General features: G+C 37.7%; 1 protein-coding gene across 4 annotated transcripts; it reads left to right on the plus strand.

Annotated features, from left to right (window-relative positions):
- The first annotated feature begins 5,803 nt into the window (after nt 1-5,803).
- LNPK (lunapark, ER junction formation factor) lies at nt 5,804-60,615 on the plus strand. Of its 4 annotated transcripts, none has more exons than XM_055718472.1 (14): nt 5,804-5,893; nt 9,681-9,762; nt 11,018-11,062; nt 12,265-12,452; nt 15,789-15,847; nt 19,040-19,080; nt 25,899-25,979; nt 26,068-26,119; nt 33,836-34,054; nt 39,291-39,396; nt 40,076-40,146; nt 41,425-41,586; nt 48,981-49,148; nt 57,772-60,615. In XM_055718472.1, exons 2-14 carry the CDS (start codon nt 9,736-9,738, stop codon nt 57,786-57,788), a joined length of 1,236 nt encoding a protein of 411 aa, XP_055574447.1. In that variant the 5' UTR covers nt 5,804-5,893; nt 9,681-9,735; the 3' UTR covers nt 57,789-60,615. The 4 variants fall into 4 exon arrangements, with proteins under 4 accessions (XP_055574447.1, XP_055574448.1, XP_055574445.1 ...); XM_055718473.1 differs by lacking the exon at nt 57,772-60,615 and adding an exon at nt 54,813-55,259; XM_055718470.1 differs by lacking the exon at nt 57,772-60,615 and having other exon boundaries at nt 48,981-49,935.
- Nucleotides 60,616-62,708: the final 2,093 nt, after the last annotated feature.

Consider the following 62,708-nt stretch of genomic DNA (forward strand, 5'->3'; position numbering starts at 1 on the left):
CAAATTACTTCATAATTTGGCCCTTATTTTGTTGGGTTAGCTCTCACTTTGCCCAGTAGGCACAACCATATTAAAAAGGCTATTGGAAAGTATTCTTTATTTTATTTAGCTTGAAGGAAATAGATGTTAATAAAATTTAAGGATGTACTTATGTGTGTATTAGAGGAGGAATCCTGTTGAATCGGAACCCTGGTTTGTTTAAAGAGCAAACTGCTCCAGGAAGCAAAAATAATATAGCTTACAGGTATTAGTACAGCTCAACTACTTTCACTGAGAATAATCATGCTTTCATTTGGAGACTAGGGAAAATTGATTTAGTATGTTTTTTTACAGAACATTGAGTTATTGTTTATACAGTAATTTTTCTAACTATAAACATATATTATTCATTACAACCATTAAAGAGTCAAAAGCTTGAAATCATGCCCATCAGGGAAAAGAATGTACTTACGTGTGTATAATAACTGCTTCTAAAACTTCATACATGATTTGAAGCATAACTTATCTCAAATAGAGCCAAACCACCCTTCTGCTTCTCATGTGACAATTTTACACTAGGCTGCTTCTGTTTGTTCATGAGATCTTAATGATCAAATAAACATGCATTTCAGTGTTTTATAAGAAATCACTTTCCCAATTCATTATGCCACAAAAATAATCTGAAGTTTAACTATGTTCCTAAACGTACTGTCAGAGATTTATAGTACTCAAATGAAGATGAGACTGCCATTCCTGCTTTAAATTTGATGCTCTTTCAGGTATGGAAAAGTTCGCACTCTAAGGTATCAACCAAGAGGTTTAAAATACTAAGATTTTTTTTTTAATGTAAAGCTTTTAAAAGTTTACATTTTTGCCACAGAGCAATAATCAGCAAAATAATAACAGTAATAACAATAGTAACTGTTGTAGTAGTAACAGCTATAGTTAATATAGCAACAGTGACAGCAATAGCAATAGGAAATAAAAGTAATAATAGTGTTAGTAATAATGATAGTAATTATTATTATTAATCAAAAGCAAAGGTCTTAATCACAACAAGAATACTTTATGGAATGCAAAAGTTGATCTTGGCTTCTTCTGATGATTGTATGCAATTGTTGAAAAGATTTTTATATGAACTTGGAAAGCTATCTTTTGACCTGATGGATTATATATTTCTTTCCAAGGTAATAATTTATCAGGAAGAGTCAGATGCAAAGGACTTCATGGAAGTGCTGAAGTATTCAAATGCCCTACATTATAGAATACCAAAAAGCTCAGGGAATTAGAGGCAACTGTAAGAATACAGACATCTGACACTCCAAATATTACAGTTGGATCAGAACATCAGAAGCAGCATATACTATTACATATTAAAATAAAATGAAAGCTATGATATCTTCTTCAGTGCTCTTATTGCGGAATGCATTTCTAAAGCACATCTTGCCAAAATATGTCACTGGAGTCACCCCACTTCGGGAGCACCACCTTTTTTGTATGGTCTGAAATGATTCAAATGTCACAAATTAAATACAATTTACTTGGTTAATCCATTTTTAAGCCTTTCTTGCAACTTCCAGTTTATATCTGCCTCATGGCTTCAAGCCTCAACTCTTTCTAGCTCACCAATTCCCTCTACGAAAGCTCTACCAGTCCCTTGTAATCTGAAAAATTTTCTCTAGCTGTTTTCCCAGTCCCAGTCCTAATTGAAACCTGCAACAAAACAAGCCAAGAAAATAGTCTGGAGTCATTGGAATTGGTAATGTCAGTTAAGAGTGAAAGTGCAGATGTGATGTAACATTTACTATAGATATGCCCACACAAGGAAGTTATTAATTACATATGTATTTTCTTGCATTTGTAAAAAATAACATGTTCTTATATTACTTTATCAAATATATTATAAACTTTTTTTTTAAACCAAAGCTGAATTACACAGGACATTCAAAAACGTGTGTTAATTACTAAGTATTTATCATTTACATGCACTCATTCTGTTCAAGATGTAGAGGACACAACGTCCAGGCCTCAAGCTACATGATCCATTGTTGACTTGATTCAGTTCTGGCTTATGCTAACACCTCTGGCTGCAGTATGTTCAGCTAAGGATGGGATGTAAGGGTGCTGCAGCAACCAAAATGCTGCCACCAACTCCATTTCACCAGTGGTGGTAGAGTAGCTTTGCAGGTGGAAAGCAGAGCAGTAGCAAGGAGTGCCTGGACTGTGTCCGTAACCGCTCAGTCTTGCTTTAATCACCGAGGTGCCCGCAGGGCTTGAGGAAGTGGCCTGAAGCAAAGCTGTGCTCTTGAGGAATCCCCTGTGGCGTACAGCAGTGAGCATAGAATGGCTAACTGAAACAGAGTAACTGGGGCACAGTACCCCAGTTTTAGTCTGAGCAATGCAGCAATCAGCAGCACCTAATTTGCAAACTGCACTGACTAACAGAACGGTGAAATAACTGGTGAGATAGCGGCACACACAGACCATAATCAATATTGGTATGGGCAGTGGACTCTGTGATCTTAAAGCTATCTACATACCTTCATTTGCTGCAATCACATCTCCACGTGCAATGTAAACAATGGTTCTGCTTCAGCATCACAAATTTCCTAGCATCTAAATGAGTTAAACTACATAGCCTCGCTAGCCAGAGAAGTCCATAAGGGTGTACTTTAAGACAATGCTGAACATACTTTGGAAGGCTAAATAAAAACCCCCAAGTAAACACAAATTAGCAACACTCAGCTTTTCTTAACCAGACAGCATTTTCCTAAGGATGTATAGACCATGTATTTATTTAGAAAAATAAACTGGATTAGTAGGCTACATATATTGCTAACATATATGAGCGTTACGAATATTACCATACCATATAAAAGGGCTCTTGTTGCAGGCAAAACAGTCTTAGGGTGTGAGACCAAAACCATTTTAAAAGAAGTTTATTACTGATTGTTCAGCATTCTGCATATAAAGGGACTGAAACTGCTAAGTGCTGTCCATGATGCTGGGAAAAATTCTGAAGTTGTACTCTGCTGTTAGAGTCGTTATGCAGAATTGGGTTAAACGCCAATCCCACTGATAATGAAGGATTCCAAAGGGAATTTATTTAAGAGTTTTAAACACTCTGTAGGGGGCAGTTTTGAACCAGATTAATGAAAATTTTAAGCTGATTGATTCAAAGTTATGGTTTTATACTCAGTTTTATTATTCTCACCAGCTACATGGGCATAATTTCTTCTTTTAGGTAGATCTTGGCTCTGAAGCAAACAGGTAGCTGCATGCCATTATACAACATCACATGGTTGAGAGAATTACCTGCATGTAAAGTTCAATATTGGTAGCTAAAAATACTTTTAAAAAACTACCAGTTAGATAGATTCATAATTGTATAGCAGTGATTAGATCTTCATGGAGGAGGCCTGCATAAAAACCAGTTCTGCATCAAGGTCTAAGAACAGAAGCAGAGTCTGGGATTTCCCTCACAATTCTGGTTCAGCCCTGAATTGGACTTTTTTTTTTTTTTTTTCAATTGACAAGTCAATTTGCAGTGACTTGAAAATGTTTAAGACAATTCTGGAAAAAAAAGAGGAGAAGCTTCTTGGAGACACCAGTATTTGCTGCAGCATTTTAAAAAGCCTTTAAATATGATCTCATCATTATTTAGGTTTATTTTAAGTGCATACTATGTTACACTGAAAAAAGATGTTAGTACACTTAGATGTGTTAACTTAAAAAGTAAGATTTACATCAGCTTCTCTCCAGCAACATACTACCTTGAAGTATCAAAACCAGGAGTGGACTATAGCTGTATTTCATCTTGAAACTAAAAAGGAAGACATCCTTTCAGCAGAGGGATAGTCATTGCTACAAGGATTTAAGTAGATGTGGCTCTAGAGTGCAAGCTGAAGAGGAGAGGGTCAGTCACTGAGTTTTTTTCCACTTTGAAAGGAAGGAACAGTCTAGGTCTCAATGAGGGCAATAAAGCTGTAGATGTAGGTGACCTCTGCAATCAACAGCAGAGCATTTCTAGCATAGTCAGTAGCTCTGCATTGACTGACATTATTTTGCTTTGAATGAACTTACTTGAAGCCCATTCTCTAGACCACAATTTGCAGCTGAAGTTTTAATTAGCTGATACTGTAGCTAGCTAATAATGTACTGCAGCAAGATTCACCCTGAACACTGGCAGAAGCTAAAAGGATTAATTTCCCTATGTCAAAATCAAGAATGAATGCCTGGCAGATAGTAGGATTCAGAAGTTCTACTACCTGAAACTGATTGCATTGCCTGGAAATGTGGTGGGATACCTTGTTTGTCCTCCCTTAAAAGCCCGGCCTATTTTGTTTGGATTTGAATTCTTTTTAAAATGGATGTATGGTGTCTGGCTGGAATGGAGTTGATATTCTTCCTAGCAGTCCATATGCTACTGTGGTTTGGATTCTGTGGCTAAAACAGCACTGATAACACAGCAACATTTTGGCTGCTGCTGAACAGTACTTGCAGTGTCAGGCTTTTCTCTTTTTCCTGCTCTGCACCCTTAGTGACTGGGCAGGGAGCGGGTAAGAAGCTGGGATGGTAAACAGCCAGGACAGCAGACTCAAATTGGCTAAAGGGATATTCCATACCATACAATATCATGCTCAGCAATAAAACTGACATAGCAGAATAAGGAGGCGGGGGGGTTTGTCTTCCAGGGTAAACAATTGCTTGAAGACTGGCTAGGCATTGGTCTGCTTGTGGGAGGTGAGTTATTTCCCTTGCATCACTTATTTCCTTTCCTTCCCTTACTAAACTCTCTTTTAACCCAACCCACAAGCTTTCTTACTTTTGCTCTTCCTAGTCTCTTCCCCCCATCCCCCTGAGGGGGAGTGAGCAGGAGGTTGGGGGGGTGTTTACCTGCTGGCCACGGTCAATCCACCAGGACTGGAAAAACCCCCAGCGTTTACAGGCTGTGTTATCATGGTCAGGGTCAGCTGCAGGTACACAGCTTCTGCATTGGAATTTCTACGTCAGAGCTATTTGAAGGACTTTCTTCCACATCTGTGTATGTGCTCCCAGTTGTGTAGCTGTAGCGGTACAATTTCCGAGCGGTGGACTGAAGGCCGTGTGTGAGAAACACAGTGCAAACAGAGCAAGAATTCTTTGTTCCTCAGTCCTCTTGGCATGGGACAAGTGATGATATATGTCAGCCAAGAAGTAGTGCCACCTACACAAACTGATAAATGTAGAGAAGAGAAAGGACACTGCTATTACAAAAATGTAAATTAAAGAAATACAGAACGCTGCTTCTCTTCTGAGTAAGCTCAATGGCTGCCCACTGCGGTGAAGGCAGACAGTGAGAGCAGGTGTCTTCTGTGACCCTAAGGTGCTGCCAGCGCCTGTCATGGAGCGAACACATCCAGCATAGGTTTTTTGTCAGCACCTGCTTCACTGGTAGAGGCTAAACATAAATGTGCCAAGCACCTTCGGCAAACTTTCACACGCCAGTTCGATCCTCACGTTCTCAGGTTTTAGTGTCAAAACACTTTTCTGTAAACCAGTACCAGGAAAAGCCGCTGGAGGACGGGGTCGGCCTCACCAGCCCCGCCCGCGGTGGCGACGGGACCGCGGTGGCGGCGGAACGGCAGTGACCGCCCACTTCGACTTGGCTCAGCATAGCCACCCAGGATACCGTGCCGCGGCCCTGATGCGCCGGGCTGCAAGACACGGCCGGAAACTGCTACACGGGCCGGGCCGGGCCGGGCCGGGCCGGGCCTGACTAACTGACGCCCTCGTTCCAGCGCGCCCCGCGGCAGCGAGGTGCTGATTGGCTGTCAGGGCCGCGCGGGGCCTGATGGGAGCGGCGCCCAGGCAGCTACGCCCCTCCTTCGGCGGGCGGCGGCGGCGGCGGGATGCACGGCCCGGCCCGCGGCAGGTACGTGTTGTCGGCGGGGGCGGGGAGCGGCCCGGCCCGGCCCCGAGCGGCTCCGCAGTTGGGGGACTGGCGCTGCCCGGGCCTCGGCTTGGGCCCCGCGTCCTCGGGGGCCGCAGCGGAGCAGGGCGGGCGGGTGGGTGGGCGGCCGGTGCCCCCGCTCTCTCCCGCCTCTCCGCGGGCGGCCGGGCCGCTGCTGGGGAGCGGGGTGGTGGCGAGCCGGGGCGCAGCTTCGGGTGAGGAGGCCGCCGGTGTGGGGAGGGGCGGCGGAGCCGATCGGTTTTCTCATCTGGCCGGAAAGACAGGCGCCGGGCGCCGCCGGTGAACCCTGCTGCCGGCCTTCGGGCCGCTCCCCGGGCCGCTGGCGGCCGTTCTCGCAAGCTTCAAATGAGGCGCCTGGCCCACCCGCTCCTTGCTCCGTCGCTTGGGAGTCTCGGGGGGGAACAACTAATTGGCCTTGTTAATGAAGGCTTTGCAAAGCATCGGAGCCCCGTAGGATGCTTCCGGACAGAAGCAGCTGAAAATCAATATGGATTTTCATATTTCATTCTCAAAATGGATAAAGTTCAGTAACGTGTTCCGACTGATAGGTTCTAGGCAGGTTGGCAGTAGGTGCTGGGCGATGCTCCTGGGTTTGCTTTGCTGGCTTCTGTGTCCACTGGGCTCGTAGCTGGAGAAGCGTGTAGTCAGTGTGGAAGTTTCTGAGGTCAGTAAATTGTGGGAGAACACGAATCTTTGGTGGAAACTTTGTGAGCAGGACTGGAGATTCAGTTTGGAGCTTGTGTTCTTTGTAATTGTAATCTGAAAATATTTACATAAAATGAAGTTTGCTAAGTTTACAAAAAACCTCATGTAAAGAATGTTCCCTTTTCCTTCAGGAGAAAGGGCTACGTGTCTGTGTGCAAGTTTCTTATGACTTGTGTTGATGTTATGCAGTCTGGAATTTCAGTGTGTCAGTTATTAAAATTTATTTTGGAGACTGATTTTTTTTTTGAGAGCTTTTCGTCTTAAGCCATCAACAACAAGCTTGAAGAAATTTGAGACTGACCTGATAAAAGTGTAATGAGATCATCAAACTATTTTCTCCATCTGGATGAATAGGTTGCTGGATGACTTCTGTAATTGTGCATGATTCATCCCACTTTCAAAACTTTTTCTGCTCTGGTACTCTTATTGTGGCACTCTTGCTTTGCTTTTTCCTAATTGAATTGCATGGTTTTGGGGTAGAGGAGATATTATCAGAAAATTTTTTTTGAGAGGCAGGTAATAAAATTGGTAATAGTGTTTTCTTAAACATCTGCATTAAGTGTTTCTTAATATTTCTGTGGTCTGTTTTAAGCCTAGGGCTAGGAAATGTTGCAGCTGTCATGTATTAAATCAGTGATAATGTTTGTGGAAACAAGTCCAATTGCAGCCATGCTTTGGGGGTGGAAAGGACAGCTCAATGCTAAAGAAATGCAGTGTTCAGAAGGAAAAAGTGCTGAGCAATGATTTGGTGGTTAGAGCATGGGAAGGAAGGAGACTTGTGGAAGTCTTCTTTCTATGAACAGTAGGATAGTAGAGGTAGCTATGTGGAGTGGCAGGTGAGGAGGAACCAGGGGAGTTTGAAGCAGCTGAAGACAATTTTGAGTTTTCATATCAGAAAGAAGAGAAGGAAAGAAAACATCTGAGGTACTCCATAGAAACCATAGAAAATTCTCCATCTCCCAGCTAAGGATTTAATGACTAAACTGTAAATGTGACTCTTATTAAGGGACTGGGGCCATACCTCTTTGGGGAAGGGTTTTGGTAGTGTTACTGACTTGCAAAGCAGCATATGTAAAGGCTGTCAGCATCATAGTTCATGTAAAATTATGCGCACGGTGACACTTGTCAAACCTGTTTCTCTTCCATGTATCTGCCAGATATTTTAAAAAACATATGTAGAGGTAGCAGTGAATGTGTTATTGACAAAGGTCTGTGTCACCAATGGCTCACAGATAACCTATGCCCAAAAGATCTTCTAACACTTCTACTGCAGAGGTTCTCAAACCATGGCCTGAAGGAAAATGGCACACACAAACGCCGTGTGAGCATCTCCTTGTCTCTGTGTGTCCACAGCTGAGAGCTACTGTTGCTTCTAACAACAGTGGCGGTGATTAGAAAACAAACTAGATTTGGAACCTTGTGCTAAGTTTACAAACTTCTTGATTGGCTATTTAACATAGCTTTCATATTGTTTTGCAATAAAGGTACTATCTGTATCTGTAGAAATATTTGCAAAGAAAGTATCTGCTCAGATCTGCTGCAATACCCGTCATGCGGAAACTTGCCTATAACTGCAAAGTGAACAATTGCATAAAATTCTTAGTGTTAGATTGAGTGTTTGAAAAATAAATATTGCTGCTGTTTTATTGAGGTGAGTTGCTATATAGTAGTGATTATTTTGAGAATTTACTTGAATCCAAGGGGTAATTGTGCTTTTTCTGTGGCTCACCTCTTTGTGCCAGTGATTTGGCAGGAGCAGGGCTAATCTGTCCATCTGTTCTAGCTTGGTTTTGGCAGCATTTCAAATTCGGATTTCCTTATCTTTAAGGATTGTTTTTTAAAATCATAGGCTCTGTAGTTCTGGATTCTGAAGTCCTTGATATTCTTAAAGGGTGAAGAGATTACTGTACTATGGTAGCATTTGTGCTACTGAGCCGTGTGTATCCTACATTATATTAATTTGTTCTGACAGCCTCAGACAACTTGGAGGCAAATTTGAATTGAAATGATGTTTCTTTGTCTTATTTTTTGGCCAAAGGTAACTTAATAAGATAAGAATCACTTACATTTCTGCCTAACTGGATCGGTGCTTTGTTTTAGTAAGCCTTGCTGTTTCATTCCAGAGTTAAAAAGGTTTGATCCCTAGTTGAGATTCAGCGGTAGTTTACTGTTGGGGTTGCTATGAACTGATCACTTTTTCATTCACTGGATAAAAAATTGTAAATTAAGTGACTGGAGAGAAATTCTGCCATCCTAAGGTTCAAAGTCAGTTGATTTCAACTACCTGCTGTTGGAGAGCTGCTACACTTTTGATTCCAGAACCAACACCTGAATTGTCAAATTAGTGCTGTTCCAGGTTTGTCTAGGGTGAGCTGTGCAGTGTTTGCACCTTTGGAATTGCTTTAGGGCCATTTGACGTGCTGGTGACTGCATTGTGTATTGTGTGCAGGGGAGACCTGCCAGTGTAGTGCTTTCCTAGAGCAAGTGGAATCTCTTTGAAACTGATTATTTGAACTTAAAACTGATCATACAGAGGAAGAACAGTAGTGTTATTCAATATGTTCTTGTTGATGAGAGCATGAGAAGAAAGTATATTTGTTGGAGATGAACTTTCTTACAAATAGGATATTAATGCTGAATGACTAGAGTGACAACTGAAAAGGGATGTTAAGAGATGCTTATGAGCAGCAGAGGAAATAATTGGAAAACAGTTTCTTAAATAATCCTGCTTAAGTTTTTAAGTTTTTAGAATTGTTTTTCTGCTGGAGAATTTTGGTGACTTTAGTGTAATTTTGTGTTTCCATTTTTGAGGACTATGGTTAAATATTTCCAAAGTAAAAATAAGTTTGGCTGCAGCAAGGCTGATCAGCTGACTTAGGAGATGGCCTACAAAATAGAAGACTGCATTTTAAAATAACATATTGGTAGATAACTAGGCAGTGGCTTTATGCGATGCTTTTGTTCCTTTAAATATTGGAATAAATTTGTGCATCTTGGATTATGCTGTTAGATCACTCCTAAGCACTTAATGCTTCACTTCTAGCTGTGAATTCTTGTAGAAGATTGATAGCTTTGCCAACATTTGTCCACAAAAGAAGATGGGTGGATTACTTTCAAGATGGAGGGTAAGTAAAATTATGTAGCAGTATAATAATCTTTAGTTTGGAAGATGGGAGTACATGGGACATGTTTCTTAATGCCTGTTGGCTGACTGTTAATACCGAATGTTAGTGCTGAACTTTTCCCATTAATATGTCACTTAAAGTCCAGTAGTGAGATACAGTGACCAAAAATATTATCTGCCAGATCGCTAAACTGAAAATGTGTAGCTGTCCTTTATTTCCTTTGCAATACCAGGGCTGGGACTGGTTTGGTTAACAACTTACAGAAATGTTTTAACTCTTTCTGTAAATCTGAAGAGTTTTTTGGTGCTTCATTGGGATAGATACAGCAGCATCTGTGACTTGAAAGATTGATGGCTGTTTCAGGTCAAAATGGATACATTCAGAATATCATTCTGCATCTGTGTTAACAAATATTTTGGTAGCTGTGTGTATCTATGCAAGTCTTCCTAACTGCTTTTATTGGCTTGTATATTATTGAATGGTGTACTGAGTTTGAGGAAGAGGCATGAGGCTTTTAACTACTCTTCTGGCAGGTGCAAGTTGTTAGTCTGGGTTTGCCTTTGCATATTATCAATTGATTTCAGAGCCTTTTGTACAAAACTCCTTTAAAGGCAAAAGTTTAGGTGAAATTCAGTTTCATGTAATAGAAAGAAACTCGCTTTCATGATCATGCGATTTGGGCTATGGTTTTTGAATTTGTGGCCTGAAGGATGGGGGAAGATAATGGCTTTATAGTTCTCAGAACTAAGGAAAGATTCCTAGAAGGTGAATTCCAAGTTGCTTCTAAGGGGAATTTTACTAGAGATGATAATGCTTATTTGCAGTTGCTTATAATTTATTTAGAGCCTGTGTCTTTGTGCGGAATTAACAGTCATAAAAAGTGTAATATATGGGAAGCCCTAACCTGAGAATTTATCTTTGTTTTGCCTATCCTCTCTACTTATCAACTATCTCCTTGTTTTACTTCCCACCCACACATCCGTTATGGCTGTACATGCATTATAGGTTTTAATCTCTTGTGGTGCAGGAGAGGAGCCTTCAGTTAATAACAATACCAACTGTAAAACAGTGATTCATTACAGTACCTTCTATTTGTCACTATTAAAGTAGGAAAGCTTCTTAGCTTTATGTAAAATAGATAATACATTAATCTGTTAAGAATATATCTGTGTTAGGAAGCTGTTAATGTACAGTAATCCTCAAAATACTGACTTTTTTTTAGTGAGATTAACATCTTTGTTCTTTCTCTTGTAAGCAGGCAAAGCCTTCCACTGTAGAAGTATTAGAGAAAATTGATAAGGTAGGTATTTGCTTTTTGGTGTGTTGTTTGCTTTTTGTTTAGAAATACGCATTTTTTGCTGGCTGTGTATTTCTTTCACATTAGGTAAAACACTGTCATGGAATTTAAAATTATTTTGGTAAGTATTCAAGTTGGATGTACTACAGATTTTGAGTTTCAGATGGACTGCTACCTTTTTTCCCCTTAGTCATTTAACAAAAGAACCATAATGTATAACAGATTGTGAGAAACTACAGTTTAAATATTTAGAGAGTCTGAAATGAGAATGAATGTGAAGTTGGCTTGATTACACAATTTAATTATAACTAATGGTTAAACTCCTGTGTAATGGAAAATGTCACTAACGCAAAGTTCCATTCGTCAGGCTCATTAGAAAAGCTTCAATGTATGGTCTTAAGTGTAAGAGTTGTAACTGTAGTAGTAGTAAATAAGGTCAGGGGCAGAGTAACTGAATAGACGGTTCAGTAATCAATTGTGATTTTTAGCTAGCATTTGTGACAGATGTCTGTACTCTATGGGGAAATTAACTGTTTTGAAATATGCTGTTGATATTTTTTGTTTTCCTTTTAATGAAAGTGTGAGTATTCCTATTGTCACTTGAAATGCAGTCAAAATGGTAACATAACAGAGCATTGCTTGATCACTTATTAATATGCCAAAAAGCAACATTCAGATGTCCAGGTTTTCACTCTTGATGTGAGGAGGATACTGAAATGAAAGCATGTGAAGTGACAAAGAGGTTTCAGTAATTTGTTAGTAGAAAAGTATTAAATGAATTTATTAAATATTAGTAGAAAAGTATTAACAGCATTTGAAATTCCACAGGTGCCTGATGAAAGTTTTAGTAAGCAAAGTATGGTTAGTGATTTATCTTATCATAAAGACTGCCATTCATATTAGCATTTTCCTCTTGTCCCAAATACACTAATGCATTACAAAAAGGAAAAAGTGCTGATCTGTAATACTTCTTCCCAATAACGACGTGTTACTACTAGTACAGTGCAAATGGCCCACATCGAAACCTTAGTGTGAAGTATTTATGCTATGAGTTACCTTTGTGCAAATATTGTTTATCAAAAAGCTGCTTGATGTTTCTAATCAAGTATCAAATTGATATGGGTAATTTTAGAAAACAATTAAAGCCAGCTTTGTAAAAATGCCCACTGATTTCACTAAGAAGGTTGAACCCTATTTATTTACAGGAAATACAGACATTAGAAGAATTTAGAGAAAAAAATCAGAGGCTACAGAAACTATGGGTTGGAAGGCTGCTTCTCTACTCTTCAGTTCTTTACCTTATCACCTGCCTAATTGTATATTTCTGGTGTCTTCCTGATGAATGGACAGAAAGGTTGATTATGACACTTCCATTTTTTGCATTTCCATTGATGTAAGTAAATATGTCTTTTTTTCTTTTTCTAACTGCTGTTCTTTTGATAAAAGGAGATGGGAAATACATCTCAGCAGGGGTTTAGGTTTGCTTTTGACAATCCATGAGTTGTCATAACTTTTTTTTCTTGTGAAATAAATCCAAGTAGCTAGGCAGACACTTTCTTTGAAAGAAATGTCTCTTATAGGTCTGGTTTTAGTGTAGAACTAAGTCTTACCATTAAAAGGTATTAGCATCTGAAGTTACTTGGCTTATTAAAATTATTAAAATAATAGACACAGACCTGTATCTGGACACCTGCAATATAAGCAGATGAGCATTATCTTGGGTTTTATGTCTAGTGCTATTTGGGAAAGTAACGCTGCTATATGAAAGTGACCTAAGATACATTGCCTGTATGTAAAATACAGTGTATAAAATTGGGGAAAAAAAATACAAGAATGAATGGAGAAACTTACTTTTGCATGTTAGGTGACTGTTAACACAGAAGAACTTGAAAGGTCATCAGCCTAAATATGTTGAGAACTAGTTTTCTGTAATTAGCTGTTTTTCTGGAAAATTGTTGACTGTAGTCTTCAACCAGAAAATATCCTAACATCATTGGGTATTGTATAGTTTTTTTTGTTCCCCTGAGCTGTTTGGCTGCTGATCCTCATGAGTGGCTTTTGTTTTCTAAGACAACTGCTTTTCTAAAAATAAAAAAAATGGGCTCCCACTTCACTAAACTGCTGCTTTCCTGCCTTCCCTTCCCCCAGACTACCAAGGAGGAGAAGCTGCCTACTGAGCATCTTTCCTACCGACAGGGACCACAGTGCATTTGTTAATTTGCTGAAATGAACATCATAGATACTGTCTATTTGTACAGCATCTTTGTATGAAAACATGACTTGTCAGTACCCTAGCTTTAGACTTGAAAGGCAAAGTTGAATGTAAATACTTAAGGTTTTGTGAGTTTGAGTAGTATGGGTCAGCATAACATAACCTGCAAAAAACATCGACTTGAAGATGCTTTTTCTAAGTCATACTGTGCTATGCATAATATACTAATACGCTGCTGCTACAGAATCCTGTGGAGAAGATTCATGGGCAGCAATATCTTGACTGGAAAGGATTAATACAGAAATTAAAGCTCAAATTAATCTTTGGCAGCAATATGAATTGATTTTGTTCTTAAGGACAAGGATTTGAAAGTCCTTGTTGTTAGCATGTGAGGCTTGCTCATGCTAGTAGGGGAAGCCTGTGGGAGAGGAAGTATTACCAGCCTCCCTTCACTTAGGTGTGTTAGGATTAGTGTAGCAATGAAAACTTGTATTCCTGGAGGTGGTGACTTCTAGTGCTGTGGTGTGAATTTTCACATTGGGTTTTTAGTCTCTAGTTTGTCCTTCAATTATTTATTTATTTTTAAAGGTAGGTTTCTGTAAAATTTAAATTGGATATCGGTTTACTAACACTTAGAATTAGACTGTTGTTCTCTTATGATGTGCAACTGTTTTATCTGATTTTTTCTCTTAAGCTTGTTCCCCTTCAGCTTTTTTTGGCAGATATGAATGGCAAGTAACTGCCAGCTTGTCTTTGTTCTCGGTCAAGAGGTGACTCCATGCTGAATGCCTGGTGCCACCCAGTAATAACTCTAGAGATTTTTTCAGTCCTAATCAAACTGGAATATGTCTGCCTTTTCCAGCTTGCAGTCAGTCACCAACTTGTTTGTGCCTTAGGTCATTCCCTTAGGGTCTCAGCAAGTTACTGATGCTGGTAGTGTGAGTTAAGTTCTGGGAATATGTAACATCATTAATTTTAAATGTATATAAAAAAATATTAGCATGTTAGAACGATGCTATTCTTGAAGTGATTTTCTTTTGAATTGGATTGTTTCATCTTGCATGTTCTGATTTTCAGAGAAATATGTTTTTATTTTGTAAAATTGGTTTGAAATGGTCTGCTATTAAACTTTCACCTCAAAGTTCTTAAAGAGAAAATGTTATTTCATGAAGTCCTGCCATATATCTGTTAGCTTAGAATACAGCTTTAGGTAGAATACTCTTTATTAAGCATACAGTAAAAAAAAAGTAATGCTTTTGCCTGTGTAATGTAATCTTTCAAGTGATTCAAACCCTGTAAAACATTTATTTGATACTTTATGAAGAGACACATCTTGCATTGTCTAAGTGGGCAAAGCCACCTGTATTCTTAGAGTAGTTACTACAGCATGCCATTGAATGTAGCATAGAGTTAAACTTCTTTCTCTGTTTTTCTGACCATGAGTAAGTTACTCTCACATTCCATTTGTCTTGTCTCTTACCTAACTCAGGTTTTGTTAATGCTTGAAAGCCTTTTGAACTGGGCATCCATTAAATAAATTCAAAAGATGTTCTTATGAATTAAGCCGAAACGCTATTTGAAATCTTATAGCTTCATATATAGATATATTGAAGTCTTGTATGCTTTCTTAGACTAGCTGTTTTTCAGAGAACCTTTCTAGCCTTTACAATTTTTTTTCTTAAATGAAAGATTGCTGCTTTGGGCTTTATTATATAGTGCTTGGTACTGGGACTGTTTTGGATAAGATGTTTGAAAGAGCTTGAAGTATGAGATTTGCCACTTGGCTTAGATTGAATAACTTGCCAGGAGAAGTGTCAACTTCATAATTACAAGCAATTCTAATTTTTAAATCAAATGAAGTCCTGGTGACTGCAGAGAGACCTTTCAGATATAAAATAGTCATAGATCAGTTTATCTTAAGCACAGATAAACTGCTGCATTGTTTGAGCTGAGTCAGCTGAAAACCTACAGAAACTTGAGTGGATTCAGAGCTCTTTAAAATTGCCAGCAGTCAGGTCAGTTAACCCTACCTGAGAGAGCATTTGTACGATAGCTGTACCTTGTGGTCTTTGTTGGTATTGAATTCTTCCGACTAATCTCCTGGGTCTTAATTTTGGGCCTTAGCTGGTAAGCTTGTGTTTCGGGATATCATGCATCATAAATCTATTAAATAAGAAATGATGAGTAAGTAATTTTCAGCTAGCTGCCCATACCTTAATTTTTAAAAAGGTCCCGCTGAACATTTTAGCAAGCAATGATGTTACTTGCTGCTGCTTGCTTAGTATTTCTACCTATAGTAAGTAATACTTGGTTAAATTTTAATAGGAGGATTTTATTTAGAGCAGTGTTGGTAAGATACTAATTTAATTCTTAATTTTCTGTATAAATAGTGTTTGAAGACTTCTGTTTTTTGTATTTGCAAAGTTAAATCATCTGGTAAGTCTTCTGTTTGCTAAATGACTTCAGAAATGGTTACTGTAATATATTTTAACTAATATTCTTCTTTTTGTTTTAAAGAATCTGGTTTATAAGAACACTGCTCATTTTTTTCTTTTCCAAAAGGACAGAGAGGAATAGTAAGTATTTTTTTCTGTTGTTTTTTACAATATGGAACAATATGGGAATGATGCTTGCTCTGAAATTGTAAATATTTTTGATAATTTGGCTTCCAGGAAGAGAAGAGTAGCCCTTTGGTTGATGCTAAAATGGGTAGTAGTAGCTAGACTATTTCTCTAATGCACAGTTCTTGAAAGAACAGGAAGGAAACAGCTTAATCTTCCACTTCACTTATAAAACTGTGGTAACTTTCTGCTGTCTTTGCATGTCTCAAAGTGTAATGGAATAAAATGTAGTGTAGGAGTGAGGGAAAGGAAATATAAACAATAGTAGTACTTCCCTTTAATACTTGCATCTTGCAAGTATTCCAGCAGTCTTAACCTGCTATCTTTATGTATAAGAGAAGAGATTTATAGCATAAATGTTTAATTTGTCAAGACAGATTTTTCTCTCCTGAGTTCTGCAAAGCATGCTTCTGTTTTCCTGAGAGGAAAAGGGATATGCATGTGGTTTTTTTTGTGGTTTTGAGCACGAAGGAAAATTTGAAGGTATGTAACAAAACCAAAAAGTAATGCAGATGTTCAACTATATATGTATATAAAGTGGTTAAAGAACATGCAGATTCATTCTAATGCAGAATTTAAAACTGTATCTGTGGCACTTACCTGCAGTAGTTAGAATTCATTTGAGACTTTCTTTGAAAGCAGTCCAGCCTGTAACAATATCTCATGGTGATGTGAGCAATAATACAGGAAAACCTCAATGTTGTACTATGTTTTATGACTTGAAGAACAACATGATGTATTTAATTTGTGACAGCTTACGAGTTAAACATCACTTTTGGAATTTTTCTTAAACTTAATGTTTGCATTTGAAATGCAAGCATAGGACATACATTTTTATGTAGAAATAAAATTGTCCATATACTCTGTGGTGCTGTGTGATTAATTTCTAAGGTGAATATATATTTGCATTTCATGGCTGAATAAGGAAAAAATGTACGTATGTTTTTCTAGTTTGCTTAAATGTCTTTATTGCTGGTTTTAGCATACAAGGAAGTCTAGCGCTTTTGTTGAATCTATGTGTGACAGGTTTTAGTAGATGTTAGAACATGCCAAGAGAAATTGCTTGTGCATTGTTCCACAGATCAGGTGCAAACAAAGTGTTTTACCTGAAAGATAGAAGTCCTGTATTTGGAAAAGAGAAATCAAATGTGCGGTTCAAAAGTTACAGCAGGAAAGCAGAAGAAAATGTAGCTCAGAGTAAACTGGCAAATGAGTGGCTCAAAGCTAGCCTTTTATTCTGGTTTAAGATAATAGAACACATTGAGTCATTTGAGATGATTATTTAATACTGTAAAGCTCTATACTGGATAACCAGCATACACCAGTTTTGGGAACCATGCTCTGAATGAGGAAAATTCCTGGTGAGACGCTAGGAAAGGTGATGTAGAGACATTACGGAATTTCACATTTTAAGACTGGCTGGTGAACAACTGTTGAGGAAGATTTAGGCTATCAGTCCCAAAGTGTGGGGAAAATGAATGAGGTATCTTGCAGGTATTGACTTCTTTAGTATGAATTCTTTTTTTTTGTCAGTTTAATTAGGATTAGATGTATTGGTTTCTTGAGAGTACTTTGCAGTAATTGCCATTTATTTGGCTATGTTTGAAGGGGCAGGTGTTTCATGAGGTTCTTGTTGAATACAGGAGGTAAAGTGATCAGAAACAAATGCCCACGTTTAAACTAATTGCATTGCTTTGTGGGAGGCTATGCTTGAAGATGTATGTTCTAGGCATTTCTGTACCAAAAGCAGCTTCTAAGTGTTAACAGCTGACTGTATTGTGCTATTTGTTTGGCTGCATGATACCATACTGCATTGCAGTGCATTTCAAGGTGTTAATCTGTGTGATGCTAATGAGAGGCAGTGTTGTAACATAAATGTAAAATTTGGTGAGGAGGTACCTTATTAATTTGAAGATGCACTATTCCTGGAACTGTCTATCTTCTGTGGTCCGGCCCAGTGCTAAATATGTTTGTGTTCTGTGTCCTATTCATCTTAACTAATAAGGGATTGTTGTAGCTTCCCTTTCATTGCATAAACTTCCAAATATGTACATGCCTAGTTTTAGCATTTTGTACATTTTGTAGTGGCTTATTCTATCAAAATGGGTTTCTGCGTTCTGGAAAAGTTCAAATAATTGTTCCCTTAATTTCAAGTAACAGTAGTGTTCCTGAAGTAGTATAAAAAAGTGTGTATAGCATACTTAAATATTTTTTTGTATCTTTATTTATAAATGTTTGGTGGGTTTTGATATTGTTTGCTGTAGTTCTCTGAAGCTTTTTCTTTTTTTGAAAACTGAAAAATGTGTAGAAATAGCTATATCTTGAAGGTAGCTGCTTGTCTCTAGTAGAGCTGAGAAGAGGAAAAAGTTGTAAAACTTTTTGTTAAACTCTTGTTGTGAAGAGCATGGTAGAAATGAATTTAAGAGAATATCTTCTATATTAGGCGATGGTTTATTACGGTGAGTTTTCCATGAGTTCCAAGCTGCAAGCATTGACTTAAAGGAAAATTCCTCATGCATTTGACCTTTCTTTCCCTTCCTTTTAGAGAGGTTAGTTTTAACAGTCTCTTAACATTTAGTAGTAAAATGGCCTTCTGGTAGCTTTCTTTACAAAACTGTTTTTTTTGCTGAAGCTTGAAAGTATTGAAAGTGTGGAATAGATTGAGATTTGAAGCTCAGATTTGACCTGGCATTTGAAACTAGTGTGTGTTAAGAGGCTTATGTGAAATACTGAAGCCAGTAAATCTGGTACTCAGATATATTAATATTTAGACCTCAAGCTTTTTTCTGTAGTTTGGCTCATGAGATTAAGTGTATTTGGTCCATTGTTGTACCAGTTTTAATGTAAAGGTCAAAGCAGGGCACTGGATAGAATTGGTTTGCTTAATGAGGAAATGGTACATAAAACTTTTTAATAGTTATAACTGTAAAGTGATAAGTGGGCTATAATTTATAAGCAGTTTAGCATTTAAAAAGATTTACTTCCACATAAAAACTTTGGTTATTTTACAGGAAGTTTACTAATGTAGGGTTGGTAGTGGTCAGTGCATAATTCTTCCTGATCTCACAGGGTGAAGTCAATGTTTAGAATGTGCTGAAATTCTCTTCTTTTGTATTTGAAAAGTAATGTATGATGTCTTTCTTTTAGATGATGCACTGGAAGATTTAAAATCTCAAAAGAAGAAAATAGTAAGTAAAACTTCAGGAAAAGCTAGTTGTTTTGGTCCACTGAGGTGGTTTTACGTTTGTGCAAGTTGAGTTTGATTGTAATGTATAGATGAAGAGCAGAGGGAGGGAAGTTAAACTATTGCAATTTCTTTTTTTTTTTTTGTACATTTTCTAGTAGCACACAAGGTTTTCCTTACCCCAAAACTACAAAGGATTGCTTGGATATGAGAATAAATTGTCTCCTTGTAGTCTACCTTAAGCCTACTGTTTTAGTGTTGCTAGATCTATGTGAAGTGATTCTGTTTTGTCAGAAAATGAAAATGTATGCTTTAACCTACTCATTACTGACTACTTTCACGTTAGGATCATAAAGTATTAAATGTTGCACTGATTTAAGAACATAGAGTGCAAATACAATAGTTACTCTATTACTTAATGTCTTATTCATAAATAGCAAAAAGGGCTTCCATCTTGTCTGGAGTCACTCTTTCATCAAGAAAGAGATTACTGTTTATATCTTGAATGCACTTATTTCCCATGCTCCTCCATCGTATTTTTGTACTACGTATTTCTTCCATGACGCTCTTTCCTCTAAAAAATTTGTCATGTATCAGTCCTGTCAGTTGTCTTGAGGCCAAGTATTTTGTGAGCTGTGAGGTTGAGTTAACAGTGGAAAACTGGTGTATGCCAGCTGTTTGCTTCAACTGGATCAGCGTAATCTCAGTAAGACAAATTCAGGAGGGAAAACGTTCCAAGTTTTGGATAACTTGCACTCTTTGTGAAGTTTGTAAAACTGAAAGCTGCTTCCTTTCTATGTAACCATTCCATAAGGGAGTTCTCTGTTAACTTACTTTGTTGACTTCATCTCCTGCCTTGCAAGGCAAAACTTAAAAACTGCCACCACAAAACCACAAAAGAACCCCAACCAACCAAAACCCAAACACCACACTCCTGCCAACAAAACAGCCCCTCCCCCAAAAAACTCCAAAGATTATATTATGAGGCTTTATTGTTAACGAGTTTCCCAAAGTGTTCATTTCATGCCTTCTGGTTTTTGCTGTGGTAGCTAAATTAATAGAAAACCCAGAACAAAGCTACTAAAAAGCAGCCAGGTAGGAATCTGGTGTTATGTGGCCTTTACAGGGGAAACAGATTTCACTGATCTTCTCTGTTTTGTATCACTTCTAAAATGTAGCTGTAAAAATAATAAGCTGTAACTTAATTGTTATTGCCCTTTGGTAAAGAGGATTTGATGATGTTTATATCTGCTAATCCTTTATTAAGGAATCTATTAAAAGGAAGTGTTCTTGGTTGGAGAGGTGGTAAAGAGGGGTTGGAGAGGCTTACATTTTCCGAGAATTAAATAAATGATGAAATATAACAACTATGTTTTTATTTTATGAAAACTGCTTAACTGAAATTAGTTAATCACCAATTTACATAGTCATTGGGTAGCTTTGGAGAGAAAGTTCTTGGAATAGAAAAAGCGCAATAGAGGAAAAAACAGTTTTTGGTATCTTAAAGTAAAGCTTTCATTTTAGTTTAAGTTTATTTTTCTGTAATCATGTAAATCTTCATATTTATTCTAGAAGAACTAGTAATGCTGAATTTTTGTGAGAAGCACTTTAGAGAAAAGGCGTTGAATAAAAGATTAGTCAGGAAAAAGCTGGTTTATAAGGGGGAGACTTTTACTTTAAGAATTGATGCAGTTGAAACAAGATGTAAATATGTATTTTGCATATGCAAAAAAAATCAAAATAACATATTGTAGAAGAGCAGCCAGTAGTTAAAAATTAAACTACCACATGAATACTTTGTGAACAATATAAAAATTATAGTATAACTGGAGAGTTTAAACCTGGAAATATGAATTACCATTAGTATATATGCATGCCAGACTTCTAAATAGGATTAGTAAAACAGTTCTGAGAAGTCCAGTAACCTGTGACTCAGCTATTTTGTCAGTCTGAGGGGAATTAGTCCATGATTATCTCTTGATCATATGGGTGCCTGGATCATAGCAAGGAACCAGAAACAGAAGACATACTCAACAAGAGGTTGCAGTAAGTGCAGTGTTAGTTTTAACTCAGAAGATTGACTAGGGAGTTTCATCATAATTTAAAGGTATTCAATTAAGCATTAAAATGAGATCATCATACATGAAACCTAGCATGCTGAAATGAGCTGAAAGTAGATGCAAGTAATGAGACAGAATATAATTTATATTTTAGATAAAAACACTCAAAAATTGCATTCTGTAATAATTTGGTTTTGATAATGTTCAGATTTGATTTTGTTTTGGATTAACTTCCTTCAGACTATCTGTGGCCACATACAATTATAGCAACACCTACTTTTTAGTAAAACAAAACAAAAACCTTCATTAAGTAAAATAATGGGAAGGGGGGAGGGAGGGGATTTGTTTCCCTGTTAGATTCTGATTTGCTACTGAGTGTGCAAATAGGATTAATTACCAAGATATTTGTTGTGATCCTCAAAATATCTGGGATAAGTAAATTATGTTTTTCCTGTGTATTTGTAATGCAAACTTCTAGGCACTGTCGGCCTGCCACAACAGCTATGGTTTTTCACTTCACTGCAGCTCAGCTACCCCATTGCTGGAAAAATCTTAAATTGCAGACATTGTTTTGAAAAATGTTACAGTACTTGTGTTTTAAAGGGATGTAGTCCACCTTTTCCCTAGTGACATTACTTATGAGCTGAAGGGTACCTATAACGGAGTAAGCTCATCTACTAGGTACGATGCCCTGGTGGCTGAGCAGTGAGCTGCTCAATAGAACTTCAGTTCTGTTCAAAAGGCTTCAGTCTTGGGTGGCATAATCACATGGATATTCATGTGGGTAAAATACCTGACAAATAGAAATACAGATACTTCATCTAGAAATGCCCATTAATGTTGTCTGTCTTCTACTTTGTCTCAAGGTTTGTGTAATACTTATTTTCCACAGAACTGACTACACTACTTTTCCTAGTGAATGTCTTTTAAAACATGTGGGGTGTTTATTTATGGATTTGGGTTAGGGATTATGTTCATTAGCTCTAATTAAGGCATTACTTCAAGACACAACTTTTTTTCTCTCCTTGATTGTAAGGGATGCTCTGGTTGTGTTCGTGACTGTGTAGCTCTAATTTTGGCCTTAGAGTTCTCTGTTAATGAGGATGTCAGCCCTTAAGCCTGAATGTGTATAGATGAGCAAGTTCAGAGGGTTAAGCATATTAAAGCAAGGGTACAGGACTCATATTAATCTGCTGCAAGTGGGAATTAGTGGAGACTTTACCTGGAGCAGCAGTCTTAAAGATGGGATAATTCTTAGCCCGAGGACAGAGTTGTGAACGTAGTATAGTAATTACTTTGCTCATGTCAGAATTAAACTTAGTTGAAGTTTGCTCAGTTGTAATACAACATTAGACTTGAAAAACTTCCTAGCCATTTCAGGTAAGAATTTATGAAGCTGTATCTGTTAATTTTCCAAGTAAGAAGTCTGATTTCAGGGATGACTTGCAGTTATGTTAATAATGGAAAAAATGCAGCATATGAATTTTGTTACTTAAAATAACTACTGTTTAATGAACTTCATACCTTGAGCCTTCCAGGCATAGAAGACTAGATAGTTTGATAACCTTCAGTATGTGACAAAACCTCTGCTAGGAGTTGGTTGTTGTATAAGCCCAGTCTTGTCTACCCTGTATATGCTAGGGTACTGCAGATGTGCAATTGGAAGCTCAAAATATGGTTAGAAATTGTATTTTCTGAACGATCAAATGAGGTATTTCTTCAATGTAGTGTTCACACAAAAGAGTTACTTTGGTTGTTTTACTGTTTGCATGGATCTGTCCAGTGTATACTTGATTATTGTGGCTTAAACAATTTATGTCCTGTTTTAAGGAAACTTTAGCTGTGTGTACTGGCTTATCTTAACATGGTAGACCAAAATGAATCCTGTGGCTTTGTGTGAACCTAAAGAAATAACTTCTTCATAGTTGGGTTCAGCATACCAAGTAATTCAATTTAAGAACTCACACAGCATTATGGCACGTAAGTAGTTTGCACCATGCCAATACTTAAGACCTCCAGTTGCTAAATTTCACAAGAAGCTTAAAATACATTACTCGTATTACTTTTCAGTATAGGCAACTGATAGTGTTGCTACAGGAATTCTGTTTGGTTGCCGGTTGGAGAGGAGGCCATCCATGCAATTATTCATAGGAGAGAATGTGGTATATAACCATGCTTCTTTATTAGGATGTGGTTAATTCCATGAAAAAAGTTTGAAAAATCCATGATTAGGCTGGTATTAACTTTCGTAGAGACTTCACTTGTGATCCTGGTTACTCAGTATTTAAGGCTGCTGATAATAACAGACTATGAATTAGACCTTGGCAGAAAGTAGAAATGTTTTTGTGAGAAGAGTTTTGGATCTTGAAGAGTATATTATGAAAAAGAGCAGTAGGTGTCAAGCAATTTGCTGCATTAGTGAGCCAGTGCTCAGCACTAGGTAACCTTCCCAAGGTAATGCTTCAGGATGAGGAATACACCAGAAGTCAGTATGTTGATTTGCATTGAACAAGTAGTCCACAAGCCAGTTTCTTCTGCTATGCTTACTTAGGCCCTTACTTGCTTCTGGTAACTATGCTTCTAGTAATTATGCTAATTTGTTCAAAAAGTAAATTTTGACCTGTTTGATTCCTTAGTATTTAGTATTGTCAGCCAAAATTCAATTGGTTTTTAGAAAAATAAGTCCTAGAAGGAGAACCATGAGAACTATGAGTGTGCTTTTAGAAATCTTGACTATTTCTGTACATTGTCAAGAAACTTGTGGTCAGTTGTGAAACTTAATTCTTGTTCAGATTTAGCTTTACTGGAATTATAAAGCTGTATATGAATTTCAAAATATGAAGAGTAACTTGTTGAATCATCTAATAACTATATAATGTGAAAATAACTTTGACATCTGAATCTTGTGATGAGAGCTAAATTTTTCCCTTTCATGATAATGTTACTATTTTTGCAAAACTTGTATATCCACAAATAACTACCATATTATCTAATATTGAAATGTAAGAAGTGTGTCAGATAAGGAAAGTGTCAAGTGATGGTGGAGCCTTCCAGGTTTTTTTTCTTCCGAAAGGTCACTTTGTCCTGCAGAATGTTATTTCTCATTTTCCTGTGTGGCTACAAAGACAATTGCATGCATGAATGTTCAGTAATGTAAAGTGGCATTTTTTATTTTGATATGGGGGCCAGATATTGACACTGACTGTTAACACTTCCCCACTTGGCAGCCTCACCTCACTAACCTTACCCCTTCATATAAAGGTCTGCCTTATGGTTTTCACTTTTATAAGCAATAAATAATTTATTTTTCCTATTAGACTCTTAATTCTGATCTTACTGCAGTGTGTGGCATTTGTTTTACGAAGTTAGTGGGTTAACTCCAAAGTCCTGCTGAAATACAAGTTTAGGAAATTGATTTTTACTTCCCTTTTCACTCCCTTTTGTTTCAACAGTCCTTAATTAACAGCCTGGATAGTGTTCCTTGCCTTAAACTTCAGGTAGTGTGTAGGAGTGAGTGTTTAATGGATACTGTGTATCCATTAAAATGAGCGAATTTTATTTAGCTTCTGAGGTCTGTCTAAAGGTAAAAACCCTTACAAGGTCTGTATATGCAGAACAGCTGAAACTTTAGTTTCTCACTAGCTAAATGATGGTGTAAAAGTCATGTTAACTTGCACCATTTGTTATTTTAGTAGTGATAAATGAGTTTGAGAGAACTTAATTTTTTGACCACTGACCTTTTCAGTTTTGCAGTTTATGCCAACAGCAAACTTAAGAACAAACAGACCCCTCACTTTTAGCTAAACATGGCCATTAGTCAGCATATTTGGGACAAAAGGTCTGTTTAAGATAACTGTAAAATGCATTGTAATTTCTATACATATTAGCTATTTGTCATAACTTTAAAGTGGAGATAGTTGAAGTTAAGCTTCTTCTGATGTTGGCTGTTAATCACTAAAATGATACTTTACTACTGATTACTTTTTTAATTAAGCCCATGTATTAGCTATAAAGCCACTTGAGTGCATTGTAAATAAAATGCTGTAATAATGAAGTGCTTTAATTACACTCCCTAAAGTATGCATAGTTCTCAGTAATTTTTTTATTTAAATTCTTAACATGTTCCTTTTTTCTGAGAAGTGGTTTGAATCGCTGTAAAGATGGAGATTCAGCCTTTAAAGGCATTTCAGCAAATTCCATGGCTGTTCTCTAGTTAGTGAGTTTTCACAGCATTTGCAGCAAGCTAATTGCTTCTGCTAATAAATAATCTAAAATCGATGCTGACAGCAGTTAATTGGCACAGAGACTTTATTCTGTAAAGCACTTGGCTAACGACCTTCCTTAAATTAATAGCATTAAGTGCTATGAGGAAATAAATCTAAGGAATTGCCTGTCATTCGCTTGTCATGTCTAATAACTTCCAATAATGATGGCTGATAGATTTTTGCACATTCCATTATTGAAGTTGGTGCATGTAATTATTCTCCTCATTATATGTAAACAATTAGCAATATTTGGTGTTTCCTTGCAATAAAGCTGTTAAATACAAGTAGCCCATTAGTTAAGAAAGTATTTTTGAAAGCAAAATTTCATTTCTGTTGAATACAGAAAATCTGCAGGTATCTGAACTTGCTTGAACAAGGGTTCATTGGACTGAGCTTCACCTTTTGGTAACATTGATAAGTTGCTTGTAAGTGGGAGGATATGAGGGGAAAATACTTTGAAGAATTCTGTATTGATGTGTGAAACCTTTTGTTTCCAGCTTGAGGAAGTAATGGAGAAGGAAACTTACAAGACTGCTAAATTAATCCTTGAAAGGTTTGATCCGGGATCAAGTGCAAAGGTGAGACTCTTGGTATTGATAGTGATTTAATATGAAAGATACTATGGAGCCAAACAGTTGGATAATGTTATTTATAATTAATTGGCAGGAGGCTGAACTGCCATCTGCTGGAACATCTGCAACCCCAAGACCTGGACAAGGTAATTGCCCTGTAAAACAGCTGCTCTTTAGCATAGACACTCATCTTTCATAGCGATTTCCACTTCAGAAGTCTCTCTGTGATAAAACTTGTAGATCAGTTGACCTTTATTTAGGGTTAATAGACTGTTTATTAGACTATGCCCATTACTGTTCTGTATTTTTCAGATCTATTACTAAAGTCTGATGCTTTTCTAGACAGCAGGATCATAGAACCATAGCATGGTTTGGGTTGGAAGGAACCTTAAAGATCACCTAGTTCCAACCCCCCATGCCTGCCATGGGCAGGGATGCCTTCCACTAGACCAGATTGCTCAAAGCACCTTCCAGCCTGACCTTGAACAATCTTCCAGGGATGGGGCGTTCATGGCTTCTCTGGGTAGCCTGTTCCAGTGCCTCATCGCCCTCACAGTAGAGAATTTATTCCTTATGTCTAATCAAATCTACTGTCTTTCCGTTTAAAGCCATTACCCCATGTCCTGTCACTCCATGCCCTTGTAAAAGGCCTCTCTCCAGCTTTCTTGCAGTTCCCCTTGAAGTACTGGAAGGCTGCAGTAAGGTCTCCCTGGAGCCTTCTCTTCTGCAGGCCAAACAACCCCAGCTCTCTCAGCCTGTCTTCATAGAGAGGGGCTCCAGCCCTCTGATCATCTTTGTGGCCCCCCTCTGGACTCGCTCTGGTGTTTAACAGTGCTTGATGATAAAGTAGCCAGAAAATTAATTTCTTGTGGCACGCTTGAAATTTTTCTACAATACTAAGGTGCTTTCAAATCTTATGTAATGTTCATTGACTTAGCTTTTCAATTCTGTTCCTACTTCTGGCTAGTTAGAGCATTCCTAATACAATGCTTAAAATACTTTTATATGGTGGATGGAGAGATTCCACAAAGGTAGGGCAGAAACTGGATATTTTGTAGGTGCAAAGAATGGACAGTTCTTTACCAGTTTGATGTTCCATTTAAAGATGCTATTGAAAAAAATAAAAGTAATAGAAAAAACTTGCATGTGTTTCAAGAAAGTGGTGTATTTATATTGCGCACACAGGTTTCAAGACTGAAAAGATATTTTTCCCCCACTCTCCCAGTAGAATGCTTGTATTAAAAATATGGACTATAAATTAAAAATTATATGCAGAAAAACTACTGTAAGTTTTTTGTAAAGCTGAGTATAATATGCTGTAGTTAAACTAAAAATGCTAGTATTAACACAGTATAATAAAGGCTACCTTGTTTTACAATGCTGAAGGTACCTACAAAGCTCTGTTGCAAAGAGTGAGTATTAGTTTGTTGTTATAACCAATTTAGACCTTTAGGAGCTGGTGCTCAAATTAAACTGCACTGTCTGATGTGCATAATTTCACATAAAATAGATGAGTGCTTCAGAGCGTGTATTGGAACTGTCAACTTTGTGTCAAATTCATGTGAGTGACCAAACTTTTATTTGTCTTTTTGTTCTTGGAGTGCTGGTTTGGATGTGTGCAGAGCATGGATTTATTAACAAAGGTGTTCATAAGCTGCGTGGTCAAATCCACAGTTTTCTTCTTTTTGTGTAGTTTCAAATGGCCATAAAAATATTTTTAAACCACCTTTTCTTGTTGACGTTGACAGTGGGTAGTTGCAGTGCAGTATGTTAGCAGTAAAGCTCTTTTATCTCTTCCTGGGCACAACAGCTTTTTCTGAAGTTTGCTCCTTACCTGTCTCTCCCATCATTCTGTTTCTGCAGTATTCATAGATTTTTAAGGCTGAAGGGCCATTCTGACACTCTCTTTTGTTTTCTCAGCTCATGGGTGGTTGCCAAGAATTTTCCGTCATACCTGTTTAGATAGTCTTTTTTTTAAACTCTTCCTGTTCATCGTTCTCTTTTGAGATATGTTAGCAATCATTCCAGAAGCAGGGTGACAGATCTGGTTGTAGAATGCAAGTAATGGTGACCAGGGGATGAAACTGCCTAGAAATGTGTGTTTCTATATAGAGATATAGAGATAACTAGCTGTAAATTAAATAGACAATGAGAAGTCTTTAGTCACCTTGGCTTTATTAAGATATATCACCAGCATTTTTGAAGCTCCCAAGGAGTTACACAACGGTTCTCTTCCCCGCTGCCCAGCCTGTTTAAGTAGTGATGGTGACAAGTGAGTTGCTCAGTCTCTGTTAGTTAACAAGTCTTGTGTATGTTTGGGTTTACAAAACACAGTGCACGTGCTTTTGGTATAGGGTTCTACGTTAGTCAAAAGCAGGTTAGTTGGATCCAGCCTGTGGAGTGTTGTGTTGATTTTTGATTTGACTGTTAATAGAAAGGCTATAAAGGACAGATTCTGAGAGAATTAGAAGTATTTCTGAGAGCCAGCCGCTATAGGCTGTGGTCTGTATTAATAAGTGGTATAATAGGAGTAGATCTGTACAGTGAAAGTTGTTGCTGAGGCATTTGCCTACACTGTATGTGTTTAGGGGATTTTACTTAGGGCTAGCTGTAAACTGGTTCCATGTTTAGTTTCATTTGAGAAGAATGTAAGTGCTGTTCTCTGAGATGTTGTGGTGTAAACCAGAGACCTCTTAAGTGAGGACACAACCGAGAGAATGTAAAGTACACCTCTGATTCAAACATCATTCAGCTTCTTTGGGTGCATCCACATTAAAGTAAGCAATTTACTTTATCCTGAATAAAAGTGCAATTTAGCTTTGGAAAGGATTTTGGAAAATAAATTTTGTAAGCTATCACAGCTTAGTTGGATTCAATGATCTTAAGGATCTTTTCCAACCTAAATGATTCTATGATTCTATATAATTTTGTTCATATACAGCAAAACTTCCTTTCCTCTCATTTTTCCAATTTTTGAATTAGAATTCCAACATTGAACTTGGAATTAGTGGTGATTTTTATCCATGTGAAAGTGGATATGCAAACTATTATATTTTGTAGATGCAGTATGGTTCAGGAGGGACACTCTGTTTGCCTTTAGCTTGTGAAATTGTGGAGACTTATTTTTTAAATAACCTGTTCTTGGTACATGCGGTAATAATTTCAGTTTTTCGCTATTAAAAATCTACTAGCTTATTGCTAATATCTGCCCAAACCAAATACTAGCTTCTGTTCTGTGCAGTATATAACTTATTGTAACTAGATGACACCTTAATGTGGTTGTGGTGTAATTTGGTGTATGTGGTAGAGTTACAGTGATTTGGAATGATAAAATATCTGTGAACAGTTAATATTAAAACAAGTTAATATTAAAGCTTCCTTGATCTTCCCTTTGCTCACTTTGGATGCAAACTAGCCAGGCAGCAGAACTCATTATCTTGAGCTCTGTAATTGACCCTTTTTGAAGAGAGGGTAAATAATGACCAATGTGTAATCAGATTGGACAGTGTTGCGTATGAGGCAGCTGATGAAAGGTTAGTTGGTATGGTTTTGGCTTACCAGTTGAAAAGGAAATTTGTACGTCATACTAATTAGTACAAAGACTTCATCAGCATTGTATAATAGTTGGTTCTTAGAAAAAACAACTGGTAGTGCCCCAATTTGCATACTTAATTTAGCTTGCTCTGCAGGTTTTGTGATTTTGACACATGCTTCTTAAATAATTGTAGTTTTAACAGATGATTCAAATGAATCTTCAGTTTGGAATATGAAAGCACCTATAAATCCAGAAGGAAAGGAGTTTGAAAAAACAAGTGTGCAATTTCATCTACTCAGAAATGTTTTGAGGGATAGAGTTGATAAGCGTATAGTACTTTGACCCTATGAAAAAAATAGGGTAAGTATATATTGGCAGTGGAATATTTATCAGCAATATCCTTTTGTTGATACCTGCTCCATTTGTTGTGCTAATACAACTGTTAGCAGGGCTGTATTGTAAATGAGATCACTCTATGACCTGAATTAAAAATACTGCAATAACAGATGGTTGCAGGCTGCGGGATGGGTACAGGCATGAGGAGGAAGAAAGTAAATTCTCAGTTGGTCTTTGCCTCTAAAGCCAACAAGTTATGTGAACTATATATTGACCTGCTTTGTGCTTTTTAGCTCTTTAAAAATGATGTATTCTTCTCTACAAAAATCAAGGAGTTTTGAAATAAGGGAGAAATAAAAGAGTTTTGATTGTAAACATGAAAAATACAGCTGCCTCGCCACTGGTGATATCTTAATATTCTTTAAGAGATCATACTGAATCATCAGTTGTGAGTAGTGGCCATGTTAAGTAATGTCTGCTTATGTATCTGTGTTGTTCAGTGCTGGTAACTGCAGAATTTGAACTCTAGTCCAAAGAAGAATAAAAGTTCTAATTTTAAGTCCTTTGTCTTCATACAGTTGGTTTGCAGACGCACAAAAATCATTCAAGGAAGAAAAAACTTGGGAAAACTGCAAAATGTTATTAAAACTACATAAGCAGTAGTGTATTACTGTTGAGATCAGACAGACATGTTACTTGGTTAACTTGTGGAACTTAAGTTACGGAAACCTGAACTTTGGAAGAGGCTCGTTATTAACACATTGCATCTCAACATAAGGCAATTTGAGAAGTATGTAGATAATACCCAGTTACTGCAGGAGAATATTAGGGCTGTTATTGTCGAAGTGGATAGCAGGTTTAAAAGGAATTAGAGGAGTTCATGGGCAACAGGGTCTATATGTGATATTAAAATGATTGTGCAGGATTGTACTCTCTAACGTCCCTGACTATGTGTTTATGGATCTGGGGGTGGCATCAGAGATGTGGGCAAAAGAAATCAGAGTTTTGAGTGTTGACATTAACATCTACAGCCACTCCAAGAGTTGATACGCTGGGGTGGATGGGCTATTGGTCTCTGCAAGGGGAGCGTTTCTCATCTTCTCATAATGTAAATTCTTCTAGTAACTTTTCTTACTTGGGGAGCAGCAGAGCCTTGGCAAGCTCACTTAAATATGAAATAAGAATAGAGTGAAAGTCAAGTGAACTTCTAAGTGGAGGGTGGGGGGAAAGCCTTGTGAAAAACCTGATACCATTTTGTGGGACCTAGCAATGAGTCTTGCGTTCTTACCTCTGTAATGAGACTAAAACCTACTGAAGCACATCTTCTTAATACTAACTGTAAAGTACTTGAGTTCAACATCTTTGTAGGAGCAAAAATATGGGGAAAGAGTCGTTAAAGTGGAAGTAACTTTCTAAAGGAGGCTTGCCAAAAATGACCTTTCAGAAAGAACAGGCAAAAGGGGCAAAGCTCTTGCAGCTGGCATGAAAATTGCTTAGGAACAGTGTATTATGGGCTCAGAAGACATGTGGATGTATCGGTGACCTATTGAAACACTCAGAGCAGTTAAGCAACCAAAACTGACATGCTTAAACCATATGATATAGGAAGAAAGCCTCCAAAATGTAGAAGTAACATCCATATGTGAAAATTATAGTCATGGTCTTTGACATTTTTATATGTAAAACCATAATAAAGTAGCTGTTATAATGAAAAAGAAGATCTTACCAGTGGATTAGAATGTCTTTTTATAGGTATTTAAAATGATCTTGGATCAAGTGGGTCTAGGCTTCATATTTGTCACTCATTTTTTGAAGATCTGTGGAGCTAGAAGAGTTGAGAAATTGCATACCTTTTAGCTTGATTTTTTTTTTTTTGAAACATAGCAGACTGAAAACTTACACAAACTTGAACATATAGATAAATAGATCATAGGGCAGAGTCAATATATTGTTTATAGATGAGTCATGCCTGTCAAATGGCATGGAGGGGATAATGCAATTACTCTAGTGTAGTTAGACTTGCAAGGTTACTACTAAGGTCTGTCAGAAAAAGCTTTCAAAGAAATGTCAATGGTGAAGTTCATCATAAATGAATTATTGATTAAAATGAAACTTTCAACAGAGGAACAATTCTCAAAATAGAAGTAAGTCATCAAGGAAAGTTTAATGGAACTTCTGCAATTGCCTCACCAATTTATCCTGGTTTCCAGATTCTGGACAGTTTAAACAGTGAGGGGACGAAGTTTAATTGCTAAAACAAAGTTAAAATTCGAAATCTTTTTAGTCATTGGGTAATCTAACTAGGAGGATAAAGTTGTATGAAGTAATGTGGTCACGCACATGAGGGGGAGAACTAGTAATTTGTTCTGCTCTGTAGGAAACTGAACTACGTGGATTTTTACTAAGACTGTGCAGTTGTAGTTGGTGTACCTGATGACACCAAAGAGTCATTTTTTCTTTCTTGTGTATATTAATCCTATTTATCTGTACATAAAAGTAGGCAAGAACATAAGCTATGTATGTTGCAATTTCTTGGCACTAGATGTTGATGATTTTCCAACAGAACTTTTGTTTGACTAAGTACTCCAGTGATAGCAACTCTGTTTTTAGCTAGTGTAAGCAAATTAGCGCACTCCCTGCCTTCTCTGGCTCATACAGAAGCTTAGTGTAGTAGTGGTGTACTTTCAGGTACAGGGATCATTCCTTCAGACTTTAACACACCCATCTTATCTCCCCATGGCTGGTTGCCAGTGGACCTGTAAATTGCCTGCTAAAGATTTAAACTCTTCCAGCCTGAGACAACGTCAGCAGGAAAAATCTTTCTAATCTTGAAACCTAGGGAGATGAATTTAAAGTCCAATTCTAATGTTAAATTCCATTTGTTGTGAAGGCAGACCGGCAAGCTTGTTCAAACTAATAGGGGTGCTAGACTCTAACTCTAGGTTGCTATAGCCTTAGGTGTAGGCGTTGTTGGGGTGTACCTTTTAGAGACTAAGCTGTCACTTTGTAACCATGTTAATGTCTGCAGCCCTAAGGCAAGGGTTACATTTCAATTTCCTTTCTTGAAATCGTGTATTTCAAAGGCTCCCTAGAGGTGGTTGGGTATAGATGGGATGAGGAATGGATGACGGTGTCTGCTGTTCATGAGCACAGTTTCTGTCTTGTTTGGGGAACAAACTAGTGTATATAAATATACCGGAACTTGAGGTTTGTATGAATAATATAATATCCAAACCTTAATATATTAATGGGATCATAATCCCATTGGTTAAGGAGAACTCTGGCTTCAGGTAAGAACAACAGAGGAAACTTAAGTCTTTCATAATAGTGATTTAATAGTAACTAATAGCAGAGTGAGAAGAGGTAAAAGTAAGGACATGTTCCAGCAGAGCCCATTTTTGGCTTCACGACAACACAAGCACATGGCTTATTGTAGGACTGCTGAAAAAAGGTGAATGAAACTGTGATCTTAATGAAGCATTATGTTTTCTTCTGGCTTTAGAATTTATTTATCCAATCTGAGAATTTTCTAATAACTGGGTGCTTGGTCTGGATGTTTTATACGTTGACTGAATAGTTTTTGGTCCTGTGAAAAGTTAAATACTTGGAAGCATGTTTAAACCATAGAGTAAAAACAGTGGTCAGTTCTGCCTGTACATTGTGGTTTGAATCTAGTTGTTCATATCTCCAACATTCTGCCTTGGAGAACTGAATGGCAAGGTAGGTATCTGTTAATTTTCTTCTAGAAGAGTTTTGCCCTAAGTATCTAACAGTTAATGGTTATTGCTATTAAAATACAGTATTCTGTGTGGGATTTATTTCAATGACACGAATTCAGTCAGCCCTGTAGCTGGTGATCTTTAGTTATAGACCTTTCTGGTTTTATTTGACTCTGTAATTTGCTGATCAGAGTAAAGATATTAATGTACATTTACTAATCTCTTGCTTATAATGCTAGATATTAAGTTCGGTATGCATGTGTTCTTGTCAGAAATTCGTCAGAGGACCACAGCTCAAAGAAATGCTTCTACACCCCTGCCTGTAACTTCCAAACAAGGCTCTCCAAAAACACTGGTTCCAGCATCTCCTGTTCTGCAAAGAGACACGTCAGCTCTGAGCGGACCCCCAGAAAGAACTGCTGTACCATCCTTGCAGTCAAATGTTTTACCAAGACGCCCTGGATCCCCTGCTACTCCAGTGCCTGGAATGGGTAAACAGAGCACTTAATGTTATTTAGAGTTTATATTGTTTTCTCTGGTTACCAATAAAATAGGCCATTTTCAGACAGTACGGAAATGGCATTTCATTTGCAAATAGCAGAGCAGTTATCTGATTAAGCAGGAGTTCCATATTCAATTAGCCATAACTCTTTACAGCTGGCACCTTTTGATGCTGAAACCTATTGCCTGAGCTCATTTAACTGTTATGGCTTCTTTGTTTAAATGGCAATAAAACTTTGCAGTATTCTGTAGTCAACAATATAGCATACCTTTTTATGTTCTTGGTTTAGAAGAGCTCTACACTTATATAAATCAGGTACAGAGGAGAACACTTTCAGAATACATTCATGTTTCTCACTAAACCCTGCACATATTTTTTTAACATGCATCTTGACATTTACTTAAATTTTTACTCTAGGAGGTATAGTCATGCAATCTATACTCATAGATTACAGTGTAAAATACCAAATATACCAGAAAAGTTGTCTAAGCTGTAGCTGAATTCTTCTCTAAAATTGTATTGTTATTTTGGTACGAATCAAAAGTTTAGCAACAGGTTGAAATCTGGTAGAAATGAGTACTCCTTAAAATTTGGTTTCATATCCTGAAAATGCTTTTTCTTTGATTTTTGGATTAGTGTTCAGATGGCATGGACTTTGTTAAATAGAACATGAACTAAATTCCAATAGAAGGAACAGCATAATTTGAGAGTATTGGGTGGGAAGCATTGTTCTTATTCTCCTCATGGATGGTGAAGCTGTGTGTGGGTTAGTGCCGGGCCTTTCATTTGTTGCAGGATGTTTGGCAAGTTGGATCACAAGGTGAGAAAGGAGATGAAGTGCTGTCTTGAAAATAGAAAGGATGCAACTTGCCAAGAATCTTCTGAGCACCACTGTAATGTGGAGTAGCTCTTTGCTCTTCATACCGTGATCAAGAATATTTTTTGCTACCCAGTGTTCCTGATTTTTAACTTAAAATTACTGAAGTATTACAAACTCTGTGTCTTTGCTTAATTTCCATGATACAATCTACGTACATATTGACACCCAGTCTGTTAACAGAAGGTGATGGGCAGCAGAATGTTAAAATGCCTCTTTGTATGGCCTAGTGTAGTGGAGTAAACTTGTCATGAAAAGTTTTGATCTCTTGTGCCTCTGTGGAATCCATTAAGCCTTGTTTTCTTTGTTAGTAGTTGTTTACCTGTATTATGAAACTGCTAAATTTGTTTTTATCCCTGAAGTGAACTGTATAGGCAAATTATCAGTAAGTTTTGATTATCTTGAGGTATTAGAAATAAGCTCCTTGCACCAGGAAACTGGTCATTTGGTTACAAACAATGTTTACTGAAACCTGCTTACTGAAAATTCTTTAATGAATTTAAAATCACACGCTCCTCCTTGTTTAAGAAGCTGGCTATATAATATAATACTAGCTATATGATAGTTTTAATCCTAGGGGAAGGTTCAGGCATATTGAATTAGCTGGATGAAATTCAGCCTTTACTGCAGAAATGGTTTAGAGGAAGAAGGAAAAGAATTAATGGACTTCCATGAAAGGACAGTTGCCAAGCCTGTTAATTAAAATACTCAATGTAGCTTTCATGATAATGCTTTCTAGGCATTTTTTTTCCTACTGGTAACTGGTATTCTGACCAGTTATATTATTTTGTCATAGATAGCAATGGAAGCCACTGCAATTGTCATTTAATGTGGAAGCCCTGTTTTCTGTTGAATTTCACCAAACTTTTCAGGCATATAAAATCTCAGTCATGTAGCTGTAGTGAAAAGTATGTGAATTCAATATCTGTAAGATAATATCATTGCATCTAAGTTTGTGCATAGCTTGCAACAAATATGAATAACCTTAATTATCTCTACTTTGGAGAAGATTAATAATTCATTTTCATTATACTATATTTTGTAGAGTAGAATCAATTTAACGTGTATTACCACAGAGCTCCCATATGTTTGAAAATTAATAACCAGCAGGTACTTGAGGGTTTGCCAAGCTTTGCAGAAATGACCAGTCTTTCTACAATGATTGCTTTTGATGTTTATATTAATTACTGGTGTCCATAACAGCATGAGAACTAAGATGGTTGGTTGGAGTTATTAGTAGGCAGGTAATTAAAGGTGTTCTTGGAGTGTGTTGCAACGTTTCATTCTGGGTAAATACTTAATTTTTACCTTGTTTATTGACTTCTGAAAACTTTTCATGTATCTGTGATACACAGATCAAGGAAATTTTGTTTTTGAATATGGGGATTAATGTATGTTTCAGTCTTGACCATGTATTCGCAAAATTATTCTATAGAGTTTTAATTTTATTGCAGATTATATCTTGAGATATTGATGTCACATCTGTGTTGGACTTGTCCATTCATTTTTTTTAACGGAAGTATTGGGTTTTTCATAATTCTCGTGAAGCTTTAGGAAGTGCATTTTGCCTGAACTCTTCTTTGGACAGCTTTTTTTGGAGTCTATAAATCGAAGCATTAGGTCCCATTTATGTTGCACTGAATTTGTTCTGCCTTGCTGCTGTGAGGGTTTTCTCAGTCTGGGTTTCCTGCCTGTTGACAGAATACGTAGTAACTTGGGAATGCATTCACTGATTGAGATCTGAATTAAATTCTCTTGTTTGTGAAAATGAGGGTTATTTTAAAAAAACATTTGTGTTGAGTGTTACAGTGTTTTGTGCTTGTTGAAGAGTTGTAAATTGCAGTATTTTCTGATCAAATTTTATTGTGCTTGTAAAGATTAGGACAATCTGTTTAGGTCAGTTATTCAGTATTGATGAGAGTTGTTATAAAAGGCTGTGCTGATAGAAGTATTGCAAGCTTACTGGCAAGATTAGTCTCATTCTGTGTACAACTTAGGACACTGCTGAGAATCTTTGGTTCCTACAATGTTTTTGACACTTGCTACAGAGGGTGGAGGTTAGCTGTACATGGCATTCAGCTTGAGGTTTAGCACAGCATAGCACATTCTGCTAAAAGTTACTTTTTCCTTTGTTGCTCGGGTCTGTGAAGATTGAAAGGTGGAAGGCTTGAGATGGTAACTCCTAGCAGTTACACTTACTGCTGTATTGGAACTTAAAGCCCATCTTTGATCTGTTTATCAAATAGTACCACTTGCAGTGTTGTCTTTGCCTGTGTCTGGTCTACTGAAAAGGTACATGTTACCTTCGGTGTGTATGTTTATGAAAGAGTATTGGTTGTGTTGGAAGCTATCACTGCATGTCCTGGTGCTGTCCCCAGCTAAGTAGCTGCAGGAAAGCTAAACTTGTCTTCTGAGAAGCTTGAAGTGTGCTGCTTTTTCCATGGTATTTTTCAATTAAATTCCTTCTGAATGAATTCAGCTTGCTAACAAACTCTACTCTCTTGGTAGTGCTTTTATCTAGATATTCTAAAAAATTATTTTTGCATTTCAGACAGTGGCGTTAGTTTGCCTTACCCTTTAGTGTCCTCCTTGTTTATTGGGCATTATGGGGGATTCTGTGAAACACATTTTCCCAAGGAAAATACTGGAAGCATACAGCAAATTAAAGGCTGTATCTGTGGTCACTAAAAGCCAGTCTTTTAAGCCATGCCTTCTATATAGCTGTTTTTACTGGGTATGGTGAAAATAACTATAGCAGGGGTCCTCAAACTACGGCCTGCGGGCTGGATACGGCCCCCCCAGGGTCCTCAATCTGGCCCCCGGTGTTTACAGACACCCCCCCCCCTGCCCCCGGGTATTGGGGGGGAAACCAAGCAGCCGCAGATGGCTGCCTACCACTTCATCTGTGCGCCGGTCCCCTGTCTAAAAAGTTTGAGGACCCCTGAGCTATAGAATAGAACTCTTTCCTGAGAAAACATTGGTCACTGTTTTGCACCTTGAGAATTTTACTTCTACAAATTAAATATACTCAGTTCTTGCATGGTTTCAGATTACCATATGCTCATCTCTGTATGAAACCTGCTAATACTAGTTGAATTTTTTCTGTCTAACCTTCTTAACTTGAGCTTGAATAGGAGTTTGCATTATTACAAGTAATTTTGTTGGGTTAAATAGTGTCTTACCTGTCACATTTCATAATCTTGTTTTCAGGTGGCTTGAAGCTGACCATTTTGTCCCAGTTCTAGAGTTCTGAGGGGACTGGTTCATTGTCCTACTCAGATGTCATTTTCTGTGACCCCACTCCTGCCCACTTAATTATCTTGTGTTCAAGACTATCTATCTGCTATCTGTTTGAAAGTACTGTAACTTAATACCTCTTGCACTTGTGTAAAATGTGTCTTGGCAAGAAGTTTCAGATGCTTAGTTAGTTGAGTGGTCATATCTGAATGATTCAGGCTTAGTTTCTTAGCAAGTTATTTTGCTCTTTATGCCCAGCATCTTCTGTTTTAAGGCTGGAAAGGAGGGTAGACATAAGAACTCAGAGCTACATAAATGGAAATGGGCAGCTTGCAGTGGTCTTGTACAATAGACCAGATGTCTGTCCACAAAGTTTTAAAACAAGTTTGTGCCACTGGTCTACTCTTAACTGCCATGTGTGAACAGAGGTGAAAAAGGTAGTACTAACTGTTGCTGTTACCTGTTTTCAATGGATGTTCTTGATGGTAGTTTGTTAAATGCATGGGATGAAAAATTGTATCTTAATAATGGCTTTCTGGCTTCTTTGACTAAACATAAATCTGAAAGTATCGAACTTTCCATTATACGTGGGATTACCAAAATGCCAAATGGCTAGGCAGGCCTAATGAGTAGACTGAATGCACACTGAGGGAATGATGATACAGTAACTACACAGGAATCAGTGGGTGCTTCTTTGGTGACCTCTTTAGTTCTACTGTTGTAATTGATTTTACAAGATTTATTGGTGTAGACTTGGTGTTGAATATGCAGTTGAGAGTATATGAAGAAAACTCAAATAAGGAATTTTTCTTTGCTTAAAAAGCATCTGTTTGTAAGTAATTATTAAATACTAATGCCTTAAGTTCTTTAGAAATTATAAATCTAATTACATATTCAAGGTGTGAAAGTAGAGTGATTTAATAAATGTATAAACTAAAGGAGCAGAAGAGGACCTTTCAACTATTGTGGGTTTAAAAATCTCACAGCTTTCCCAGTGGACTAAGTAATATATCCATGTGTATTAAGTGCAGTTATTATTATAATAGCATGCACAGGGAAATACCATATTACATACATTAATACAGTTGAAATTAAATTTGTGTCGTCTTAGGTCTCCATCCTCCAGGCCCTCCTTTAGCAAGGCCTATTCTTCCGCGAGAAAGAGGAGTTGTGGATAGAGTTATTGAATATTTGGTTGGTGATGGTCCTCAGAACAGGTAAAATGTTGTTAAGGAGACGCCCAAGCACTTAAGAGACAGGAAACTTCTTAACATTGTTTTTTTAAGCCAGCTGTGTCAAGGTCAAAAGAATTTGTCCAAAATTTTCCTAATGAACTGGCCTTTATCAGGGCTCCACTTGAAATCTTTTTGTAGGAAAAATGGTAACATTTTGGCAAAATTAGTATCTGCTTTAGATGATATTATAATGTGACACAAAAATCTGCTTGAGTGGGTGAATTATATTTTGAACTAAAAAAAATATATTTATCTTAGCAATTCAGCTTTATTACCATTATAAATGCTTTCAGGTTGCCTTCAGAACTGTCTAAACGTATCAGGGTTTCCATGTTAACTATGGTCACTTTTCACATTGACTGTATTCTAATGAAATAGAAACTTAATTTGGATGTTATTTTCTGACAATGCTGATATTAAAAATACGTTGAACTTTGACATTTAAATTGTAGCTAAGAATATTTCACTGTGCTTAAACCAACTTTAAAAACTATTGTTTAACATACAGGTTTAGTTTGCTTTAAAGGATCATAATTTGACTGTGGAAATTGTTTTAAGAATAAATATCTAAGCTATTGGTCAATATCTAAGGTAAAATGCATCTCATTCAGTGTGTTATTATGTAGAGGTATGTAATTATATATTACTTCATATTTTCTAGGTATGCCCTTATATGTCAACAATGTTTTTCGCACAATGGTATGGCTTTGAAGGAGGAGTTTGAATACATAGGTAAGAACTAATCTGTGGTAGACTCTTATTAGTTGGCTTATGTTTTATAACTAACATGCATCATACTTCATTTTGGTTGCAGTTAAATACTTAACAGACACTGTGAAATGCCACTTTATATGGGAACAGTTTTATGGTAACTTATTACTCTGTATCTTAAGATTTGCTTCAAGACTTAGAGAAATACTTTATTGCAACCTTCGGGCCAAGGATTTTATGTGTAGAAAACTATTCAGTAGAAATAAGCCTCCTCCAGTACATCCCTGAGAATTGCTACTGGCTATGAATGGTTCTCAGAAGGGTTTTATACTGAGAAACTATCTGACATTAAAGTGTGCCTCTCTTACCGGAACTTAAACAAAATTTTGCTTTGGCAAGAAGATCTTCGGGAGGTATCGGAAAAGGAGTGGGAACAAGCCCTAGGGGGCTATATGTGAATTTATGGCTGACAGTAACTTAAGACAGACACAGCTCTTTATTGAACGCAGATGTTTTATTTTGCCTCCTTTCTACCACAAGTTTAAGCTTGATGCTTAAGAAATGAGGGAATCTTGGATAAATCTTTATTTCTTTTGGTTTTGCTTAATTTTGAGTGAGTATACAGCATTGTAAGAATAAACTGAACGTTTCCTGTGGAACCGAAGATAGATAGTCTCTATGTCATCTTAGCTCAAGTTCGCAGTTCAACTGTGCAAGAAATTGCTGTTTCCCCTTTTGTCTTGATGGGGCTAAATATGCATTTAACTATTAAGTGGTGTCCAGTACATCTCCAGAACAAAACTACCTTTTCTTACTTAAGCGCCACTGGAGCAGAATGCTACTCAAAAAGCAGAGTGAGACATACCTTGCAGAATCCATAGCATCTCCTTACTCAAAAGAGTGAGGAAAGTGGCATCTGTAGGGGGGGGGAAAAAACCCCTAATAATCTGCCAGCTTAATTATTTTCTAGGAAAGAATAGAAGAACACTGTGTGGCAACATCTGGAGGTGTTGAGTTGTGTTTTGTTCATTGTGGTCAAATCTTTCACAGTGGTGGGCAGTACTCATAAGTGCAGCAGAGCTGCAAGCAAACAGGTTTTTAAGGAGCAAATGTATACTGAAGTTAAAAATGGAGCTATATGGAACAGCTTGCATAATTTGATAGAAGTACTCTCAGGTACAGAGTCACTTATTTAATTATCTGTTTTTAGTATTTTGGACAGTCAGAATGTACTGTAGGAATAAAGATGAAATGTGACATTAATTAGAGAGGCTACTTATTAAGTGTGCTTTTGTATAGCATTTAGGTGTGCCTACTGCTTTTTCCTGAATCCTGCAAGAAAAACTAGACCTCAGGCTCCACGACTTCCAGACTTCAGTTTTGAAAAAAAGCAATCTACGGAACTGCCATCTGAAACTCAGCCTAGAGAGATAAAGCCCCAGGAGACTCAACAGACAGAAGGTATGTGCTAACCTCATGAAGTCTGCTCTTTTTTAATGTGTAATGAAATCCCCCCCATCATGTAGTGTTCTATTGGACAAGGTTTTTGATAAGAGTAAGAACAACTGAAGAACTCAAACCACTGGAACAAGCTTCAAAGTGAGGTGGTTGATGCCCCAAGCCTGTCAATGTTTAGGAGGTATGTGGATGATGCCATTAACATGCTTTAATTTTTGGTTAGCTCTGAACTGGTCAGGCAGTTGGACTGTAGTTATCATTAGTTCCTTCCAACTGTGAAAGTCTAGTCAATTCTAACTTCATAGTGGGTGTAGTTAATATTACTTCAGTTGTTCTTGTCCCTGCTTCTAGTGTAGTTGATACTATTGTCTTCTGTCAGTCTTCTGTCCTGTACCCTAAAATTTCTTCATATTAGACCATGTCTCATGCAAATGATGGCATGACTAAACCTTTCATGGTAATGTTACTGATAACTATTTCTGTAACGTACTTTTCTATCTGTTTAAGAAGGGAGTATGTTCCAAAGTGGTTAAATTTCACTGTGTTCAGCAGGTCATTTGATTGAGGTGTGTTGGAATTTTTGCCTTTGTTCCTTTTGGTGTTTTCCTCAGGGCAGGAAAATCTAGTAAAACTGCCTTGTTTAATTTCAGGGAGTTCAAAGACAAATTGTCAATTTGAATTTAACATAGTTCCTTTTGAGACATTTTATAGTCTGCAGATACAGTAGGCATCTGGTGTACAGCCAACAGGAAGATGCAGTGTTTTAAAAACCTCCAGAAACTGTAATTTCGAAGCAGAGAATCTCCAGTTAGATATGCTATTGAGTACTTAATGGGACTATGTTGGTTTAAGCAGGGATCATGGGGGAAAACTATTGAGTAGTGTACAGCCTTGAGATTCAGGCTAGAAACATGTCAGCTGTGGGAAACTGTCAGTGTGTAACACAGAGAATGTTTCAGCTTGATTATCTTTAACAGGGAGAACAACATGGCATTGGCCTTTACTTACTGGTGTGAGATTGGTAGGGAGGTCGTATCTGCCTGTAGCCATCTGTGGGTGGGGTCTGGTGCCTGTGTATTATAGGGAAAACTTAGCTGGTTTCTTTTAATGTGCTATAGGGAGCCCTTACTTTGTTAAAACTATTATTATTAACATGAAAGAAAGCCTGAAATCGGATGCATGAGCTTAAGATGATGGAAATGTTATCTTTGCCCTCAAATGATCTGATCATCCTTTTGCAGAGTGGAGGGTAGGTTAGTAGCTTCTTGGCTACTTTTAAAGTTAGAAGGTTCTTAAAGGAAGGGGTTGCTGGGGTCTTCAAAACTGCTTTTTTTCCTCTCTGTGAATCAAAGGGGGAAGCCCTTAAACATGGATATTCAGCTCTGGGGAGGTGTGTGCTTCAAGGGCTGCTGAGTATTATCTCTAACTGCAGTTTCTTAGAGGTTTTGGGAGAGGAGGGTGCTAATTAAGCTGGTATTATCATTGAAGGAAGTGTTTATTGAACTATGCCTTTAATGGGTCTGAGCTGCTGAGTCAGTTTATAGATGTTGTAAAAAATGTAAAACCTTAAGAATTAGTGTGAGATTTTTGTTAGGCACTTAAGATGTAGGAGTGAAAATTCGTTAGGCACTTAAGATGTAGGAATGAAAAATAACTTATTTTCTTGAAAGCACAATTTTACCAAGTATTTAATGATAAAAATAGGATGGTTTTATAGCAGAGAATGTGATTTTACAAATTCATTTTTAACAGTGAAAATTACTTGGTTTTGGTTGGTGTGGTCTGTTACTAATGTGCTGCTTTATTTAAAAACAACAAAAGAAACAACTGTGGGGTTCATTCCCCAGTTACCTCTTCCTGCTAGGAAGAGCAGGTGAAATTTTTCAGAAGAGGCATAAGAAATGTCATAGCAAGAATATAGAGAATATCTTCACTTACAGATGTAGACAAATACTAACATCAGGAAACCAACTTCATCACAATGTTGACAACACATTCAGCTCTTACCTGTAACTCATTTAAACCATAGCTGTATAGCTCAAAGAAACTGCAAGCTAATGTGATACAGAAGTGCTATAAATATTTTTTTACCAGTCAGCTACTTTTACTAATGAGTAGAGCATGAAGCTGAATCTTTTTCAAGTTGTGTGCTCATGCAGTGACAAGCATGTTACATGCAACTCCTGTGGATAAGAGATCTGAAGAATGGTTATGGGGAGTGCTGTTGGCACTGAACCTTGAATTTTTTTAATCCTCTGGAAATACAGAGTCATCAACTGTCAATCTGATGCAAATTACAGGCACAAATGTTCCCTGTTCAGCAGAGCAACTTGGGAAATTGTAGTACCAGAATGAAGCAATATACTTCAGTTCTTTTATTACCTTTTTCTTAAGTGGCTCAATCTTGAATATTTTTCATCAAAGGGTGGTCAGTTCTCCTGTGTACTTCTGTTAAAAGTATTAATGTTTGATTCATGTTAAAGCTGACAGGAACCACTCTTAACCTCTTGATTAATTTTGCCTTGCCTATATTGGGTACAGTTATGCTGTTTTTTTATTCAGGTTTAGCATTTAGCAATGTTTTGAAGGTTGAAACAAAATTAGATTGCTTCATTGTCTTGTGGTAGATGTCTGGTGCTGATGTTTGGAGGTCTTTATTAGATGTCTTTGAACCTAAGATTTCACCACGGTGGTCAGCACTTCATGGAAACAGCTTTCTGTGTTGTCTCCAGAATTTAATGGAATTCCTTGTCCATCTTGATGACATATTTTATGATGACTTAATGCTTTGTCACTCTTAAGGATTCTTGGAATACAGCAACTGCTACTGTGTTTGAAAGGACTTTCATTTAAAAGGCAGATGGAGAAACTTGGTTTGTTCAACAGAAAGGTTCACAGTAATGCTGTCCTTGAGAAATAATGGTGCTTCAAGCATGTACTTGTTTAATGAGTCCTACCAAAAGTAGAGCTTGGCTTTGGGCAAATGTTATAGATGGCACAGAAACTTTATCTAGGAACAAAACCGGCTGAGGACAGAGGACTGAAATAAGCCTGAGTATTTGCTCTTGTCAGACTGGTCTGAGTTTAGTTTAGTGGTTGTTTGTGGTGGTGGTTTTTTTTTTTTTTTTTTTTTTTAGATGGGACTGGAGGCATTTTCTGTTTCAGAGATTTGGCTTGCCTTTTTGCTAAATATGCTTTGTTTTCATAGGACAGCATGAACCTGCTATATTTTCTGTAAGCCATTGTTTCTTTTCAAAGATGTGAGTTTCTGCCTGCTGTGCTCTTACCTTAGTGCAGCTAGTATGCCTAGAATTCAGTGCTTTCTCAAGCAAGACATGGGTCAAGTCACCTTGAGTTTAATGACTTTGGAAGCATGTTCTTCTGGTTTAAAAATGTATTATGTTCCAGTCTATCACAGTTCAGTTTAGCTGAACAACATAGCTTCTGTTTTTGGTAGGATGTAAAGGGTAGGGGGAATCAAATGCTATTGTTGGGTGGCTTTTTCAAAGGCTTCATAATAGCCATGAACACAGACTACTGTGAAGCATGTGTTCCTTAAAGATGTTTCAGACAGGTGGCATTGTAGGAAAGTCTGCCCTGATGGGGAGCTGCAGTAATAATGAAAAGTTGGCCCAAAGCTATATTTTAGTGCAGTTATTTTATACCATTTCTTGTGAATTGCTGCGTAAGACATATATCTTCTACTTAAAACATAATGCTGCATCACTTAATTTTCACTGGTTATGCAGTGAAATATTCTCTGGAGCAAGAGGGGTAGCTGACTACTTACAATGTGATGTACATATGCTTTTTAAGTACTAAGCAGGAGTGTTGGGGGTGGGGTGGGTGGGGAAGGAATTGCCGTAGCCAGGAGCAGGTTTAAAGTTGAATTGATACAGCTCTTAAATTTACCTCAGGCCAGCGTAGGGCTGTGTGCTGTTGAGATCATGTATGAGTAGCTACATTCTTCAGTTAAATCATGGATTAAATACTAATCATCAAGGACACTAATTTTCTTCTGTTATCTCTTAAGTTTATGGTCAGGAACTTTCTCTTGTTAGCTGCTGCTCTTACAATGACTTAAATCATGTAATATTGAGATCAAGTTGACTTTAGGCAAGCTTTCTGTTAATCTGTGTATTTAAAATGGAATCACTGGATATGCTTAACAAAGATTGGTCATGCTTATAGTTGGAAGTAGTAGCACCGCTTACTGTGATTGCCCTGACTACTCATTTAAAGGACCTACTCTTCACTTCCTTAAAACTTCGTCAAACTTAATTATTAGACCAAAATTTTCTATGTAAGCTTGTTTTAACTGTATGTTCTGGAGTGTTTCAGGAGTTTCACGAAGTTTGATCAAGAAAAAGGTGAAAGGAAAAATCATACTAGTACCTGACAATTTTTTGTTAGAGAAGCAGTGCCTCATACCTATTAGTAGAATATAAAAATGAAACTAACATCCTTCTCCTGTGCATTTGGATGTAGACAGTTAGGACATGCACTCAGTCTGGTTTTTTCCTTTTCATTAGAAGCTTCTGTTTGCTTCTGCTAGTGGCTCATTGTCCCTGGGGCTGTCCTCAAACACACTGCAGATGCTCAGCATCCTTCTGATCAGACTGAATGAATAGTCTCTTCACCTCGATCAGACTGAGAACGGGTCACTTCTGAGTGCTGATCATCATTCAGTTGAGGACTGCAGGACTGAAATTCTGCAACTAAGTAATGGCTGGGCTGCGCTACAAATGATTTGAGAGGGCATGGAGTTTTCTTCTTTACATGCTGTACTTTTCTTTGACTTGAGCCTGAACAGCAGCTGTAATGAAGGAATGTAACTCAAGTGTAGAGGGTTTGTAGCAGGAAAAGGCACAAACTTATTCATAGAATTTGAGGCTGAAGAAAAACCACAGACAAGACAGAAAGAAAATTGTCAGTTTGGAGATAAAGATTGAGCACAGGCTGGGATGGGATCAAGATGGAAATTTAAAAGTAGGAAGGGAGAGTGGGATAGTCTGGAAAGAAACCGGGAACATTTGCTTGGACAGAAGCGGGAGGATTGACCATCTGACAGATGACTCCAGAGAAATTTTGGAACAGGAAGCCAGGGCAGGTGTTGAGCAGCCCATGATTGAGAAAGTAGGAAAGAAAGCTGAATCAGGAGGTAGGTCAGCTGCAAACTTGATAAGATGGAAGATCAAGTCAGGAAGAAATGGAAAAGCTGGGTTGCACTGAGCAGTGTGGAGTAGAGCCTGGTACAAGCTAGATGGAGCTGTGTAGGGGAAGAAGGGTCTCGAGTGCTTGGTGACAGATAGCAGTTGTGTCAGGTCAGCTGGACCAAGGGTGTGTGCAGATACTACTCTTCTCAGTTGTGACTTGAGAAGCCAGAGCAATGATTCTAAAACTCTCAGCCAGCCTTGTGAATATCAGCCTGAAGCAGCCTGACTACGTTCAGACACCGAACATGTTTTGGTAAATATGAACAAGTAGTGTTCCTCAGGGGTTGGTATTGCCACTGGTGCTGTTCAAAATCTTTGGCGACAAGGACAGTGGGATTGAGTGCATCCTCAGCAGGTTTGCCAATGACACCAAGCTGTACGTTGCAGTTGACATGCTGGAGGGAAGGGATTGCCATCCGGAGTGACCTTGACAGGCTTGAGGCAGAGGGGCCCATGCAAACCTCATGAAGTTCAAGAAGACCCATGTGCAAGGTTCTGCATGTGAGTCAGGGCAATCCCAAGCACAAATACGGGCTGGGCAGAGAATGGGTTGAGAGCAGTGCTGAGGAGAGAGCGACTTGGGGATGTTGGTGGAAGAGAAGCTCAACGTGGCCTGGCAATGAGTGTTTGTAGCCCAGAAAGCCAGCTGAATCCTGTTTGGCATCAAAAGAAGCATGGCCAGCAGGTCAAGGGAGGTGATTCTCTCCCTCTATTCCCCCCTCATGAGACTCCCACCTGGAGTACTTCATTCAGCTCTGGGACCTCCAATGTAAGAAGAACATGGACCTGTTGGAGCAAGTCCAGAGTAGGGCCATGGAGATGACCAAAGGACTGGAACCCCTCTCCTATGAAGGCAGGCTGAGACAGTTGGGATTGTTCGGCCTGGAGAAGAGATGGCTCCAGAGACCTCTTGCAGCGGCCTTCTAGTACCTCAAGGGGAACTACAAGAAAGCTGGAGAGGAATTTTTTACAAGGGCATGGAGTGATTGGACCAAGGGGTAATGGCTTTAAACTGAAAGAAGATAAATTTAGATTAGACATAAGGAAGAAATTCTTTACTGTGAGGGCGATGAGGCTGCCCAGAGAAGTTGTGTGGATGCCCCATCTCTGGAGAAGTGTTCAAGGCCAGGCTGGATGGAGATTTGAGCAACCTGGTCTAGTGGAAGGTGTCCCTTCCACTAGCAAGGGAATTGGAACTAGGTGATCTTTGAGGTTCCTTCCAACCCAAACCATTTTATGATTCTATGAAATTACAATTGTTTGATAAGGCTAACATTTTTGAGCTGTAACTTGGCATCACTTTTGCAAACTGTCTTTACAGTGTGCTTTAATGCTGTATAGTATTGACTAATACTCGCCAATAAATAAACTGCCATCAATAATACCATTCTACAGTACCTTGTGTCCTCTAGTGCAACACCTAGTGTTCAGTTTTTCAGTGCTTATGTCTACTTCAAAATGTGACTGTCTCTTATTTCTCATATGCTACTAAAATCCTGTTGTAAATTCTAGCTTCATCTCATTAGAGGTAGTACTTAGGATAACTATTTTTGATCTTCAAAATATGCCTATTATCAAAGAAACTACCATCCCAGATTGAGAGTAAAGATACTCCTCTGTATCCTTTCCAAGTTTCCTGTGGGAAGTCTGAGAATATGCAGTAACTAACTTTGGCTGTTTTGAAATGTTGAGAACTAGATTGTTCTAATTCTTTTTTTCTGGTTATCTGGCTCCTTGTGTTTAAAGTAGTTTCTGCCAAACAGAATGTTTGAGTGCTGTGTATGGGTTGAACTCTTACAAAAGAAGCTGTACAGTTGGTAGAACTTCCATTATCAATCATAAAGAAGCTGAATTACCATCATGTCTTATTTCTGACACTCTCACATAATGAACAAGCTTAGAAAGGTTCTGTTGAAGGTGAACATATACAAATAATGCATAATATTTTCATAATGGGATGTAAACTATTTTCTGTAGTATTTTCCTTTTTCTTAATTTTTACATGTTTTACCTATGACCATCTTGTTAGAAAAATAAAATAAAATAGCTTTCAGCAGTTGAGTGCTTCATGCAGTAACATGCAATGACAGATTGCAGAATGTTGGTACATTTGCTTTTTAAGAATGTTAGCTACCTCTTCACTTCTGGAAATGGGTGATTTTGTAATTTTTCTTCTCACAGAATCTGAAGAAGACATGGCCCAGATCATCGAGACAAATGAGACAGATGGTAAAGCTGCAAGTTCTGAACAGCTAAATGATAAGCTAGATGAAGAAGAAGAAAAAGAGGAAACAGAAAACATTTCAACAACTGAAGACTCTATTTCGGAACCTATATCAACTGAACAAAGTAAAGAATCTTTAATGAAAGCAGAATAAAATACTCCCAAGTGCCTTCTGTAGCTAGTTTTTAGCTTTGTTCATGCCTGTTATTACTATTCAGGTGAGCTTTTTTTTAATGGTACAACTTAAAAACCTTGCTTGAGCTTAAACTGCCTCAACTTCCACAGTATGTCAATTGTGTATAAAAGTGGGTATTGTAAATTAAGCATGTGTCTTTAAACACACAGAATGTATAGTTGGTTGAAGTCTAGCAGTTGTAGCCATTGTTCAGTTTGCATATTTAAAAATTTAAAAGTATAAGGTTTGCTAAGGGTGGCCTATAATTTGACATCTCTTTAGCTGTCATACATAAAGAACAGTTACTGGCAGCAACTGACCTAGTAAGTCTGGTCTAGTGAACTTAAGATAATTTTTAATGCTTCCCTATTAAAATGAGTTGAGTACATTTTAAATACAGTTGTTTACAAGCTAAAGTGTCCTCTGACATTTGACTTAAGCATATAGAAGTGTCATTACAGTGGTGTTACTGTTTTTCATTGTCTAACTTTTTGACAGAATTCAGTTAAACGGCACTCAGATAAATGGCATCTCCTTTGGTATTTGCATTGCAGATAAACCAGAGGCACGTACATACAAAACTGTTTTGTGTTTACATAAAATATAGAAAGTCTCTGCACTTGATTGTACTTGAATACAAAGCACTATTTATACCTGTACAATAATGACAAGATATAAGTGAATTTTGTGCCTTTGTGTATTTTGTTAAAGGAAAATAAAGACATCTAGCAGCAGTACTTGCTTTGTGATTCCTAAAACCGAAGATAATTTCTGTTCTGCTGTATGCAGCTCTTCTGCAGTCACTTTGTGGAAGTTCAGAAGGAATCTGACACTTTAAAAGGAATGTGTCCATATGTAGCTAAGGTGGCTTTGCTGGAATAGAAATAGATCCCTGATCAGCAGGTGAAGTGCATGTGCATTTGCCAAAAGACTTTCCTAACTGTGCCTGTGTTGATAGTATTTGTTGTTACAATGAATATTTGCTGCTGGATTGCTGAAACTGTACTTTTTTTATTGTGTAGTTTTTGAAGCTAAGGACACTTGTTACACATTTCATGTTAAACACAACAGTTGGGAACCTGGACTAGAATTTTTCTGGTGCCTGAAAGTGAGGTACCTAAATCAGATTTGATTTTTTTTTTAAAAATAAATGCTGAACAAGTGTAGCTTGATTAATTTAGTAGTACTGCTAAAAATTGTGTGTCATGTTCTCTGTCTACCCTTGCTATATGGAAAGAAGGAGAAACTTCAAAACCATTTTTTTAATCCATAGTCTTGTTCCCAAAATTAACTGGTTTTACAGTATGAAGGCAGCAAAAAGCTAAATCAGAGTAGCTCAAAAGCCCTCTACAAGAAGAACATGTTTCTAATTGACCTTAGTATCCATGTCTTTATATGAGACACAGTAATTACGTGAACAGCAATGTTTAATTTTCTTTGCCAAACATACATTTTATTTTCTGATTCTTTGGGGTTAGTTTAGAAGCTCAACTGTTACATCAGTCAGAATAAAGTTTATTCTGAATTTAGATGAACGAGGAAATTTTTTTCTGGTTCACTAACTAAATTGTAATTCATACTTTAATTAGTAGTCTTAACAGACAGAATGTAGCCATGTGATTAAAGGAGTACTTGTAGGTGTTTGGCTATATTTATATAAATAGCAAAAACATCTTGTAGGTGACTGTCTTTAGTTGGGAATACAAAGAAAATGGTACCTTTCCAAATGTCTCATACTGTAGGACAAGTACTGGGTATGAAGTGATAGGGGAATGCATTCCTTAATATTTTAAGAAAATGTATTTTATATTTCAGAGCTTTAAGAATAATTTTGCCTGAAAGGTGCCAAAGCTTAGTCAGTGTTTTGTAAGGCTTTCAGATGTTTATCTCTACATTGCATTTTGTACCTCACTAATTTATCTGTTCAAAGGCTAGAATTATCACAGGATACTAATTCAGTACAATAAGTTGCTGGATATGCTTACATTATAAGCACTAAACCCAAGTATAATTTGATGTTATGATCCCTCATATGGGATATGAATATGTGAATTGCTGTCATTTTGGAAGTCAAGATTACTCTAGGCCCATGTATTACTTCCTTTTAAAAATTTGTATTTTAAGTGCCAGGCTTTTTGTAATTTTAGGTCCTTCCCATGACAATCAACCACTGAGCTGTAATGCATATAATATCTATTGAACTGATTGAGAAAATAATCTGTTGATATTGGAGCTATATATGAGTTTTTTCATTAGCCTGGAAGATGTCTATCTTCAGATGTCCTGCTTTTGTCAAGGAAACTGATGCTTCTTAGGTGGTTAGGCATCTAAATTTTTTTGAAAAGGGAGACTCAGTGTTTGGTATGGGGTGGGGAGTTGTTTCTCCCAATATTCTCCAATGTGACATTAGCAACATGCCCCAGGAATGATTAATATTTTCTGTTTAATATGAATTTTAGAGGAGGGGAGGAATAAATGAGTTTTAAGCACATGGCAGAGTGTTCCTGAAAGACTTCAATACTAAAAAGTGTCCAAGCAGTTGTTCCCATTAATTACTTCAGAAGGCTTAAAAATGTTAAGGATGCCCTGGTATTTTGGTAGAGAAAGATCTATCTTTAACTTCCTAATTTTTCCAAGTTTTAAAGCAACTATAGTAAATGAGGGTAGAGGGTTAATTAATCTGTAAATTAATTCAGGCTCAGGGAGATACATATGACAGTAATAGACTCGGCTTTCCTCAATTTAGAGTAAGCATTCACTGTTACTCCTGCCAAGTATGTGTGCCCCTGTCCTGATTTGCATGTGAGAAGAGGATTCTGTTTCTGCAGCAGTTGCTTCTTGGCTTCTGTCTGCTGGAAGTGTGGCTATAGTAAAAGATGCCTGTTCCAACAGGAATTGAATCAAAAATCAAAAAATACCCGTCAGCAAGCAGCACTAGCCACAGTCAGTCCTGTCTTTGTAACACCAAAAGGAGGAGTACATAGAGCAAAAAGGTACAGCAGTTGTCAGTGATATGTAATCCAATTGCAGACCAACACTCTAAAGATGAGATGGAAGAAAGTAGGGGGCAGAAAAAAACCTGTTTTGTTGTCTTCTAACTTCCTAGTATATACTTGAATCTTAATTTTTTTCCAAAGTACTTAAGCCTGCTCCTGCGAAAAATCTCACTTCTGAGGGATGTTATGCAAGTCCCCTTTCTTCTTGTGGCCTGTATAAAAAGCAAAATTGAGCGGGGTAGTAAAGAAATACTTGGCAAACTTGTGGTGCCATGTTTTTATTGCTTCTGAAATATTGTAATTGCAGAGATCTCCTTCTATTCAAATGCAGTTTATGTATTAGAGAGGAATTATCTGGGCTGTGCGAAATCTGCCACAAAAGACAAATGAGTGTTCTAGTTAAAAATAAATTAAAATGAGTCAGTTGGTCAAATTTAAGTGTTACTAAGCCTGCAGAACAGGGAAATGAGGGAATGTTGCTTCAAATTCTAATACTTATTCTAAAGAATACCACCATTACCCTTAGACATTTTGACAGAAATAGATAATTTAGTGTAGTCCTAGTATGAAGATGGTTTGCCTCAAAGCTGTTCAGACCACACACAGGAAAAGCAGAAGCTCACAAGGAAGGGTGAACAAAGCTGATGTGGAAACTGACGACTTACGGACTGGTCTGGAGGTTATCAAAAGCACGTAACTAGGGGTGTGTATGTTGGCCTTGAAGTTGGTTGAACCCCACGTGGTGCACGAGTAGAAACTAATGGATTTAAAGAAAAGAGTGACGGGGGTAGGGAGAGTGGTTTTGTTGTCAGAACAAGGTCTTAAGAGATAAAGAAAAGAGCTTGAAAAGATTTTCCAGAAAATGTTGCAGGGTTTGGCTACGTTGTTTGTATTAGGGATATGTCTTCCATATGTTCACCTATATACTACAAAGATACATGAGGCTCACTACACCAGAGATCTGGGCAGGTTTGCATTTATCTATTCGAGAAAGCAATTAAAACATGAGATGCTGAGATCTGAGGCATAGATGATGAATGCAAACCTGTGACTGTCCAGTGTATAGGAGACTGTATAGAAGACATATCCCTAATACAAGCCAATTTTAAAAAAGGCTACAAATACAAGTGCATAAATGCTAGGAGGAAAGTACATTTTGCATGAATAAACGCATTCAGTTTCAATGGAAGTTTGAAAGTTTGTAATAATTTAGACACCCTTGCAGGAGGCATTAGGTTTAAAATGGAGTTTGAGGGCCAGTAGGAGATGACGCTGTCACCAATGGCTTTCTAATGGTGTGTGCCTTTCCTGTTTTCACTTAATGTATTAAATGACAGGTTCTTTGTGATTGTTTGTGGAAGAGATTTTTGGTTGTTGTCAGAAAGCTCTGATTCACTTAAAAGAAAGTGTTTGTGAAACTTAATTACTGATCTGTGGCAAAGCTCCTCTCTTCTAGGTTTGGTCAAGTTTGTGGAGGGTGATGAAGGTGAGGAATTACAACCTGACTCTTTTAATGCTAATGTTTCTGGGGAGCTGATTAGCATTGGGCTGGTGGCGTAGTGCATAGTAATGCACCAAAGCTGTCAGAGGACAAACTGTAAACTTCCATCAGAAATGTGCTGTAGTTGAGATTGTATCTGGTAGTATGAAATTAAATGTACTTCATGCTCTGGATTCTGGCTCTTTAGAGGAAAAGGATGGCATCCTGAGTAGTTGGGAATTTCTTAGCGCTTGGTCTTTACTAGGGGTTTGTTTACACAGCAAATAGAATAAGTTAAAATAGTGTTTAGCAATAGGAACTACTGCCCTTCAGCATTAAAAAAAAAAAAAAAAAAGTCCCTTAAGATCCTGAGTCACAAGGAATTTGACTTCTCTTCACCATTGCTTTTGATTTGTGAACCTCTCTGGGGTCCTGTCAGGTCATATTCAATCTTTTCTCTGCAAGAATAAGACCTAGAGAGGTGTATGATGGGCAGGATAGAGAGAAGGGTTTTAAAATGAAATGTATTGATTATACAATAATTTGCTCCCAAACCATGGGGTTTTGAGATTAAAGCAAACACTTCTAAGATTCTTGATAGATTATCTAACTTGGCAACAGTGCAAAATCTCAAGCACTGAATCATAACGTAACCCTTTCAAGGTTGCATAAAATCAATTTGATCATGACTTAATTTTTGCTTAGAGGGGGGAGGGTCCTGACTGATTCTCTTAATACTAGTTATCTTTCTCGCTGTAGTCGCTGTGGGAATAAACCTGCTTCAGGGCTGCCTCTGTATGTACCTGGCATAGTACTGCTAGGATTCTCAGTGAACAATTACTAATGTTTTTCAGGAGAGCTTCATAGGCCTTTGCCACTGTGAAATCATGTATTCTCCTTTTATTGTGTGACAAAAATAATTTGCAAAAGGGAGATTGCAACTGCCAGAGAGAAATACATGCAGCAAAATCCTGAAATAATCAGATATAGGAGAAAACAAGGGGTGCAGATACTGGAGATCTGGCAATTTTGGGTGTTCAATTTGTAAATTCAAATTCATCTCTAAATTTATAACTTCTATTGAAATAATAATTCTTTCTCTCTTTCTCTCTCCATTTTGCTGCCTAAATGAAAATAGAGATGCTGGATTTGTAGAAAACTCAAGCTACAAAGACCTTCCAGCTCTCCTGAAATGGTCTGCCCTCTAATTCTTTGCATCACTTCAAGGAGTTCTGCTCAGTTGATGAAACTTAATTTTGACTTGTTCAGCACAAAGAAAAATATTTTACAAAAACACCAAGAAAATTCCTTTTGAGAAAACTATTATAAATGATGTTTTGGAAGAAACGTGGAAGTTGGTATTTCTTAAGGAACATTTGAACTTGTGGTTTTTGTATATTGAGCTTTTATTATGCAGCAGATCCTGTATATTTATAGTTTAAAGTTCTTATTGTTGTAATAGCCTTGTTGTGTGTTTATGTACTATAGTGTCTTTAATCAGAAGTATCATTTTAATCCTAGCTGTGGCCTTAACCAGTAGTTGCATCGCCTGCAGTTGAAACTCCATTAAAATCAGTGGCAAAGACATGAATTAGTATGTGAATTCTTAAGGTCTAGTAGACTTCATGAAATGTCTGTCTTCACTTTTCTGCTTGTAACTGAGGAAATATTTAAACTTGTGCTCCCCTTCTGAGATGTATTATTTTACCAAATGAAGCAAATTCTAAAGAAATTAAATTATATAGCTTGTTTGAATATATGCAGCCTTTGCTGTGTATGTAACTTTCTGAGGAAAAAACTGATTTTGAAAAAACTATTTAATGTTAATCTGATCTGGGTTATGATAATGGCTGGGATAAGAGTCAGGTTGTTTGTTGTATAGTAGTGATCTATGGTTTTGAGGTGATAATTCTGTTTAGTAGTTCATTCTGTGCTGGCTGTACTCAATCAACTTGGATTTCACAGATTTTTTTTTCGTTTGTTTTGTTAAGCACCTAATGTGTTACCAAAACAAGGATGAGGGTGTCCCCCCCGCCTCCCCAGCTGGACTGGCATATGTAGGAAAGGGAAGTTTTTCAAGGTTGAGCAGGTTCTGATAAGACCCATTTATCTGTGCTACAACCAATTGTGAGAACTCCTGGCTCATGGCATGGACAGCCAGCTGCCCACCCTCAAAGGTCAGACTGGCATCTGACTGCAAAATTTGGTGTGTGCACTGAAGTAGAGGCATGGAAAACCTGCCTGGACTCAGTATAAAAAAAAATTGTTTGGCAGTTTCAGAGGGAACTGGAGTTGTGAAGATGCTGACTTTGGTTTGTGATTCCATAGACATTTCAGGGTGGGTATTACAGGCTTTATTGTATCTAAATGGTGATTTATGTCCTTATTCCTGCATTATTGTCCACAAGGTACTGCCCTGTGTCACAGGCCTGTATTACCTAATTTTTTCAGACTGTTTCATTTTCATTAGTACAGCTGCTTTAGCTTGTGATCAGTGTACTGCACCTCATTGATAATCTAAGAGGGTATTAGACGTGCAGAAGTGACACCTAACCCTGTCAGTCTGGCTTGATTGACCCCTCAGCTTCCGAAACATGGGTTCATTTTTTTTAAAACCCAAGTTAGCCCGACTTTCATTTTCAGACACATTCTGGGCAGTTTAAAGGTTGGTCGGAATTGAATATTGCTCTTTCAAATTTGGTAATGTATGAGTACAGAACTGTGACCTTTGATACGTAGTAATACATCAACATGACACGAGCAGTAAGTGCAGCAATTACCTTTACTACACTTGAGATTGTGTTTTAGTTCTCATCTTGTAAGCAATTATTTCAGGAAAAAAAGGATGCCTCTAAGTTAAATATATTTTGCAAATAGTGTAAATGCAGAAATTAATCTTTGGGGACTTTTTGATTTACAGGTGAATGTTTTCAAATGAATCTTGGCTTTTAAATTAATGTTGGTTTAGTGATAGAAAGGAGTCTTGTGCCATTGGCTTCTTTCACAATACTTTTTTCTGGGAGAGTTTCTTTAACCCTTTTGGTTGTGTTCTAATGTAATCTGAGTTTCATATTTTGATTTATGGCTAAAGCTGTATCCTGCAGGCAGTTGACATGTCACTGTGTATGTGTTGCTCCCATGATAATACTCTTAAGAGTTGGTTATGTGCATGATGATAATGCAAGTTTACATGCTTTTAAGTGCCTTTCAGAACACATGAAAGCATCTCAGACCTGCACCACATACTGATTTAAAAGGCTGTTTTAGCTTCTCCAGAAATGTTTCATCTTTTTCCTAAGCAGATCAAGATGCATTTGGTTTAGTTTCCAGGTCTTTTTTTTTTCTTTTCCTCTCACCTGTTATAAATTATTTGGATAATGATAGTGCACAATCGCTGCCTGGTAGGTGCTATAAAAATACAAATCAATACTCCTTGCCAAAGACCATAAAGCCTTGAGAGAGGACTGATAGCAGTTGCAGTTTCTGTTCTGTGGACTGAAAATCAGAATAAAATTAGTGTGTCTTTCTGAGCAAGGAGCTGAGTAACCATTAAATGGTGACTTTCTCCCAATGCTGTCTGTCATGACCAAAACTTGAATGAATAACTTGAAGTAGAACTTCTTGTTCTTCTAAAATACCTGCTTCCTCAGCAGGCCCAGCACTAAGCAGTGTCGGTGTGCTGGAGATAGGCACTGAACTTAATTCAGGAGCTGGGAAAATGCTTATTTTGTGCTGTACTGAGGTGGAATTGTTTTCTTTTATTTATACATTCTGGAATGGTTTTCTTTTAAGCTGTCAAAAATCTGAACCCCTAGTCCACAGTACGTTTTGGCCATACTGGGATGCTGGCACAGGTGGCAGCTGCCCCAGGTGGCTGCTGTGGGATGGGGACTGAGTGGAGCCTGTCGCTCCGAAAGCTCCTGTGAGAAGGGTGAGTGCTTTCCCTAGAGCGGCTTTCTCTTTCGAACTCGTGGCTGTGCAGATTGCTCCCTTGTACATACACACTAGTTTTAGACTGATAATAAACTTAAAAACTTTTCTATCATGAGTTTCATGGAAGGGGGTCTCTAACAGAATTTCTCACTTTTTTTTTCTAGTAACAGAAAATTCTTGACTCTCTGTGGTGGTATTTGATGTCTGGGAGGAAAAGCAGATGAAATACATTAGATCATCGCATAAATTACTCCTAATCATGCTCTTGGCTATACAAACTATTTTGCAAAGCCACAAGGAAGGTGCTGCCTGGGAAACTGTGTGAACAAGAAACACGACAGAAACACGTTGCTTTCAACCTGTACCGTGTAAGGGCACTTGGGCCCTTAACTCCTTCAAAATAATAAAAAAACCCCAACAGTCAAACTTTTTTGTATACTTTCATTAAATTTTAAATGTTAATAGTACTAACTTATTTTGGACACACCCCCCCCTACTTCTGTGCAGTGTTTTCCATTAAAAAGTGTAAATAGTGTGTATGTGGGTATCTTGAATCTATGCTGCAGACTTCGCAGATGCAGATGGTTACAACAGCTTGGTGTGGAAGTTTGTTTTTCCACTGAGGTTTCGTGTTTGTAGGAAGTTCCTTACAGTGAAAGGATGCCCTTGTGCAGGTGGGTGACTCCATTGCAGAGAAGTGCATTTGTTACTTGGCTGCAAGTAATGAGCAAAACAATGGCAAGTGCCATGTCATTGCGTGTCAATATTTGATGATTGTTTGCTCATGCTGAATTTATTACTTCTGGTAACAACTTAGGCATCTTTAGTTCTCTGTATTGTATATTATTAACCATTTTTTAAAGAACTGACAACACTGGTGTTCCCCAGCAGTAGAATCACTTTTATAATACTTGGAAATATTTCCTTTTTCTCATATTTTACAGAAGGGAGTGAAGGTAATATTTTTTCCCCACCATTCCTGCTGCCGCAATGTGACTAGAAGTACTTATTTTTCAAAAATGCTAGGGTTTTTTATTGTTTCAGCTATTTGACCATGTCAGTGTGTTGCTGGGGCTTTTTTAAAGAGAGAGTGAATGACAGCCTGGTTGCGGAATGCATTTTCTTTATAAGGCTTATCTTAAAACTTACTGGTTTGCAGTGGTGAAATCCCCTTGGGAGGAGTTTGTTGGATTATTGAACAAATGGTGGGCAGCTGACGTGTAATGGAAAGTACTCGACTAAGATTGTGTGCAACTTATTGTGAATACTCCTGATACATTATAATAAGGCGTTATGTTCATCTAATTCATGAATTCTGATCTATTTGATTTTAGAATCTCAGACTGTGTTACAAGTGTAATGATTCTGAGAGCTGGAATATTGTTAGCCATTGTGAACAGTACTGCAGGAGTCTCTGGATGTATAATGTGATAGATGCAATTTTGTTTGAATTTTTTTTCCAAGGCCAATTTAATTTTGATTTATTTGCCTCATTAACCCAAGGATTCAGAAAATTGAATGCCACCTGAGTGAGGTATTATTAACACTAGTGAAATATCTTCAGAATTGCTCCGTGCTTATAAATTGGTCTTTTGAAAGCATTTTAAAGGCATAATGATACTGTAGTGAAAATGTACAGCATCGTTTAAAAATTGCAAAATGCTTATTTGATTTCTGAAATAAGACTGGGTCACCTGACTTAAATATATACTGATCTATTATTTATGCTTTGAAAATAGAGCTGATAAAAAGCATAAGTGTTCTTGATATTATATTTTGTCATATCTAGCTAAAAAGATTGAAATCCAGAGAAACAATTTTCTGAAGAAATGAAATAGTATGCCCTCCTGAACCCCTGGGGAAAATAGCCTCTCTGTTCGCTGAGAATATGAAGCAGTAAAACAGTATAAGTAAAACAGACAGCTCGTGTCACATTCCTATTTGTACAGTCTGGAATGATGTTTTAAAAATATTTTCTAGTTATTTTTGATAAATAAATGGTGCAAATAACATCTGCAAACCAACCCTGCTGATGTAAGATTTTTCAGATCAGATTTGTTTGTCAGTGAAAGTTCAGAAAATTGCTTTGCAAAACTAAAGTTGTATAACTCCCAAAAATATGCATAACAGATGTACAAGAATGTATCTTGCTCTCCTTTTGCCTTCCCTCAAAGAAACCAATGTTGATTCTCCATTATCTTTGCTTCTGAGCTCAGAAGGTAGCTGGACAAAATTATCAAATACCAAAAAGCTGAGCTGCTAAACACAGATGTGTTTATAAGGTGTTAAATAGCTGAGCACTTGACATGGGTAGCAGGGTGCCCAGCTACCCTTTACGAACAGTGTATCCTGGCTAAAGCCTTGAGATTTTCCCCCTGAGCCATTCATTAGTGCCCCACTGAAAACCAAGCTTATGGTTATAAGGGCCTTCCCCAGGTGGTGCACATTTGGTCAGGGGGTATAAAGGATGTGAGTGTGTTGCCTGCCTGTTGCTTTCTGCAGGTTCTTCCAAAGGCTGGCACGCTTGAGGATGAGGAGAAGTTTCTCAGAGTCCTTTGGCTTTCAGAAGCGCACCCTTCAGCGCAAGGATGCTGATGCCACTCTAATTTCCTTCACTGATGCAAAAGCTGAGATGGAAAAAAAATCCCTGGGCAGCAGGGTTGAAAAATCCAATGTCATGGCTCTACAAACGCCCCGTTGCCCAAGACTGGCCAAGGAAGTGTGTGTCTGTACCTCTCCGAAAACATCACTTGTTGAGGGAGTGGGCTTTGGGCTACATTTGGGGGCTGTATGCCTTCAAGGCCGCCTTGTTATGCTTTGGACTTCTGTTCTCTACAGAGTTGGTTAAAGCCAGCTTTAATGATATTTTTGTAAAGATTCTCGGTCAGTGGACTCTTATCTCAGGCTAAATTCTGTGATACATCCACAGAATACAAGATGCGTGTATTTTGTAAACATGTATGTATTTAATAAGGACCAAAATAAACTTTTGTTTTTATTTTACAGCATTTACAAAAATAATCATTTAAACTCTTCCCTCTCAGCTTATGCTGCACTGGAGTATTACCGGGTGTTTTATTGTAATACCTGAACAAAAAATAGGGTGTACTAGATTAATAACATTTAATAGAGTGGATCTCTCTTCATTGAATGAAAAACGTCTTGGGCAGGGAGTTTTTGTCAAGGTCAGGGCTAGAATTCTAGAAAGGTTAATTTTTGTGTTATGATTGTATGTGTTCAATGTCATACATAGTGGTGGTGGTAATCGTGGTGAGATCATGACACTGTTCAAATAATCTGAATGGATACTTCTGTACAGCAAATATAAGAAGGAATGGACATGGTAATATTAAAGTCCTAAAAAATTTAAGCATTACTAATCCACCCAAGATTCATTTCAGGTTTCTCTTTGGAAAAAGGCTCAAGTGCTTCAGTACAACATGATTTGTCTACCAGTAGTTTTTCATCTATTAATGACAAGCACATTATGTATAGCCATGAAGGGACATCACCATGATTTTATTGAACTTGACTTGATTGCATCATTTATTTCCTCAGAAATCTTTTTCTGTTACGATGCTTGTCCAGGTAATTATGAATTGAATTACTTGTTTAGTGTTTTTGATATAACAGTTAATGGTTTCTTTAATACTTGGTTAAAAGTTCCTTGGCCATAGGAAATGGGTGTCATTTTTCCATGTGAGGTAGAAGGCCAGGAGATCTTGGAGAGAGAAGAGGCACTGTTCAGTTGTTTGCTTACTGTCTTCTGTGCTGAAAGTATGCTAAGACTGCAAGGTAACAATTTTTAATTTTTACTTGCTGGAGTTCCAAGGAATGCCTCTAGAGAACTTAATTGAATGATTCTGTTTTTACCGAATGAAAAAGATACTGTGGGTGTGAGGACATGACACACAGACAGGAAGAAAAGAACAAGGCACTGAAATAACCCCAACCAGTCTTTGGGCTGCTTCCTCCCAGGCAGGGGGATCATAGCAAATAGGGATGTCTGTGGTTCTCCTGGAAGCACTTCATGCTGGGGCAGACTGTCCTCTGGGATTTGAACTGACTGCTGCAGGACATGTCACTCTTCTATACAGGCAGGAGCTTGGCCATACTTGATAGTCAAGTTCCAGTTATAATTAATAAGAGGTAATAAGATATCTCTAAGATGATATTATACTAGAAAGGTGATATGCACTCTTAGAAGCAATAGAAGTATTAACACTGTAGCCAAAACCACTACTGAGACTTGAATAATTTATTGAAGTGTCTATCAATAGTATTTATAAAGTCTTACGGACAGTCTGACCTATACTTAACTCCTTGGTGGCTCAAGTAACAGGCAGAGGAACTAGAAATGGTTAAAGAGCTGAGCGGCACAGTAGAGGATCTACAGAGGGTTTTGGTGGGTCCCATTTGCTAATAATCTGTCAAAAGTGATTAAATCCTCCAGGAGTTTTATTCTTGCCCACCCTTAGCCTACTTGCTGGGAGAGCAGGGTGGGAAAGAGAAAGCCTTGAGGCTGGGCAAGTGTTGTTTAGCAACAGCCGAAACATTGCTGTGTTATGCTGTTTTAGCCGCAAATCCAAAACACAGCATCAGAGGGGCTGCTATGAAAAAGTTAACCCTATCCCTGCCAGATGCTATACTGGCAGTTTTGAATTAGTTTGGATACTCTTAACGAGGTTATATATGGAAACTGCATCTGACTGGAGAAGGTTGGTTGATGCCCATAGTTTCAAGTCAGCTGGCAAACTTCTATTAGAAAAAAAAAAAAACCCAACACAACTGTGTAAAAGTTACTGCAGAAGAGTATCTCAGCCAGGAAAACACAGGAAGCTCTGGGAAATGCAGTTGCTAGGGGAAGAAGCCCTCATATGTCAACAATTACATGTTATTTGTGGTGGCTATTCCGGTATGAGAAAGTGTTTGCACTGGACAAATATAAGTTTCTTATCCTGCAGTGGGAAAATGCAGGCCTTGACTCTTTGTTTTGCATGTGACGTAATTACTGCTTTTTGTTGAAACATTTAAACAGAAATGAGCAAGAAAATTTCTGAAGCCTGTTAACAGCAAAACTGAAGCTGTGCCAGACTCAGGC

This window comes from Falco cherrug, chromosome 8 (assembly GCF_023634085.1).
Source record: "Falco cherrug isolate bFalChe1 chromosome 8, bFalChe1.pri, whole genome shotgun sequence".
NCBI lineage: Eukaryota > Metazoa > Chordata > Aves > Falconiformes > Falconidae > Falco > Falco cherrug.

Bases quoted from the DNA above. Each gene is read 5' to 3' on its own strand.
- LNPK (XM_055718470.1), top strand. From the start codon at position 9,736: ATGGGTGGATTACTTTCAAGATGGAGG. The intron at 39,397-40,075 runs GTAAAATGTTGT...CATATTTTCTAG, and splicing joins GGTGATGGTCCTCAGAACAG to GTATGCCCTTATATGTCAAC. The intron at 40,147-41,424 runs GTAAGAACTAAT...GCTTTTGTATAG, and splicing joins GGAGGAGTTTGAATACATAG to CATTTAGGTGTGCCTACTGC.